At 38.3% G+C, this 72,089-nt stretch overlaps 1 protein-coding gene across 2 annotated transcripts; it reads left to right on the top strand.

The window, feature by feature from the left end:
- The first annotated feature begins 23,093 nt into the window (after positions 1-23,093).
- cacna1ha (calcium channel, voltage-dependent, T type, alpha 1H subunit a) lies at positions 23,094-69,393 on the top strand. 2 transcript variants are annotated; one of them, XM_077734905.1, is made up of 36 exons: positions 23,094-23,200; positions 23,871-24,004; positions 24,769-24,866; positions 28,220-28,379; positions 29,009-29,333; positions 30,570-30,662; positions 31,690-31,928; positions 33,052-33,584; positions 34,522-34,688; positions 35,182-35,376; positions 35,956-36,107; positions 36,472-36,657; positions 36,743-36,860; positions 38,768-38,923; positions 40,681-40,768; positions 40,874-41,151; positions 42,391-42,762; positions 45,567-45,670; positions 45,776-45,899; positions 46,478-46,546; positions 46,627-46,811; positions 47,484-47,610; positions 47,732-47,857; positions 48,005-48,094; positions 49,106-49,298; positions 52,362-52,513; positions 52,697-52,806; positions 53,585-53,718; positions 54,330-54,400; positions 58,986-59,064; positions 59,436-59,557; positions 60,542-60,700; positions 60,824-60,964; positions 62,191-62,359; positions 65,293-65,447; positions 65,955-69,393. In XM_077734905.1, exons 1-36 carry the CDS (start codon positions 23,108-23,110, stop codon positions 67,305-67,307), a joined length of 7,050 nt encoding a protein of 2,349 aa, XP_077591031.1. In that variant the 5' UTR covers positions 23,094-23,107; the 3' UTR covers positions 67,308-69,393. The 2 variants fall into 2 exon arrangements, with proteins under 2 accessions (XP_077591031.1, XP_077591030.1); XM_077734904.1 differs by having other exon boundaries at positions 49,106-49,319.
- Positions 69,394-72,089: the final 2,696 nt, after the last annotated feature.

Below are 72,089 nucleotides of genomic sequence, written 5' to 3'. Positions count from 1 at the left end.
TGCAGTAAGTGCAGGTTTTCATTCCAACTCATAAAGAGGACACATTTTCACCAATCTGGTCTCCTACAAGTGCAATCAGTCGATTGAAGTCAGGTGCTTCTAGTTTTCTGCCGAAATCTCATTGGTTAATGTGTCTGGTCTGGATCAGTTGGAATAAAAACCGGGAGAGATTTGGCCACCCCTGCATTAGATTAAGACTACTGATATTAGTCTGAAAGGAGTCTCCCCTCAGGTGATGTAAGATTATATTTCTTATTATGTTTTCATCTAGGGCAGGGATGTTCAAACTATTCCACAAATGGCCACAGTGGATGCAGGATTTTGTTCCAACTGATTCAGTACAGACAGTTTAACCAATGTGGTTTCATCTTAAACCAACAGCACCTGCCATTGACTGTACCAGTAATCAACTGGTTACACTTTTAAGACACCAGTATGGTAAAAATGTATCCTCTTCTCCATTTGGAATTAAAACCTGTACCCACTGCAGCCCTTGGGGACATATTTGGACACTGGGGATCTAGGGCATCAGTTTAAGTCCCAAACTCAAGTCTATGGGCCAAATCCAGCAATCACATTATTAATGTACAGTATGTGGTTCTAAAGCTAATCATGTTTCTTCATCTCCTCAAATCTGGTCCAGATTTGCAATTTTCTTTTTGATTTTTTTATTTATTGCAAGCAATGTTTTAAAAGCCACCCATTTTTGGAAAAAAACATTGTTTTCCCTCTGTGGACCATGACAAAATTGGTTAAACCTCTTAATCAAAGGAAAGGATTGGGGGTTTCTCTGCTATCATCTAAATGCTGAGCAAAGCACACTATCAGCAGTTGTAGTTCATCAGAGGATCAATGCCTCTGTGGTGAAAGGTTTAAATTGGAGGAGGTACTGTTCAGGGTCAAAGGGTCGAGTATTGAGTCTCATGAATCTGCCCTCAATTGCTCAAAAGCATTCCTAATTTGAAATATAGTTTACCCTCAGTACAGGTCAGTGATTGGAGTCGTGCATCAGTCACTTTATGTCCTTTACCCATCCTTTTTTCGGTCTTCCACTAGTGTCCATGTCACATAAAATGCATGGCTGCTGTGCCCTCAGCTGTAAACAGACACCTGCCACCTGTAAGAAATCCCCCGCATGTCAGCAGCTGAACTGTTCTTCAACCTGATACCATCAGACAAGCCCAATTGGCCATGTTCCCCATGGATTTAAACCCTCCTACTGCTACCTCCCAGAAAAAAAAGGCACAGCCAATAATACTGATGGAGTAACAGGCTGCTAGAGAGACTAAATTAATGCATAATTTATGTGAAAGACCTTTCCCTCTAATGTCTGCCTGGCAACTCTTTTAACGTTGTGTTATATATTTTTGCTAGCCTTTATTTAGCGCGTGTCTATGCTGGACAACATTTCAGTGCATCAAGTAGATGATTATTGCATGATGCATACTTTGCTTCACTCTTCAAAATAGCTAATTATTCTATGCCCCTAACCTAATTGTCTTTTTAAAGATATTCTTCTGTTAAAATTGCATCCTTGAATGTTTTTGTTTTATTCAAATTGCCTATATGTTTGTTATTGGAGTGACAATTTGCTATTGTGTTTAACTACTTAATGTGACACTGAAAGCTATTACGTTACCGTAGCCTGATTAGGTTTTGGAAATGTGTGAATACCACTACTATATATTAGATACAAAATTCTAGTGGCAATTTTAGCAACCTGTTAGATCTGTTATTAAAAACTGGCTTTTTTTTTCAAATAACGGCTACTCATTGAGTGAGCATATTGATTACCTATTGGGATACACAGTGTTGGAATGTATGACCATATTGTCATATCTCTACCCAAGATCCAACTTACCAGAAAGGGTTAGGAAATAAGACATTGTTGAAGCAAGGGTAATCACTTTCTTATTGTTGACTACAAATTCAGTTGACTAAATGAAAACATGCGGTGAAACTAAGATTAGTAGCATTTACAGCCAGATTAATTATATATTTTAGTGTAAGTGTTAATTGTCAGTTACAATGATATAGTGAGATGAAGTCCACTCGTTGGAATAATTGTGAGCAAATCTAATTGGATGAAGTGCATCTCCACATGTGACACAGGAAAACTTCATACTCACTAATTTAGATTTTAAAAAGCACTGACTGTTTCAAAAGGAAGCAAATGTTTTGAGGAGAAACTGGGAGCACAATTCTGTTCAGGACAGAGTCATAGAGTTTAAAATCATCATTTACATGTGTTTTAAGATCACATTTCCTTATTGTTTTTACTGTTAAATGGGTGAACCACTATTCTTATAGTTTTTCTTATTGCAAATTGTGTGTGCACTTTTTGCAAATGAGTGCATTTTTTCTGACATTTTAGTAATTTCACCACAACCCTGAATAACATAGCAAGCAACCTTCGCCTTTTTGCTGATTAAATTATGTCTGAAAGATGCTTGTCATGATAGAAATGCATACAAAGAGAAGCAGTCTGTTTGTTGTTGCCCCTTTTGCGAGGACAGCTTTTTTTGTTCTGCACAACAATGTTTTGGGAGCAGAACGTCAGAACTCCTCCCTCACGTGCCCAAACACTCTCTCCGCTACAGATTTCTTCTGCAGAGTCAGCTCTGATGTTCAAACCAGCATTTAAACAGCGGCATGTGTTGTTGTGCATGCAAAGATGAACACGTGTATCAGGATCTTCACCCATGTGTGTTTGTGTGTGTGTGTGTGTGTGTGTGTGTGTGTGTGCTTGTGTGTTTCTTGGGTTGAGAATAAGTAATGCAGCGATATGAATAAATAAAAGATCTGGGATACCCATCAGCATCCAGCACTATGTTGTCATGGCAATGCCAACAGCGCAGCAGAGTTTGTGTGTGTGTATGAGAAGCAAAGGAGAGCTTGAAAGCATATCTCTGCAATGGTTCATCTTATGTCTTTTCCCTTATTCAATATCGCAACACTTTAAATGTAACTAAACGCGTATACCCATATATAATTTAGGTCTCATGTCTTTCCCAAACCCTTCTTGAATATGTTTATTTACAATATACATATTATACATATGTAGAGTGACTAAGTATAGTAGTATACAGACACCCTTGATTATTTTCATGTTTTTTTTTTCACGTTGTAGTCATTTCCTGATGCATTTTCATTATTTCTAATTATGACCTTGGTCCGATCGGAAATCAGACATGATATCGTCATTTTGACAGGATGAATAATATTTTATATTTAAAATGTATTTATTTTATTTTGGAATATTAACTCAAGGGGTCCTTTTCACACTAATAGACATCTAATCTATTTTGACTGAGAGGGGTGAGAGTATTGTTTGATCGTTGGAGAACCCCTTTAGAATTGAATTGGACGTCAATTGCCATCAATGGCAGTGAAATATTACCAACCAATGTCAGCTCTCAAATGGACTTCATGTCTACAACTGTCAATGGAAGTGAATGAATTAAGACCTTTACTCTTCACCACTAATGTATACAGCTGGATACTTACCGTATTTTCTCACATACACGCCGTATTTGTCGCTCAAAAAATGATGACTGAATGGAGGTGGCTCGTATGCGAGAAAATATGGTAAATTGTTGTTTCCTAATCTCCCCAATTTATTAAATTAATGAATTTACGTTGCATTACTCAATTCAATTTCTGTCTTTGAGCAAACAAACCAACTGTAATGAATACAGTACATAACCACTTTAGCAGAGATAATGCGAGTTAGGAACTTTGGCTTAGTTGAGGCATTCTAAATGACACTGACTTTACCCTTTTACAACAACAGCGTGAAAACTTGACTTTGGAAAAGTGTAACTTTCCGTCTTGTGCTGCTAGATCTATCTTTTTGCTCAAACATCTTTGTTCTGCAATGTATTCCCTGAACACAAACAAATTGCAAATGGGAATACACAGCCACTTCAGTTAAAGTCAGGCTTTTTGTACAAAACCTGCACCACACACACTCCAGCTCGGTCAGCTGCCTCGTGACACTCTTTAATCTTGGTCTAGTGCCTATGTGTGCACACGTGTGCATGTGTAGGGGTTCGCGTCTGTATGTTTGAACTGTAATAATAAGGTCCATTAGACAATAGACGCAGGGCCACCGAGCACAGCGGTTCTTCATTAAAACCTAATTGACATTTACAGAAGTTAAATACAAGCACATAATGGAGAAAACAAGAAATGATTGTTACAGCCAAAACAAAACGCATGTCTTGTGTAGGAGTGGAAATTCACACTGCATCAGTGGTCTGTGTGCACTATTATGTTTACATGAACAAAATTTATTCAATCTGATTAGAGTTCAGATTAAATTTATGATCGGAGGCAGTGTTGTCATGGTCACTAATAATATATATGCGATTAGGAGGAAAATGATTTACACATGCAAAGATTGTGAAAATATATCGTAAATAATAGAAGGGCTTACAGTCCAGTGCAGATTTTTATAGGCCGATGAGCTAGATGTCTTCAGTTGGGTTGTCAAAAGTATCAAATGTTGCATTTGGATACATAATTTTATTGCAAGTCTTGATCTTTAGTTGCTTGTTTGTTTTCACATATCCCAATATTGAAGTGGTTCATTAGATTGACTTTGGAGTGGGCAGTGTGGAATCGAAGCCAATTCGGTTGCGGTGTGATTGTGAGTGTCAATGGTTGTCTCTCTCGATGTGTGCCCTACGACTAACTGTTGACCAATTCCGTGTCCAGTCCGCCTTTTGCCTGAAGTCAGATGGAATAGGTCCTAGCACTCCATAACCCTGATGTTAAAAAAGTGGTATTGAAGATGAATGAATGAATAACCGTTGGTCATCAGAACTTTATTAGCATGTGATAAAACTTGACATGTTGTGGTTGGCCAACTACTAGTTAATGCTAATTATTAATAGTCCATGAACCTGATGTGGAGAAGTGGTGTTGAAAAGAAAATGAATGAATAACTGTGGGTCATCAGAACTTTACTTGCATGTGGTAAATCTTATTTTTCACTACGCTTCAGGATAATTCAAGATATCTTTTTTTGCCATTTATTGTTCCAATTGGGCAAGTGGGTTGGCCATCTCCTAGTTAATCAAAACATAACTTCGTTCAGGGTTTCATTTATGTTGTTTAACAGATGGTGTCAAGTATAATGCGCATGGCTTATAGTATAGTATAGTATGTTAGGGTAGTGTAGTTTAGAATAGAGTAGAACCAAATTATTACACAATTTTTGGTGTTGTATGGTCATAACATCTGAATAAGTGGGAACCACAATTTTGTTACAATCTGGAGCAGTTCCGTTCTGTTGCCTAGTAACGCGGTATAGTTTCTAGTCAAGTCTCTTCACCAAGATGAACCAACTGTCCTTGACTTGTTTCTATTATCTCTGTCGCCCACACTTCTCTCTTTCCATTGGTCTCTCACCGCTTTAAGTTGTACTTCCTGGCTTCATTTTTCACATGACCACAAATCAGAATGTGCACCTAATACTGCGCATGCGCACTCCTGCTACTGTCAGCCTCTTTTGTAGAAAAAGCACAGGCTTTTGCTGCAAAGAGTAAGTGAAGTAAGGAAGCTAGATTTTTAAGAACTCTTGGGAAACACAGTTACCATATTTTCTCGCACATTAGCCGCCCCTACATATAAGACGTACGCTTCTAATTGCCATAAAATCATTGAATTTTACAATCTCTCTTGTATAAGATGTCCCTTGATTCACAAATTTCACCTCCATATTCATGGTTTTGATAAATAGTACAAATCTTATACTTTGAAGGCAAAATATTTAGAAAAATATTTGCACGTGGTATTTCTGAGATATTGTATGAATCGAAAGGATTGTCTGCTGCTTTGCACATTCCTAAAGGTTGTTGCCTGCATGTAGACAAATTCAAAAGAGAGTCACTAGAGCAGTACAACCAGGAAGTGTGTCCATAGCCATCTAGTTTATCATTCATAGGTAAGATTGCGGCGCCCTGAGCGCGTAATGGGAGGCACAAGTTAGTTTTTTACGTTTTATGGAACATATCCTTTTTTTTGTTTTGTTACTTTTAAGTATTGACTCCTAGGTCTGACCATTTTAGGGTGTAGTTCGCCCTTTTCTGGAAGCCAACTGTGATAGGCTCCAGCACACTCTGACCCTGGCATGGAAAAGCGGTGTTAAATATGAAATGAGGTATTAACTCTTTGACAGCCATTGACGGTGATTGACGTCCATTTTATTTTGGCGGGGAGGCCGGGTTTTCAATGAAAATGTATCTCTATCGCGCTCAATGAAACTGAAACATGATTATTCATAGCCAACCTTCCCATTTAAAATGGCTGTCAATGGCAGTGAATGAGTTAAGGGCAACAAGCACCAACAGTATTGAACAGCACAACTGATGTCATGTTATTTAGTTTACTGTTAACTACTACATTTTATTATACTACTAAAGGTATTAAAAAACCATTGGCCTTTAAAAAAAGGCAGTTTCCGTCTTCCGTTGTGTCTATAAATCCCTTACCCTAACACTTTACTCTGGGTTTGGAGCTCAGCCAATTTAGAAATGTTATTCCTTGTGATCTTTGTACTTCAGAGAGTCCTGTTGTATTACTGCAATATTATGTGTTCACGATTAGAAGCTGAGCTAAATAAGGTCTTGATTATTGTTAGTGCTCACATTACATGGATTTATTGCCTGTTTGGAGAGTTTATGTTAAGATAATGGCACCCTAAAAAGAATAGCAGTGTAATCACTTTTTTATTCACTGTTTTGTGATGAATGTGCATGGTAAAAAGTGGCATGAAAATGTGCTAAGGCATAAAAAATAAACCACTTCTGGAAGCCTACGGGAAATTAAGTTGTCAAATTCCAGGAGAACAGCATATTGGCCATGGTTTTTAAATTAAACAGTCGACTCTTTTGGGAAACATTTCTGTTGTCACTATGTTCATTATAAAACTAGGTGGCTTTTCATTTGCGTTAAATATCATTCATTCATTTATTTTCGATACTGCTTATCTGGGGCCTTTCCTAGCCAAGTACGGGCAACAGGCAGGGGAGACCTTGTATTGCTTGTTGGCAGGGCACAAGGAGACGGACAACTATTCAACTATTCATGCTCACACCCATACCCAGGGATAATTTAGTGTTCACCCAATGTACCATGAATTTTTGGGGATGTGGGAATGAAGCACCCCGGAAAACCCATGCACCCTCGGAACTTCGGAACTCACAGGGGATTGAACCCTCAATCTTTGGGATCCCCAAACCGGTCCTCGAGGGCCACTGTGGGTGCAGGTTTTTGTTCCAACTGATCCATTTTGACAAATGAGATTTCATCAGAAAACAAAAAGCACCTGACTGCAATCCACTGATTTCAATTGTTGGACACCAGATTGGTGTAAAAAGGTGTCGTCTTTCTGGGTTGGAATGAAAACCCGCATCCACTGCAGCTCTCTGTGGAATAGTTTGGAGACCACTGTCCTACAGTGTATATGTGTATATGACTATTATAGGTTCAAGCTGTGTCTGTGAATGTTCATGCAACCTTCTACCATTGGCATGAATGGAAGTGTCAGAATTGAGTTAATGAATACAGTAATCCCTCAAATATCGTGGTTAACGTAGACCAGATATGACCGCGATAAACGAAAAAAACGCTAGGTGAGCAATAGCCGTTATGTCAATTAGGACATTATTAATCTTTTTTTCAGATACTCTGTATTATAATTCAGTTATTTCTGGGTACACAACAACAGATTTTACCTGAACTATTTTTACAAAGCCTAATTGTCATCATACTCAGCTGCGTAGGACAAAATTGGTAGTGCTTCTCCACAAAGTGCGCTTTCCCGGCAAAAGGCCCAAATAAGTGAGAATTCCAGACTCGTTGGTATCAGATCACTTACCTCTCACTGTCTCCTCACTTACCTTCAGTCGACCAGCAGGAGGCAGATCACCGTCCATTGTCGTTTATGTTACCTCACCATAAAGTTATTACAAAGAAGGGATTGTGTGTCATGCTACCGCAAGTTCAGAGTCCTGATGGCTGTGGGAAAAAACTGTCCTCAAGCCTATTTGTCCGTACTTTGTGAGATCTGTAGCGTCTGCCATAGGGTAGCAGCTGGAACAGGTTGTGACCAGGGTGGTATGGGTCCCCGACAATGTTCCCAACTCTTCTGAGTTAACGAGGGCTGGTAATGTCTTCCGGTGAGGGCAGAGAGCAGCCGGCGATCTTCTGAGCAGTGTTAATCACTCTCTGCATGGCCTTTTTGTCTGCTGCCATGCTTCCAGTGTACCACAATGTAATGCAGTATGCCAGCATGCTCTCCACAGTGTTTCTATACAAGGTTACCAGAAGCTTAGTGTCCAAGTTGTTCCTCCTTTTGACTTATAAGTTACATTAAGATGGATATTTTTAGTCTATTATGTGGTAGTTCACTATGTGAAGATGTTTTTAAGTTAGAGCTGGCCAGCAGCCAAGTTTCACAATATTTTCTATTCTTGCTAAGTTTCCTGTGGAGCAGACACATTTCTTTTGCAGCAATGCATCACACAGTCCACTTTTACTTGCCCTGGAAGCTATAACCGCTTGTATTTGTGTCAAATTGTGTATGAGGTTATCCTAACTGAGCACATCTTGATGTTTGGGAGACCTTGCATATTATTTCCTAATTTGGTAACTGACATGGTGAGCCAGGCGGTGTGTGTGTGTGTGTGTGTGTGTGTGTGTTTGGGTCCCTGCTTGTGGGTGAAAAAGAATGCGTCTGGATGCTTTATAGTATAATTTATTTTTCTGAATGATCCATATATCGTTAAATGAATGTGTGTGCTACGTGTCCAGGAATGTTTCTTTATGTGAGGTCACTTATTGAAAAAACACAGTATTTTCACACCTATCAGACGCACTCATTTGCAGTTGTATTTTCATTTTTTGTTCATAGAAAAGGTGCGTCGTTTCAAAAGACTCGCTGCAATGGTCGTGCTAGCATCACACACAAAAGTTTTATTGACATAATGCATATTTACGAAAATATAAGTCAAAGCATTCAAATCTAAAAATCTGTCAACGTTATCATATTTTATATCCAACATAAGTAGTTTCAGCCAAGTTTGTAAGAGTGATTTCAGGTTTGATGAAAGCTCAAACTATAGTGCTGGCTGGCACTTTGGCCCGGCATTGACAATTGATTCCAAATCGTCACGTCTCTCTCTGTATGGGACTACTATGTTTGACATCCGACATTCATCACTCCCAAGCCGTTCGCAACGCTGTTTCTTCTCACTGTTATATCGTGTTCGATCCATGGCTTTATTCCATATTCCAAGCGTTCACTCCCACATTCTGTTATCCTTCATGTCTACACTTTAAAGGGCGCCCTATAGGTGTGAAAATATGGTTTATTGATTTGGATGAAGTTCTCCTTTTTGTGGCCAATACAAGGAGATGCCTCAGGTAGAATTACACTAAAGTCACAATTCAGGATCCCACTCAGAATGGTCAATAAGAGACGATCTCACGTAAACAAAAAATTGTATAAATATCTAAAAAGCCTTTCCTATATCTGCATTCTCACCCTCTTGCTACTGTGACAACAAAATGTCCCGTATACGGGATGAATAATGTTATCCAATCCAAAGAGTAGAATTATAGGGGGATTCATGTTGGTAGATTTAGAATATAAAACGTTTTGTTGATGATTCTTCATAAATCTGACATTCGATTAAGTAAAAAAAAATGTAAGAGTGAAAATTATGGTCCAAAAAATGTAGACACACAGCAGTTGGGTTGGGGTGGCTTTATATTTTTAAACAATTTGAAAGAAATAAACATCCTGCTTGTAAGTACATTATAGTGGGCTCTGCACATTGCACCACGACCAAAGATCCATCAGAGACTAAAACCCGTTTCCAGTTATGCGAACACAGACAGCCATGACTAGGGGAGTGTGAGTGCTGTTCATGTTTGATTTTTGATTGCAAAAGCAACACAAACAACACGATGAACATCGTCAATGACCCGGTGAATTTGATGACAACATTATCTTTTATAAAGGCAAATGGGGATCAATACACTGTACTGTAATATTAAGCAACACTTTTTTCGGATTTTTTTATGCACCCTGTTGCATTGGACGTAAACAGTCTGTTAAATTCCCATCTCTCTGACTTCAATTAACATTTAATATCTCTATCACCACAGAGGGTTATTTAGTAATTTCGATACACAACTCTGTTAAGGCACAAGCCATAGTCTTTTTCTCTGTAAAATAAATACATAAAGCAAAACACCAGTTTTAGTTAATGGAGCTTAAGCTTTGGGTTTGAACTTGCACAGTAAAATCTCACATTTTTTGGACTTAGTTTCTTCTCACCTTCAATTTTATATTCCAACATAACATATAATAAACAAAACAAACAGAGCTGTGAGGCCGGCATATATATTTGCAAGAATTTGTGATTTATTTTCTTTTTTTCCGTTGGATTCAGAGGTTAAAACACTGTTATATGACTAGAATCTTGGTATAGCATTGTTCAAATATTTTTTACCTCTAATACATCGACGTATCTGGACTCAGTATTGATGGATCCTCAGAATCACATGACCCGTATTTGTAATCATGAAAAAATACATGTATCTCCCCCTTTTCTGACAGATGACCTAGTAAATATGTCAAGCCTTGTAAATACCAGTCTACTAATTTTTGGTGATTTACATTTTGGGGGACTCGTAATAAAATACCAAAGGAAAACAGACTTTCCCACACAAGCTTTCTGCATTTTTGCTGACGTTTTTGATGTGTATAAAGAGCCTTTTTGGGGGATGAACTGGATTTTATTGTTCCATGGCCAGCAAAGGATGTCATAGCAGTGTGCCTTGAATGGTTTACGTCTCAATGTACTGTACAGTCTGATCTAATGGGAGCTGATTTATCCCCAAGGTCGAGAACGTTTTGACCTTTACTTTCACTGGTGGGCTCGCTCCAGGGGAAAAGGCAGTCAAGGTTTTAGATCGTGGTAAGAATAGAATATAACTATTCTTGTTTGGGGGAAACTCCAAGTGGAAATTTTATTGATAGTGTAAAAGCATAAAAATATATTGTGTGGGGTCAATTTTAAATAGACATAGTATGTGAAAATATTTGGAGAGTAAGGCTTCTGGAGTGGAAATGAAAAAGAACTGTACAAGTTAAGTGTACCTAATCTGTTGAAGGAGAGTGGCTGTTACAGTGAAAAGCTATTCAAAAGTTAGGTAATTCATTCATTCATCTTCTGTACCGCACATGCTCGTTGCGGATACTGAGTGGTTTGCATGTCGGCCTCACAGTTCTGGGGTCCTGGATTCAAACTCCGGTCGATGCATGGAGTCTGCATTTTCTCCACAGACTTACGTTCTTGTTCTCCGGGTACTGCATTACAAAAACATGCATGGTCGGTTAGTTGAACACGCTAAATTGCCTCAAGATATTGGACAATTACGAATAGTTGTCAGTCTTCTCGTGCCCTGCGATTGGCTTGTCACCAATTCAGCGTAACCCCTGCCTTGTGCCAGAAGTCATCTGTGATAGGCTAACGCACCCCATCGACTCTGAGGATAAGCTGTTCAGAAAAGGAATTTATATTTGTATGTCTTGGTAGCAGCCACCAATGTCATGCTTGCATGCAACGCGGTATATTAATGTATGAAAACTTACGTTTAAAAGTGACCCCCCCCCCTAAATGAACCTGACATAGACTAATTCTGATTCTGAAATGTATTGAAGACATTTATAACTCAACTCCTCTGTAGTTAACATTTTTGCCTATCAACAGGGTGAGTGGTTGGTGCATCGGCCTCATAGTTCTGGGGTCCTGGATTTGAATTGGTCAACCTGTGGAGTTTACATGCACGGGTTTTCTCTGGGTACTTCAGTTTCCTCCCACATTGGTTGTCCATCTACTGGTGCCCTGTGATCGGCTGGCCACCGATTCAGGGAGTCCTCCACCTCCGGCGTGATGTCAGCTGGTATAGGCTTCAGCACTCCCGCCACCCTTGTGAGGATCAGCAGTTCAGAAAATGAATAAATGAATGTCTATAAACAGATGTAAGTAGGTGGCCATCAACCATGAATTGGGCAGGTAGTCATGCACTAACTGGATGGCTTGAATAATAAGTTAATGCATATACATTTCTATCTCCTCTGTGCATCATTTTAATGAGCGACTGTGTCATCTCCTGCTTACTTAATGACAAGTTTGTAACATTTACGTTGCAAAGCACAAATCATTTTTATTTTGTTAAAAATTGAACATAAGTGAACATGCAGGTAGTCAAATTTGGGTGTAGGTAGGCTCAAGCTTGTGACAGCCCCTAAACAGAAGGAGAGAGATAAGGATGAAGAGGCAGAAGTAATACCAAGAGCAAGGCAATGAGATTGGAGACAGGCAGGGTTCCAAAGAGCAAAATGAAAGTTGTTGAAAAGGTTTTAACAAGACAAAAGCGTAGAGTTTTTTTTTCGCTTTCTCAATCTATTGTAATAAATGTGCAGAAGTTCCTTCGTATCCACTCCAAAAATAGTAATTGCTATCATTTTCAAGTGTTACATGGCACTTATTATAAACCAAATTCACACTCCTTAAAAATTGCTTGTATATTTAATTTTAAGTTTAATTTAATTTGACCTTATATTTAATTCGACATTCCTTTACACTTGTTATGATTTTTTTAATTCAAAAGATAGTACTGTCCCACACGACTTTGCAGCTTCAGTACATTATTTTAAAATTAAGCATCAAAAAAGTTCTAAATCATGCTGAAACTCGCAAGCGGAAGAAGTGTATCTGTCCTCTGCTTGCCCCTACGAAAATGGCAGAAGGCAGGGTACGATTCCTGGATGTATTATTTACAACGGTGAGATATTTTTCTCGTATTTTGGAATATTTCCTTTGAAAAGTATACATAAGCTTCAAATGGTCCTGTGAAGTTGGAGTTTGCATCAAAATCTCAGATACTGTGAACAGGATGTTCATATTCTCCTATGCTTCTGTGATGACATGGTGCCACTACAGATGACGAGCTGACTGCCAGCTTGGTGCGTCAGCTGGCAGCACGTAGAACTAGATCTGAGGCTATCTTGTACTAACAGCAACAGATAGTGATGACTATCAGTTTCCATGGAAACTTGATTTCACACAGGCTTGTGTCTGAAATCATGCGACTCCCGACAAGTAAATTTTACATGCCTCATAAGTAGAATATACAGACTGTGTTAACTGTTCTCATCTGTTTTATGATGTTTGTAAACAAACTTTTACTATTGCATACATTCCATTTATGATTTAATGTAAATGACAAAGCCGCCTGAAGGTGTAGAGGTTCAATTGCCTGACTTCGGTGTGGGCAGGCGCGTGCTTGATTCCCGTTGCTGGTGGTATGATTGTGAGTGCGAATGGTCTCTCTGTGTGCCCAGTCTGCCTTTTGCCCGAAGTCCGCTGGGATAGGCTCTGGCAACTCCCGCAACAATTACGTGGTGCGGAAGCCAAATGAATGAAAAAAATCAATGTAAAAGAGAAATATTTGACATTCGATCCATTGTAAATTGATGGGCTTCAAGAATTGTTTTAGCTGGTTGTGTTCAGGCTAATTTCTCATCGTATTTTCTGAACCGCTTTATACTCACTGCGGTTTTTGTGGGGTGCTGGAGCCTATCCCAGCTGACTGGCTAGAGGTGGGGTGACACCCTGACTTGGTGGCCAGCCAATCACAGGGAATAACCATTCATGCTCACATTCAATCAGTCTACCATGCATATCTTTGGAATGTGGGAGGAAACCGGAGTACCCACAGAAAACCCACACAGGCCCAGAGATAACATGCAAACTCCACACAGGTGGCTAATTTAGATTTTATTAAATTATTATTTAGTGCAGCAATGAGTTGGTGTTGGCCACCCAGGATAAGTGACCAATAAGAAAATCTTTGTCTTTTAAAAAAAAAGTCTTTTAAGGGTTTCACAACACCCAGGTATTTTGTTTATCTTTTAATCCATTTATTTCCTTTTAATTATTTAAGTCTCATTGACTATATCTGTTCAATCATGTGGCATTCAATCATCCTTCTGCTGTTAATTGAAATGAATTATCATTAGTAGACGTCCAATCCATTTGAAATGAGAAAGTAAAAGTAAATGAATATTCCAAGCGGTTCAGAAAATGAATGAATGAATTAAATATGGTCATTAGAATCCAATGCTGAAATCTAAGAAGTAAGGATGTGAATCAACCAAATGAATCATGAATGCTGATATGTTTGACATAGACACAATGCCTTGAAAACAACAACAACAAAGAAACCAAAAAAACACATATTTTCAAATTTTTATCATTGTTACACCCATTGTTTTACCCATGCTATATTGATCATATTTGATTGCTAACACACCCAAGACTAATAAGAAAAAGTGTGATATTCGTTGAATTATTCATTTCAAGAACAGCTCTTTTTATATGATAATTGGATTGGATAACTTTATTCATCCCGTCTTAATGAAATTTCATTGTCCCAATGGGGTGAGGGTGAGAAGGCAGATACAGAAAAGACATTTTAGACATAAATAGATAGGTAATAAGCAAGTTAGTAATTAAATAAGCGTGTGAAGTGTGTGAAGTGTGTGTGTATATATATATATATATATATATATATATATATATATATATATATATATATATATATATATATATATATATATATATATATATATATATATATATATATATATATATATATATATATATATATATATATATATATATATATATATATATATATATATATATATATATATATATATATATATATATATATATATATATATATATATATATATATATATAACATCAAAATTTATTTGACAGGACCCTGAATGGTGCTTAAATAGTGTTTATTTTAATGTGGTAATTCTATGCACAGTAGTTCATAATAATTACAACCATGGTTGTAATTTCCTCCTGTGATACAAATTACAATCAACACCTGCTGGTTCGAAAGGAAACTAAAGATTGCAGTCGAATGAATACCAAAAAGAAAAAAAACTGAAAGTATCCTCCATATTTCTTTACAGAATGAAGACTTACAAGTGTGTAGTTTCTATAGTAACGCAACATAAAATTGTGAAAAAATCCTGTTATTATCTTTTATGCAATGTTTGACCCAGATGGGGTTACTTTTATTTATTTTTGGCAGTCTGCGCATTTTCTTGACATTTTCCACACTTTTTTGAGGTCGACAAGGAATCTGTAAAAAGGAAGTTGTGCTTTTAAATGAAAGCAAGACCAAGTGTCAGATTTGTCCCGTCAATTTGTTTTTGGCATGGCTGTATATGGAGATTATGTTTTAGAGGACCATTTGAGAAAGGTTGTGAGTGTTTGGTGTACTACGTATTACAATACCAGCCCGAAAATAATCATTTTTGCAATGTTTTTCTTGCTTTGCTCCTTTTTCTTTAAGCAGTTTTTTTTACATTCTTCCACTCCATCAACTCAGTTACTCGCAGCGCAGTAGAGGTCTGTGTGCAACTGCACAAATTCCATTCCACTTACAGTAATGTGTTTGCATTTTGTTTTATGATATAGTCTAAAACACCATGTTACATTACCTGTAATGACAGGAGACTTAAAAAAAAAAAGAAAAACAGAACCGACAAATGACTTGTAGTTGTTTTTATTGTACTTGCAAATCCATAGCTAATGTTTTTTTTTTTTTTCTAGCATCACACTCAATAAAATCTAAACTTGTAACATTGAGGGAGAAGATACTTGTTTCAATAATTTACACTTTCCTGCCCCAGAGGTCATAAATGGCCCAATGGGAATTCATACTAACTGAAGTATCAGGATTATAAACTCTTAAAATATTTCATTCATTTTATACTCATTATACTCACAGAGCTATACTACATAAATAAAAACCACAATTAAAATGTTATTTCCTTTATGTATGCTCTCAGTAAATTTAAGATCATATATGCCCTTTCCCTTTGCTCTTAAAAATAAATTGGAAGTCTTAAAATTAGTTTATCCATCTCATAGACAACAAATTGTGTGGAAACTGATAAAAAAACAATGATTAGCCTTCAGTCCTCCCACTCTAAATGGACTGGACGTTTTTGCAACATAAATGATAGCATATGACTCATTTCAGGTTTTCTTCATCTATGGCTTCATTTTTAGTAGATTGGATTATTGGAATGGTGTTTTTCCAAGTCTTAAAAAAAATCAGCAAGATTCAAATATAATGCAGAAGAATGCTTCTTCCAGAGAGTTCTGAAAAATATGACATTTAAAGTGGACCATGTTACATTGGACATAAATTACTGTCGGAAACAACACGCCATGACATGTTAGGTGACTAAAACCTAAAAAAAAAAAACTACTGTTGTCCGTGATGTATATTTATATATATATGTTTATATATATTAGTATTTGTTTTTTCACAGTTTGGTAGAATATATGCAATTACTAGCTCAAAGTTGTTATAAATGTATGAAAAATATTCAAGTGTGATTTTAAAAAAGACTTGTTTTCAAAGTTTTATTTAGAAATAGTATGGCCTTAACCATGCGTTATATCTAAAAATAAGGTCAGGACAATGTGCTCAATCAAGATTATGTTACTCATTTTTCTAGAACATAGATTCACATTCAAATGATTTGAGGGTTTTTAAATTTTTTAACCAATTTCAAGCACAAATGTGATGTAACTTAAAAATAAATAATATTTTTCACTCCTAGTAAATGAGATCGAAGTGGTTCACTCACCTGTGATGGCAGCAAGGTTCAGTTCAAACTCATTCATTGTGTTGGAAGCTTTTATCCTCGCTGCACCCTGTGGGTCACTGAAAACCTGCATTCCAGGCTGAAATATTCCTTTTGTAAATTCAACTTGAGTATGCTGCAACCCTGAGCAACATGCAGTACTAATGAATCTCAATAATTATCTTTATTTGTGTTTGTTGCACCTCTTTGACGATCAGGCAGTCAAATGCGTCTTACAGATGGAACACATTGTAGTGGTAAAGATAATACTCAGTGGTCAGGACGAGACTGTACTACTGTCTGGAGATAAGTGTGGCTCCTAAACAGGAATAAAAATTCACTGCAAACCTGCACTGAAACAATTAGGTCATTTTCAAAATTAAACACATAAAATACTCAAAAACAATAATTAAAAAATATTAATGGAATGCTATAGAATTGTGGCAAATGGCTAGAGCAGCTCTCTCTCTCCCATCCTCCTCTTCTTTCTCTCTCAGTGTGGACAGTTTGGACTGCAGTTGGTTACTTAGCAACCAAAATCACATCAAAACTGTGTCAGATGCAGAGAGAACATAACACAATCAAAGTAGCTCTCCTAATCGCCATAATCAGCTACTGTGTTTATGTCTGACAGTCTCCTTTGGTAGCATGACAATACATCACATCATTTAAATGCATACCCACACAATAATTTCATGTGCACGCATTAATTATGGAGTTTAAATACATCCACTATTAGTTTTATACAAAGTGATAAGCTTGTTTGCAAACTAAAATCTAAAATTCGCCATATTCTTTTATTGAAGATCTAATGTTATCATATGCTTTACCTTTTAGTAGCCTACTATCTAGGTACAGTCAACCCAGCAGCTCAAGGTCATGTTAGAAAACATGTTCCAGCTATGTTCTTTGTGCATGCGTGCATGTGTGTACATTGGACAAGGCCAGGCCCCACAAGGTGTACCTGCTCTATTTCTGGCTTCCTCCATCCCTCTCATTCTTTTTGTCCTCCCTTTATCCTCTTTGACACCTGTGACACATACACACACCTACACAGGATCACACCTGCACCTATCCTAAATGTATGTGATCCAAGTTGTTCCTTACAACAAAGAATACTGTATATTAGTACAGTACTAGCAGCAGTATCTAGTACTAGTTGTGGTATCTCATACTAGTAACATTATTGGTATGGATATTACATTAAAAGCACTAAAAATGTATGTACTTTTCAAAATGTACTGTAGTTTCTTGTTTTTTGTTCTTTCATGCAAAATGAACTCCTAGGGCCATCACTGGTAGTTAATGAGTTAAAGCAGTGTCTAAACAAGCTATGATAGCAATGTCTTTGCAGAAAAGTATTTACAGTGATTTCATTTAATCATTCATCTTCCATACTGCACATTCTTGAAAGGGTTGCAGGGGGTTGCTGGAGCCTAACCCGGCTGACTTCAGACGAAGGGCAAACTAAACCCTAGACTGGTCGCCAGTCAGCCGTAGGGCACACCGAGAGATAAACAACCATCCACATTCACAATCATACCTCCATCAGTGGAAGTCGACCAAACTCAGGCGAGTGCACTTCTACAGCACGAGTCAGCACAGTGATTCGTATTCTAATATTTTTTCCCCCTGTAAAAAAAACGTATCAGAACAGTATTGGAATTGGCCGATGCAATGTAACCAAGTATAAATATTGTGAGCTGGGACCAAGTAGTTGTCTCACTAGAAGACTACTGTACACCATGGGCTGTCATTAAATGTAAAAAAAAATTGAAAGAAAGCATGAACAGAACAAGGAGTGTGAGCGAGCGAGCGAGCAAGTGAGAGAGAGAGAGAGAGAGAGAGAGAGAGAGAGAGAGAGAGAGAGAGAGAGGGAGGGAGGGAGGGAGGGATGGAGAGAGGGAGAAGGGGAGTGAGGGAGAGAGGAAGGGAGGAAGAGCGGGTGAGAGGCAGAGAAGAAGGGGGATGGAAGAGAGAGAGAACAAGGGAGACAGAGAAAGAGAGAAAGAGAGAGAGGGAGAGAGAGAGAGAGAGAGGGAGGGAATCCTGGTGTAATTGCGTCACGCCTTTCCGTGGCCTTCTCTCTTGGGTGTCGAAACCGAGGTGGGGAGTTGTGGGGATAGAGAGATGAAAAGAGCGAGGGAGGTGACAAGGGAAAGGGGAGCGAGTTCAGGGACAGGCTGATTTATGAGGTTCTGTTTCTTGCCATCTTTGGGGACTTCTCAGAGATGAGCTGATATGGAATGCACACATTCTTACACACGCACACACACACAGACACACATTACAGTCACGACCATTACAGTCGCTAAAACCTTGAAAAAAGAACGGAGCAGGAAGTGTCTGCTGTCTGTCAATACCGAGAAGGTTGGTTTATTTGAACGGTGATCAAATCACTCTCACATACGGCTTAGAATATGGACTAGAAGCACCACAGTTGTTTATGATAGTGTGAAACAACACCAGAAACTAAACAGTTGAGTGAGTGATCTACCCTGTACGGCTGTGTTTTAGAAAAGATAGGAAAGAAAAAGGATTTCTCCAAATACATGCTAGGAGCACGCAGAAAGGAAAAAAGGATAACAGGGTGTGTGAACAATATCATTAGTGGTAAAAGGATGATATGCAGCATCTCATGGTCCAATACCAGCTGCTGTGTGTCAGCTGACTCATCAATGTATTCCACTGAGAATGATCTCATCAACAAATTAGTGACTGACTGCTCAGGTATTGTGGTTAACTGACCATAGCAGAACACGTTTTGCACCACTGTCTACATTTCCCCAAAAATTGTCGTCAGATGAAACAAGCGACTCATTAACACATAGTGATTACCACTGAGAAACATTTGGGTTTTTGCTCTGACAGCTTTACAAAATAAATTAAATACATATTAAATATTAAATAAACAAACACACACTGCCATGCATTTAAGATTGGCGGCCCATAAAACAGCTTGAAAAAAGAAAAAATATATATACTCTCTCTCTCTCTCTCTCTCTCTCTCTCTCTCTCTCTATATATATATATATATATATATATATATATATATATATATATATATATATATATATATATATATATATATATATATATATATATATATATATATATATATATATATATATATATATATATATATATATATATATATATATATATATATATATATATATATATATATATATATATATATATATATATATATATATATATATATATATATATATATATATATATATATACATATATATATATAAATATGTTTTATGTGCTGCCAATCTTAAATGCATGGCATTCCACAAACTGTCTTTGCTTTCTAATGAAAATAATAAAAAATAAAAACCTAAGAAGTATCTTCTGTCTTTAGGTTTAGGGTATAGTACATACATGGTATTTGTTTCAGTTTTGTGCATATAACATAGGCACACAATCTCAGCGAACCCCTCCAGTAAGGATATTGACTGAGCACCACATCTAATAATATTGAGTTTACTCTCCTTTAATGAAAGGTGGATTGACTGGATCATGAAAAAAACATGAGACATGGAGGAGGCAGATGGATAGATTGCACAGGAGGTTTGAGTAGCAAAAATGAGAGCAGCAGTAAAAGATAGGGATCGGAAGTGATATATGGTAGAGAAACATAAATGTGTCAGACATGAAGAGGTTGCAAGTGAAAGTCAAGCAATGGTGAGATACTATGCCAACTAGTCATTATTAAGTCCTATTTTGAAATTCTTCTTCACTGATAATGGTGTTTTTGACTCATTTGTTCAAATTTAAAGGCATATTTTCTTTAATAGGGAGTACAAATGTGTTACTCTGAATCACACCACCACCTATGGGAATTGAGCCCACACCTGCCCACACCGTAGTCAAGCGAGACAGCTGGTGCACCGTATTTGTACTTTGTCACAGTTAGAATAGATTATAGACAGTGTTCCTCTGATTACAACCATCTAACACGCTCCAAACTAAACACAGAGGGCTATAAAATTCACCAATTGACTTTGTCATCTCTAAAGAAGCACTTTTCTCTATTTGTACTTTTGTTGTTGCATTATGTGCAGTTTTTTCACTCTTTCACAGTTAGAATATATTATAGACAGTGTTCCTCAGATTACAACCATCCAATAAGCTCCAAACTAGACACAGATGGTTATAACATTTACAAATTGACTTTGTCATCTCTAAACAAGGACTTTTTTCCATTTGTACTTTTGTTGTGGCATTGTGGGTTTAACAATCATGGATGTGGCTTTACTTTCATTACCAAAATGTCAAACAAGAGTGGTTCTTTGTTGTAGTTTCTCAAATGCTCTTCACTGTCCATTACAAACTCAACTCTACTCTGTGCTATCTTTTGTATCCCAGCACTGACCTGACAGCTCAGCTGGAGTGGGTTTATCTTATTCCTGCATGCATGCGTGCGTGCAGGCACTCTATGAGATCTTTCAGTGTGGTCTTCATGTGCCTGTGCATCCATGTATGCTTTCAAGGTTATATTTGACAATCATGGTTGGGTGTGCATGCAAGTGTAGTTATACTTTGTATGTTTGGCACAACCCTTGAGACCCTGTCTTTTATTATAAGGTCGGATTTCATGTTTCATGCCACTATTATCCCTTTAAAGATCCATTATAACAAATTATTGTCTGTACATTTTGTAATAATGTTTTAGTGTCAATATAAATACACATAGACATCTGCTGTTTTGGAGGATGTGCATGGAATTTAATTATTCAGCTGTTGTGTTAATTTACCTACAGCATTCTTAGCAGCATGATCTTTACAAATGCAAATGTTTCAATCCAGAACGTGTTACTTTATCGTAGTGATGATGATGTGTTACACTTAATGTATGTTGAGTAACCCCTAAATTTCACATAGTTTGTGTCAGCGTAGCGGCATCCCGATCTGACTGATGTAATATGTAATTTGCTCTTTTCATGACTTTTAAGGCTCCTCTTCGTTCTGGTCAGTCCAAAATGCAGACTTAGTCTAGAGTCTGATTTGTTTGATTATTCAATGTTTCTTAGCTGATGATTCTAATCTGATTGTTTACAATATTATATTGACATTAGTTCCACCTGCTGCTGGATTAATGACTTTCTGGTCAACCGACCCAAGAATGGGTTTGAGTTTTGACAGCACTGGGAGTCCAATTCACTTTGATTGGGTACATTTGTTCAGTTGCCTTTCCCAGTCAAAATGAATTAACATGGGCATTATTCTAGTGCAGTCGCTCTCAACCTGGGTTGGAAATTGGCCTCAATGTTCCACAATACTTTTATTTTTTCTTTTTTTACGAATAGAAAAGTCATGAGGTGTTGACTACAACTTTGACATTGGATCTATCCATAGTAAAGCTACACATTACTGTTCTTTCAGTGTTTTGATCAATTTCTTATTCCAATTAGTATTGCATCAGTATAATTTTTTTGGGCTCTCAATATGGATAAAATAAAAAAAATGTCGATACTGCGTACGTATAAATGTTTTTTTTCTGAAACATAATTGTATTTTCCTTTTAAGAGAAAATTACTTAATTCTTCATAATTGAAGGTAAAGTAATTGCTATCATAGCTTGGTCAGACACTGTTTTACCACCGTATGTTCTGCACTATAAGGTGCACTGAATTATAAGGTTCACGTACAATAAAGGGCCTATCTTAAAATTTGTTTCATAAATAAGGCGCAGCAGATTGTATGACACAGCAGTAGTACGGGATGTCTTAAGATGTGCTAAAAGGAATTTCTTACAATGATCAACCAATGCTGATCAATATATATATATAAAGCGCACTGCTGGATGTTGAAAAAAATTAGTCATTTAGTCGCGCCTTTTACTGCGGAAAATTCCGTAAATATGACAATTGCTCGTTTTTTTGTATGTAGCTGGTGGCCATCTTAGGTAAAGTGACTCGCAGTATGAAACTAAAGTAGGCAGGTGGCTCTGGATTTTTTTTTGTATATTATTATTTTTGCAGCCGGTCAAGTGGTTATTGCATCAGGCTCACAGTTTTGGTGTCAAGGGTACAATCCCAGGCCATTCTTCACTGTGTGGAGTTTTTCATGTTCTCTGTGGGTGCTCTGGTTTCCTCCTACATCCTAAAAACATGTAGGGTAGGCTGGTTGAACACTCTAGGTATGAGTGTGAGCATAAATTGTTGTCCATGTCTTCGTCTTCTTTTTGTCTTAGCTGGAAGGTATTTCAAATTTCATTGAGCATTTGATCTAAATCTTAGCTGACATTTTTTTAATGGTTGGTACTGTCAAAGTTTTCACATTTGAACCTTAACTCCTTCATGTACATGGTTCGAACACGTGTCCATGTTGGTGATCCTCCTCAACTGTGTCACTCTGGGGATGTTCCGGCCTTGTGAGGATGTCACATGTCTGTCAGAGTGGTGCCGCATTCTCCAGGTTTGTAAATTATTGATGATGTGGCTCTTTGCAATCCTTTTGCTGTGAAATTAAATGAGATTATCAATAATTTATTACTTGTAGATGTCCAATCCATTTGCAGTGGGAGCAGTGGCATTTCAACCAAAGTAAGAATTCCCACTTCAAATGGATTGCACGTCTTGCACTGTCAAGACTTCCTTTGAGTTATCCTGAAAAAAAAAGAAAAAAAAACATCAGGAGAAAACATTTAGGCCTCGTCAAAATCTATTCCCATAAGACTACAAGCAAAAAGACTTAAAATGCCACTGTAAAATGAAGAATTGTGATAGAGATTAGTCTCTTAAAATTGATTAAGACGAATTGCAGCCCTATGGTTTATCATACCGATAAATCATGTATGGTCTGATTGTAATGTTCAAAGGCAAGAGGCCAAGAAAAGTGATTCTAAATATATAATAAATATTACATTTTGGTTAGAAATTTAATATTCTGCCATAAAAAGATGGCTCAGAACAACAAGACCTCTATCCACCCTTTCCTACTTCTTCTCTTATGCGATTTGTTTAATATGCTTTGTAGTTAAAAAAGAAAATATCCTACATATCATGACAATACTAACTGTCTAACTTCATATATTATCAATATGTAAAACAAACTCCTACTCCTGTTTTGTCTGTTTTCCCATCAGGTTTTGGATGATTGTATATTTGCTTTCTTTGCGGTGGAAATGATCATCAAGATGGTGGCTCTAGGGATTTTTGGCAGCAACTGTTACCTTGGCGACAAATGGAACCAGCTGGACTTTGTCATCGTCATGGCTGGGTGGGTGTCCCAAAATGTTATTCACTCCTAACCCCAAATTTAAAACTGTTAGTTATCACTTATGACTGAATGACAGTGGTGTGTCCCTGTTTATTTTTTTAAACACACAAGCGTAACTCATACAAAACACATGCAGTGTTTTACCCTTCTGGCATATTTTCTTCTGGGGGTTTGTATAAAAGCAACTGTTTGTTTGTATGCCTCTGACTAATGCTAACGGTAGGCCTCAACATTATCCAACCAAGCAGTCATGCTTGTGAACAATTTAAAAAATTCCATCAAGACACTAGCAAAATAGAGTTAACACTCAAAATCTACTGTGTTTGTAAATACTAAATGCGACCCGGTGACGCGAGTGGTTAGCGCGTCGGCCTCAGCTCTAGGGTTCAAATCCAGGTCATGTCCATCTGTGTGGAGTTTGCATGTTCTCCCCCGGCCTGTGTGGGTTTCCTCTGAGTACTCCTGTTTCCTCCCACATTCTAAAGACATGCATGGTAGGGTAATTGGACTAAGGCAAGGGTGTCAGACTCGGGTTGGTTCGCGGGCCGCTTTAACGTCAACTTGATTTCACATGGGCCGGACCATTTTAGATGGAAAATGAACAAAACAAATTAAAAATACAACTATGACATGTCAAAAGCTATCTCAACAAATACTACATCCTTTAAGCCCTTATTAAAATATAAGCCTATTTTTATTTTAGTAATGTCAGCTTGTGTTCAAAGTGAATAACATAGATAACATTCCTCTATCTGTATTTTTAGTGTATTGGAGTACTCGCTGGATGGACAGAATGCCAGTTTCTCAGCCATTCGTACTGTACGTGTCCTGAGGCCTCTACGAGCCATCAACAGAGTGCCAAGTAAGTTCCATGTTTGAACATTTGCTGAAGCAGGTCACAATACCTTTTATGTACAGATTTACTTGATTCAATATTGTACAAAAAAGCTCAGTGACATTTTACCATATTATACCACCTGATTTGTTAGTTGTCGTTTGGGGTGATAGACATTTATCCTCCAATTGCCTAGCAGGCTGGCAGCGACTGAAGCGATTGTTCGATTGCTGCCAACTACAGGCAAATTTATTGAACATTTACTGGTGTCAATGGCAGTGAACAAGTCAACAAATACACACCAAGAATGGAATACAGAAGTACATAAAATAGATAATAATACAAAGAGAAACATAAAGTGAATTTGAAAAATACAACTACAAATGAGAGAACCCTAAATAAAAAAATCATGAAATATAATTATATATATGAATCGTTAAATACAATAAAATAGATAGAAGACAATTTTAAGATCAATTAAAATGTAAAAAAAATTGAAATAGTTATAAATATATGAAGAATGAAAAAGGGCGGTCTTTGGTTCAAATCCAGGTCGGTCCTGTTGTGTGGATGAGCATGTTCTTCCTGAGTCTGGGTGGGTTTTCTCCAGGTTTCCCCCTCACATTCCAAAAACATGCATGGTAGACGGGCCCTCCAATTGAATGGCCACCAGTTTAGGTTTTTAATCAATCCTATTATATGTATATATTACATGAACACCTTACATTTTGCGAGTCCAAACACCCCAAATTACAAAGTATGGCTGATTTTTAGGTTTCTTTGCAGGTATTAATCTTAACCACATGGGCACATACTAGAGGTTTGTTTTTCATCCACAGGGAGTGGATGTTTTAGCCAATAGTTGCTTGTTCTACCTGAAAGCGTATCATTTAGCCAATAGTTGCTCTTTGGAGAATATTTGTGGTGGGTATGAACAATGTGAAGCAAAATTTGTACGGTGAAACCTTGCTTAGTGTGTTTCCCTGGAGGAAGTGGGCTTTGTTTCTAGCCTGGGGATCAGAAAGGGGTGACAAGTAGGCAAGCTAATTCTTTGCTTTGAGCATATTCAAGGTCAGGGCAGATACAGACTGGCACACTCCTGCCCTGAGGACCAAAATGCTTGTTTCCTGAAAGGCACACACAACCAGAACAAAACGAAAAAAAAAACGTGCAGATGTTCACAATCCTCCGTACAGCCTACTTTCTCTGTGTCTCACATTGAATCACATTTTTCACTCTTGTCCTCTTTCAATTGTCATTAAGACATTAATTATTTCAAACCCTTTCCCGCCACCACTACTTATAAACACACTTAGTCTTTGTTTGCCTCTAACCATTTCACTTCCACTCTGTTTCTGTTCTTTTTGCCTTTCTGTTTAAAGAGATGAGAACTTGCCATCATTAGACAGATGTTAATGTGTTTTCCCTCTGTGGCTTAGTTACAGTGAGCAGTGCATGCTGTGTTTGTCATGTTTGCAAGTCTTCCACTGATTCGCTCGTTAAATCTCTCTTCTTTATTTGTAACATCCTCATCCACGAACTTCTCTCCTGTGTTTACTTGTTAGCTCCCCTCTCAAACATCCAATTGGCAGCTAGAAAATAGCCTTTTCATTTTTGTGATGAATGCATTGGACAAATTTACAACTTAATTAGCTACAGAGTCAATTTGAATTAGTGGTGTAGTATTAAATACTGGCCAAAGAAAAATCAAAGATAATCAAACAATGGCAAACAGTTTTTTTTAACCTTCATACATTTCTTTAAAATCACAAACATATACAACACTGGCCTCAAACCTGCAGCCTAAGAGAAAATGGCAGCCCATTACTTATTATGTTGACAATTTATTTATTCCTTATGTATTGTATATTTATTTACTTATGCAATATTACACTTTATTTATTATGTATTGTGCACTTCATATGGAAGCTTTAAATTCCATTAGACTTGGAAAAAACAATAAAAGCATTCAATTAAACTCAATTATTTTGTACCCATTAGACCTCCAATTGTGGCATGATTGTTGCCTGCATGTATTTCACAACGGGGATAATTAAAAACATTCATTCTTAAATTTTCTGAACCGCTTTATCTTCACTAAGAGGCAAGGGACAACACCCTGAATCGGCGCCCAGCCATTGCAGAGCACAAGGATACGGACAACCATTCACGCTCACACTTCTACCTCGGAGCAATTTAGAATGTCCAATCGGCCTACCATGCATGTTTTTGGAATGCAGGAGGAAACCAGAGTACCCAAAGAGAACCCACACAGGCCTGAGGAAACCTTGAAAACTCCACACAGGTGGACAGGTGACATTGATTTGAACCCAGGACCCCAGAGCCATGAGGCCGATTAAAAACATACAAATAAAAATATAACAACATAATAAGGCCACCTGAGGATGTAGAGGTTCACTCGCCTGGCTTCGATACAGGCAAGTGTGGGATCAATTCCCGCTCGGAGGTGGTTTGATTCAGAGACAACGGATCATCAGCATTTGATTGCTTCCAGGACCTCCAGATTAAAATGGATTGAATGTGCAATGTAAGAAATATGGGTTGGGCAAACTATTGTGCAAAGGTCCTGTGGTGTGTGTGGGTTTTCGTTCTAATCTCTGAATAAGAAACCTTTGCACAAATCTGATATCTTGGAAGGGCAATCAGTAGATTTCAGTCAGGTGCTTCTTGTTTCAGTAGAAATCCCAATGTTTAAACTGTCTGTGCTGGATTGGTTGGAACAAAAACTTGCACACACTGTGGCCCTTGAGCACTGGCTTGCCCATCCCTTGCCTTAATTACAATCATCACTATCATCAAATTTCAATGATTACATATTACATGGGCGTTTGGTAACTAATTATAACAATTTCTGAATAGATCTTCATCTATTGAATTTTGAAAAATGTTAATTAATCGAATAGACAAGTCCCTTTAGCTAAATTGTAAAATAGAATGATTGCTGGTCAAATGATTGTAGAAGACTGAATTTATTGATCAAAGAAGTTATTCAGAAATACTGCCAAAAAAGAGGGTTTCTTATGGTGTACACTGTAGGCCCTGCCTTTTTATTTTGATGATGATAACCACACTAGACATGCTGAGATTGAAGCTTGCGCTTAAGTAATACCAGCCACCGGGAACATGAATTTAGATACCCGAGGAAACAATTATGTCACACACTGTCACATTCTCTTTTGTCATTCTTTGCCATTACTTTGGCCAAAGAGATACAGTTGAGTTCAGAATACATGACTATTTCCTGCTATAAAGGTGTACACTTGGCCACAAATATTATGAAAATCTGTTTGTGTTCACTCATGTTTAAATACACAAGATCATTAGATCATTGGACTGACATTTCATTTCCAATTATCTAGGTATGAGAATCTTGGTGACACTACTGTTGGACACCCTTCCTATGTTAGGGAATGTCCTCCTCCTCTGCTTCTTCGTCTTTTTCATCTTTGGCATTGTTGGGGTCCAGCTGTGGGCAGGACTTCTGCGCAACCGCTGCTTCATGGGAGGGAATATCAGAACGTAAGTCATCCAGTCTTGTGATAAAATGTAAAACATTCCTCCTTCAAGAGTAGTTGTAACACTCACTGATCACCTTCAGAATTTTCAAAGTGATCGTGTTTTCTTGTGGAAAAAAGTCCATATATGTATAAGTCCATATATGTATAAGTCCATATATGTATAAGTCCATATATGTATAAGTCCATATATGTATAAGTCCATATATGTATAAGTCCATATATGTATAAGTCCATATATGTATAAGTCCATATATTTATAAGTCCGTATATTTATAAGTCCGTATATGTATAAGTCCGTATATGTATAAGTCCATATATGTATAGGTCCATATATGTATAAGTCCATATATGTATAAGTCCATATATGTATAAGTCCATATATGCATAAGTCCATATATGTATAAGTCCATCTTATGTATAAGTCCATATTTGTATAAATCCATTTATGTGTAAGCAGCAGGGTAAAAGCAGTTTTATAGTCTAGAAAATGACGATAGTTTCCAGACTGCCTAGATTAATTTGTTACCTCCTAAAATTTACATACATCAATATTGATATTTTGTTACCATATTTGTCAATTACATTTGTGAATATTATTTTCACTATTTATTTCTTTGTCTGTTCGTCTAGAAAATATAATTTGTCAATCAGCCCCTACTACATGTCAGAAGATGGCGAAGACAGCCCGTTTATCTGCTCGGCACCTCGTGAAAACGGGATGCTTCGTTGCAAAGATGTTCCAGTCTACACGGAGGCCAAGACTGAGTGCCATTTACCAGCACCTCATCAAAGTTCAGATGTTATTGGACTTGTCCCAACACTGGGAGGGGCCAGTGTAAATGGATGTGTTAATTGGAACCAGTACTACAATGTGTGCCAAGCTGGGGATCACAACCCTCACAAGGGAGCTGTCAACTTTGACAACATCGGTTATGCTTGGATTGCTATTTTCCAGGTAAGAAAGGATGAAAGTAAGTCATTTATTGTTGGATGATAATACAGTAAATGTTTTAAAGTAGTTGTGATGTGAAATTGGGTCATAGATGAGATCAGTGTGAACACTTATCTGAGATTTTTTTTATAAAATTGTTATTCAATCAGAATCATCCACCCACCCAGTATTTTGTTAATTTTTCTCTTTATGCTGCTCACCTGACAAAACAGATTTTGATGCATTCTTCTTAATATATTCCTTTTAGTTATGGAATAAATACAATGAAATACTTATAAACAGGCAGCCCGGTGTGTAAGTGGGTAGCACATTGGCCTCACCATTCTGGGGTAGAGGGTCCGATCCCAGGTCTGTTCTCCTCGGGCTCACAGGGGTTTTCAGCGGGTGCTCCGGTTTCCCCCCACATCCCAAAACCATGTATGGTCGGCTGCTTGAACATTCTAAATTGTTCATAGGGATGGGTTTGAGCGTGACTCGTTGAGATTCTCCTTGTGCCCTGCGATTGGCTGACCACCGATTCAGGGTGTCCCCTGCCTGGCGCCCATTGATTAGCTGGAATAGACTCAAGCACCCACCGCCACTCTAAGCATTTCAGAATATGAATGAATGAATGAATGAATGAATGAGTGAGTGAGTGAGTGAGTGAGTGAGTGAGTGAGTGAGTGAGTGAGTGAGTGAGTGAGTGAGTGAGTGAGTGAGTGAGTGAGTGAGTGAGTGAGTGAGTGAGTGAGTGAGTGAGCGAGCGAGCGAGCGAGTGAGCAAGTGAGCGAGTGAGCGAGTGAGCGAGTGAGCGAGTGAGTGAGTGAGCGAGTGAGTGGATTGGGAATTAATTAATGAATTAATTATAAACAGTTAATCAATTTTGATTACAGTATATGGCTTAATGGTTGGTGTTTGGTATGAAGCCTTATATATTTTTCCTCACAATAGTGTTAACATGGCCAAGGTAGGTTTGGCTGTAATGTGAGAAACAAGCTGAGTTGTAAATAGTGAGGCATGAGCGTGTTATCGGCTTGGCTGAGCTCAGCGACTGATTTCAGGTGTCAGCATCCCAAGTGCTCATTAGAACTCTGACTCTGGCAAGAAGCTGTGTCAATTTTTTGATACATCTGAACTTGTGCAGATATTAACTGAAGGCAAAAAAAAGTGCAGATTCAAAGCTTTAAGCTACTAAGTCCAAGTAATTTTTGTGTACTCAGGCTAATTCATATTCCTTCCTCAATTCTCTGTCTCAACCAGGTCATCACACTGGAAGGATGGGTTGATATCATGTACTATGTCATGGATGCTCATTCATTCTACAATTTTATATATTTTATACTGCTCATCATTGTAAGTAAAAACTTTCTTTATTAATTTATGTTAAAAAAAAGATACTGCTAATTACCTAGTCAAATTGTGTTTGCTTTCTTTACCTTTTTGCCATTCTAATTTATCTTAACTAAACCCACAAAAGAAAACCAAACCAAGGTGAAGTCTTTTTACAAAGTGACTTCACAGATTAGCAGACCGAATGTTACCAATATCATTGCGTCAATTAAACAGACACAAATATTTTTGCTCAGCACAAGCAGAAGTTCACATGCATTGCTTTAATACCATTCGTTTCACTTGGCTCTGTACAGTCTGCACTACTGGGATTTGAAATCTTGCCCACTTTGCATATATTTGACATGTTTCTCCTAGACGAAGTGCTTGTGTTCACTTCTTCTTTCTGAAACCCAGAATAACCTTTCTAAGCTGTGCTATGCGCACAGCTCCCTTCTGCTTCACCATGTTTTTTTTCCCCCCATTTTTAATTTCCTTTATCATGCTCTTGTGTAGCTTTTCAAAGATCCACACTTAAACGATATTTTTTCAGTGCTCTATGAGCTTGTCGTCTTCATGCCGTTTGATGTAGAAGTACTTGTTATGCAATAGAAGCAAAAGAAATTTGGGCCAAGAAAATCGTCTCCTTTATCTGGTTGCAGAAAAAAAACAAACGATACATTTTAGGGAAAAGGAAAAACATCATAGGAAATTGTTACATCTCAGAGCTTGCATATCACATTTCTTCCTCCTTGATAATTAGCACTCATGACATGTCATACAAGCCAATGAATTAATTACTTACTTCCTCTTCAAAACCTTCTTCATTTTGTGTTCTGCAGCATCACTATCAAGCTTGAATGATAATATATTCATCAATAAGTAAACACTAAAAATCTTAATTAATTGTACGCCCTAATACTATTTACATTCGTAACACTTTTGACCAGTCAACAGATAATAAATCCTATAATTTCATTATTTTAAGGAAGTGACAGATGTCTTAATAAATCTTGTTAAGTTGAGACCTTCTTTTTACCTTTCCAACCAGGTGGGATCTTTCTTCATGATCAACTTGTGCCTCGTGGTCATAGCCACCCAGTTCTCAGAGACAAAGCAACGGGAGAATGCACTTATGAGGGAGCAGCGTGCTCGCTATATGTCCAATGATTCCACGCTTGCCAGTTATAGTGAACCTGGCTCATGCTATGAGGAGATGCTGCGTTACATCAGTCATCTTTACCGGAAGTTAACACGTAGAGTGCAAAGGATATATTCAGGATGGCACAGGTCAGATATGGGCTGTGTGTTATGGGAAACATATAATTTCTTAAAAGACTAAACTTTTAGTAAATGTACCATTGAAGCTGTAATTCTTAAATGAATGTTTGTTATCAAAACTAGGGTTGGTAAACTCTGATTTGCTTTACATGGCTCACTATAACAATTATCTCATGACTTGGGTCGGGAAACCAACTTATGATATTCTACAGGGCGGCCTGTTGAAGTGAGTGGTTAGCGCGTCGGCCTTTCATCTCTGGGGTACTGGGTTCAAATCCAGGTCACGTCCACCTGTGTGGAGTTTGCATGTTCTTCCCGGGCCAGCGTGGGTTTCCTCCGGGTGCTCTGGTTTCCTCCCACTTTCCTAAAACATGCTTGGTCGGCTGATTGGACACTAAATTGCCCCTAGGTATGGGTGTGGGCGTGAATGGTTATTTGTCTCTTGTGCCCAGCGATCGGCTGGCCACCGATTCAGGGTGTACCCCACCTCTGCCCCGGAGTCAGCTCGACTAGGCTAGAGCACCCCCTCCGACCCTATTTAGGGTAAAGCAGTTCAGAAAATGAGGTCAGAGATGAGAGATGTTCTATAATGGAAATAGCAAACAGAAAAATAAGATATTTTTCTCCTTTCACTTTGAATTTAATACATTTAGTACACGTAGAGTCGGTTTGAAGTGTTTATTCCAACCCATCTCAGAATTAATTGTTTGTCTAGTGCCACCAATTGTAGATGATGAGCTAACATAGACACGATTAAGGTATAGAAAATGTTCTAGTGGGTCATTTTGATAGCAACACAGTGGTTGTTCTGTCAAACCAACACAAAACAATATAGCAAATCTGGGCTGGAGCCTATTTAATAACTATTGGGATACAAAGTCCCACAAAATATTACCATATCGATATATCACTACACCCAACCTACTTAATTGGGATAGGCTCCCGCAGCCGTGACCTTCGTAAAGTTAAGCCGCTTGGAAAATGAATAAATTGATTAAAACACTAGAATTTCAATTTGGAGGGGAGTAAAAAAATCTGTTCGTTCTAGCATTGCTTAAAGATATACTAAGTAATGTGTTCATGATATTGAGAACGATCTATGTTCTTTCATTTTTTTTCTTCTTTTTACCAGTAAACGTCGTAAAAAGGTGAATCCTAACGGCAGTGGTGGAGGAAGTAACAGTGGAGGTAATGGACATGGCCATGGCTCTAGCAGGGGTTCTGGTCCAGGTAGCGCTTTGTGGTTGAGGCCAATACACAACTTGTTGCAGCACCATCAGCACCAGCACTGTCGGTTCCCCAATGGGGGGCAGCACGTGAGCAGTGTTGCAAGTGCCGAGCTCTTGGCTGGAGATGGAGGTGTTGGAGAAGCAGTGGAACTGGAGATGAAGTCACTTCCTGTTAGTAAAGGAACTACAAATGGAAATAGCAGTGGAGGAAATCAATCAGGTGTCACCCAAGGCATGGGGGCCTTGCTCAGGAGAGTAAATGGAGGGATGAATTACCCTACCATTCTGCCACCATTTGTCTGCAGCTACAGCAGCAAAACACCGCCACCTCATTCCCAGCAAGGTGGTCACAGTCCAGATCAGCAGCCGCCTAACCATTCCACATCTGAGCACACAGAAAAACTGAACAAGCTCTACCAGCTGGTGGGACAGCACAGTAAGAAGATACTCAAACACAGAAACACAAAAACATTCATGTAGAGATGATCTAAAGCAGAAAAACACAATTTGTTCTAAATGCAGTTCTGGATTGTTATTGAATTGCTCCTTTTTCTAACATTTAGAAGGTTTCTTTGTCCTATAATCTTGGGCTGAAAACTCTTTTCCAGCCTCGCAAAGTAATCTTATAGGAACAGTTTTATTGGGTTTCTTATTTAATACGACTCATTTTCTGGCAGGGTGTCAGTGACTGCAATTTGTCAGCAATTGTTGTTTAGTCGCTCAGTGTGTGGTGGCTTTTTGCTGTGATCTCTTTAAATAGCGTGATTAGCTTATTGCAGGGCCTCCTGTACTGATGCAGCTATTGTAAGACAAACTTCTACTTTGGCTAACCCCCCAAACAAACAAACGACCATAAATAAAGAATAAAAATCCACCCTGGATGTCTAAGTACTTGATCTGGATTGGACTTTCTAAATTAGATTATGGAAAGAAGGTACAAAGTTCAAGCATCACATAATTTACTCCCCGATGAAAACAAAATATATATATAAAAATGGTAAAACAACTAATCATATGGCATCCTTATCTGCTTCCAATGACTGACTGAGGTCAAAGCTGTAGACAGCAATTTCCTTTTTAATGGTGTTACGTGATCATTGTCACGCTTAAACTGTGAATCCATGGGTGAATAAAAGTGCATTTATTCATATTTACATCATTACCTCAGTCCTTACACTTGGAACTTTGGCTTCTGTTCATATTTTATTGAAATGGTATATACATTGCCCTGGTAAAGCGAGATCAGTCAGTGAAAAAAAAAAATCTCGTCTAATTTTTATAAATCTAATGGAACCGTCAAAAAAAGAAAAAGTGAAACTTCATATTACCTTCCTTGTGCAATGTGTGACCCTTTCCCACCATTTCCTTGGCAGGTCAACAGAATGTGTTGTACCAGCTGGCAGGCATGGTACCCAGTCCTCTGCTCCTGGAACTACTGAGCTGCCCTCTCTGTGCCCACAGCTTGGAGACGATTGAACTTGAGTTGGGTGATTTTGAAGGTTACAAGGGAGAAGTTGATGGACAGCACGACTTCTTTCAGGTCACTTTGGTTTACTTAGTCTTTAACTCACTACCTACCATAGACAATGCTACAGGTCTACTTCATTCAAACTTGGAAGACTATCTTTGAATGCTCTTGTTTCACTGCCATTCTTGATCCATCTTGTGTGGGTTAGGCGAATGAATAAATGTTCACTATTTCACCCCTCCTAGTCAAAATAGATAAGACATTTAGGGATGAGTTAGAATGTGACCCAAAAACAGTGAATGAAAATATGTTTAATTAGACAAAAATATTTGCTTGCCTAATTTTGTCACTTAAAGCCAGTGGCTTACTATCAAACTGCCATTACCAATGATAGTAGACCAATTGATTTAAACTGGTAGGACTGGTTTGGACACTTATATTTCAGTGCTATTGACAGCGCTAGACATCCAATCCATTTTGACTGGGATTTGGGGTGAATGATTTTATAGCAAAGTACCATTTGATTGTACCAATGATAGATGTCCAATTCATGTTCAATTTTTAGGGAGGAGATCTGAAAAGTGGGAGAGGTCGAGGCAGACGACACGGGGTGATGCAATACAAAAACGGAGCACTTCGGGCATGGATGAATTTCAGGGAGAAATTGAAGAGAATAGTGGAGAGCAAATACTTTAACAGGGGCATTATGACGGCTATTCTTGTCAACACTCTCAGCATGGGGATAGAGTACCACGAGCAGGTAAGGGACACTGAAATTTAATACACTTGTTACCGGAAGGTCCAAATAGCCAGGATGGGATCAGTTTGTAACTTTTCTAACTGGGGCAACTTTACTTTTGTTTGTTAAACTTTCAAAAATGGCATGTGTAATTATGCTATCAAACTTATAAGGGGTTCTGCATTGAAGTGAGTAGATGTATAGATAGTGTTCCCTGATTCGAGACCCTCACTTGAATCTCCTGGATCACTAACTCTATGGTGGGTTAAGTGGACCAGATCAACTGAGGCAACTCTACTCTTCTTTGTTAAACTTTCAAAAATGGCATGCGTAATTATGCTATCAAACTCACTAACTCTACGGTGGGTGAAGTGGACCAGATCATTGTAGATAGAATGCTGCTTTCCTTCTCCATTTGATGGATTGGGCCTGACTGTCACTCGGGAACTTGATGGATAGTAGCTTGATTTAGGGTGCACACTCTGAAGGGGTTTCCATGCTTTGGGTAATATAGTGGAAAGATTGATGAACTTCTCATATAGGGCTCTTGATTTTGTATCCCCCTTTTCCTAACCTACTTTTATTTTTTCATCCTTGTAGCCAGAAGAATTGACTGATGTGCTGGAGATCAGCAACATCGTCTTCACTAGCATGTTTGTTTTAGAGATGGGCTTCATGCTGCTAGCTTTTGGTCTATTTGGATACATAAAAAATCCATACAACATATTTGACAGCATCATTGTTATCATCAGGTAACGAGGTTCTTATTCTTACAAATACACTTGACACTTTCACCACAGGCCGCCTCTGAAAGCATTGCTTTGCAGCTTGTCAGGCATTAGCTGTGAGGTGTTGCTCTTTTCATCTTTATAATGTGTTGACCGACTCATAATGAACCCATGAGTCAGTACAGAACTGTTTCATCTAGAATGAAATAAACTACAATAAAATTGTATCACAGTTGTGCCTCTACTTACGAAATTAATTGGTTCCAAAATTGTTTTCGTAACTTGAAAATTTTGTAAGTAGAGCAGTACTTTGTGTGTAAACTATCTAATTTGTTCCACCGTACAGTATATTGTCACACCCATAGTTTTATTTTACTGTCTTCCTCAGTGTGTGGGAAATAATTGGTCAAGCTGATGGTGGGTTGTCAGTCCTGCGTACATTCCGTCTGCTTCGTGTTCTAAAGTTGGTCCGCTTCCTTCCTGCACTGAGGAGACAACTTGTAGTCCTGATGAAAACAATGGACAATGTGGCTACATTCTGTATGCTTCTGATGCTCTTCATCTTCACCTTTAGGTGAGTATTGATAAAGAGAATAACAATATTAAACACCAGGGATATCAATGCTGATGGTAACATGTTTTTGCCCCAATCTGTCTAGCATACTGGGTATGCATCTGTTTGGATGCAAATTTAGTCTTGAGACGGATGATGGAGACACTATTCCTGACCGAAAGAATTTTGACACTTTACTGTGGGCCATTGTCACCGTATTTCAGGTCAGTTGATTGCACTTAAGTACAAATATTTACATTATATGAATAAATTTAGCAGTAGTGACAGATTCTGACCTTTATATTGCAATGTACTTTGCATAAATCACAGCAAAATACCCCAACACCAATCTTTTAGTAACACCCGCATCATCTATCAATGTTGAAAATTGTATCAAACATTTTGCCCTGCCAATGTTGATCATCTATTTTTTTCCCTTCAACCTTTGCCTCTCAACATGTCAAAGGCATCCAAAATCATAAACACATCCAAAGTGATGCTGATCTTTACTAAACCATGAACCATTAACATATTTCATACCCAAATTTCTATACAGTTTATACGTACTACTAGTACGAGCCATCATTTTGAACTTAATGCACCACCTCTTTTAGCCCCTCAGTCTAGATAGAGTATTTTAATGGCTTGACATCCAAACATTCTACTTGCATGTTCTATCTCTGAAACCTTTTAAGGCACTGCTTTTTTAAAGCATACTTTGAAAATAAATAACATAAATCAATTTGAACCTCAATAAAGTCAACATGTGCTGCCCTGCCATCCAAAGTCAAAATGCGAAACGTGTTTATGTGCTTGCATATATAAGATGGATTCTCCTGAGCCAAGCTTCCTTGGCAAGTTCTTTGCTCATTAGTCTAAGGCTGTCAAGTAAATTGTTCTTATACGTGGCAACCACTTCTCTAGCACACTCAGATTCATTTTTCTATCCTCTGAGGAGATACTGTTAAGTCTCTCGGTCAGCAGTAGAACACCAATGGTGTCCCACTTTGCGGCACGGGGAAGAGAGATGCTGAAGAAGCATTTATGCATGGTTGACTGTCATGTACCAAAGTACTCTATACTTACTGTAGTTTTGTGGACAATACACTCACACACAATACAATAACATCCAAAGTTACACACCAACACGCACATGGATGCAACCAAGCTCGCAACACAGCGAAATACCTCCCTGCAACAGGGTTTGAGTGGGTTGAAGGCTTTCATGCTGCATCGTGAACAGTGTCCTACTTTTAAATGCTTTTATCTCTGGCAATGGTTTAAAAAGTGAGTACACACAAACACACACACAAACTGCACACTCACATGCTCACAGAACTTGCTTGTCATCTTACAGTAATCCCTTGTGGAAGAAGTTGAAGTACTGCTGCATGATGGCAGTCAAAGAAACAATCCCAAAATGTAAATCCCATAAATCCTCAAAAAGTGTAAACATTATCTTTTTTTTTGGTGCATTTGTCTTTTTTCCAAGATTTGTAAGATACATCAATACCTCCTTCTGCTCTGAATTTCAATAAGTTTATCACTCTTAGATATCCAATCCATTCAAAGCAAGATTGTGGCAGCCACCGTACTTCAAATGGTTCAAAAAGATAATTCTGTCAATCATTTTCTGAATCGCTTATCCTCACAAGAGTCGCAGAGGGTGCTGAAGCCTATCCCAGCTAACTACCGGACACCCTGAATTGGTTGCCAGGGAATGACTGGGAAATTAGACTTCCACTTTGCTCCTTTGCGTCGTTCTACCATCAATTAGCCATCCAGGGAGCTCTATTTCGGGATAAATGCAACGAGGTCAGCCCAGACTTAAATGGTATCTCAACTTCCACGATGCTCCGCCTCGACATCCCGCCATCCTTACCAGCCAAAGTGCTCTATTTTCGGACAAGGTCTATAGTGTCCACCGTAATATCGCCTGGGCAAAGTGAAGAAGGATCACAGTATACATATATAGTTGTATTCAACTCTCACATTATACATTATCGTAAGGCCGATAGCTCTCCGCACGATGTCACAATCAGTATTGGGAGCCAGAAAATGATTTCAGTGCAACGTGACTATTTCCCAAGTTCCAATATGCGTGCCCAAATTTGTGTTATTGAATTTTCAGATTCTAACCCAGGAGGACTGGAACGTAGTGTTGTACAATGGTATGGCCTCCACATCCCCATGGGCAGCTCTCTACTTTGTCGCTCTGATGACATTTGGAAACTACGTGCTTTTCAACCTGCTGGTGGCTATATTGGTAGAGGGATTCCAAGCTGAGGTAAATTGCCTTATTTTAACATTTGATTGTTCTAGTCTTCTCTTTTCTCTCACTTATCTGAGGTCAGGGCACGTAGCAGCTTCCGGGAAGATCCCCCCCAGGCATTTCCTGGCCAGCTAAGAAACATTATCTCCCTAGCTTTTCCTTTGTTGGCCTTACAACCTCCCCTCAGTGCCCGAAACACCTCCACAGGGAGGTGACCAGGAGGCATCCTAATCAGATGCTCGAAGCTTCTCACATTATTTCTAACGGAAAGCCTCTGCACCCTGTGGGGGAAACTCAATTTGACCGCTTGTCTCTGGGATCTTGTTTTTTATTCAGTATCCAAAGCATAAATGAGGTAGTAACTAGATTGACTGGTAAATAGAGCTTCGCCTTCACGCATAGCTCCTTCTTCACTACGATGAATCAATGCAGACACCACATCACTGCAAACGTTGCACCGTTTCGCCTGTTGATCTCCCGCCGATCCATTCTCCCCTCACTCAACAGGATCCCGAGATACTTAAACTCCACTTGAGGAAAGACCTCATGCCTGATAGCATACCACCTTTTTCCTACTGAGGATCACAGTCTCAGATTTGAAGGTGCTGATTCTCACCCCGGCCTCTTCACACTCCGTTGTGAATCACTCCAATGAGAGTTGTATCAGTCGTTATATATATTTGTATTCTTTATTTTCAAATTAACTCTCAATTCCGGCAAATGAGATGCAAATACTAAAGCTTTTTCAGAAGAATGTCACAATAAATAAAATTGAAACTCAATTTTGACTTAGTGGCTGCCTCGTGGTGTAGAGGTTCACCCGTCTGACTTCAGTGCACCGGCACGGGTTCGATTCCCACTCTGTGTGTCCTATGGCTGACTGGCGACCAGTCTAGGGTTTAGTCATCCTTTCTGCCAAAGTCAGCTGGGTTAGGCTGTAGCAACCCCACCAACAGTTTTCCAAGGATGCGCGGTATGGAAGAGGAATGAATGAACTTTTGATTGAAACTGTCACATACGTATATATTAATATGTTTAACATTGTAGTTGTTAAATGCATTTGTGGATTGAACTATACCATAGTGGGAGATGGTTATGGTATTTAGTTGTCTTCACTTTGTTAAATAAGAGGGTTTATATTGCAATCATACACCATTCTTCCCTGCAATCATACAACATTCTTCCCGACCGAAGAAACAGTTACCTAGCCAAAGTGGGTTTATTGTGTTTGTATTGCCTAGGACAATTTATGTTAACTTCTGATTAGCGCTGAATCACAGCGGTGTGCGGTGTTCTGGTCTTGTCTTGCTGTGAATAAACTCCCAACTGTGCCATTCCAGGGGCACAGGTGCAGGTGCACAATTACAGAAATGTCCACATCAAGTGAGGGATCACTGTTTACAAAAAGGTGAAAAAGGATGAAGATTACTTTCAACTGCTATTACAAACTATATTAAAATTGATGATCAGCCTATCTTCTTGCAACCTGCTTACAGTGCGAGCCAAAGCTCACAGTGCACATCCAGTCATGGAGATGGCCAACAGTCATATATTTCTTGGTCCTTTTTATCAGTATCTGCACAGTGTTGACACAATGTTTTTGGACACTGCAGTTGGATGGTTTAAAGAATTTTTATGTTTGCTTTGCTATTTTGTTAACACAAAAACTAAGAATTTGGTCACCAAAATCTACTCTTCAACTAGTATTCATTGTATGGAATCAAAAATGTAATTAATTGTGTTAGTTTTGAAACTAAGTGTGTATGTCTTAGGGTGATGCAAATCGGTCAGAGTCAGATGAGGACAAAACGTCAGTGAACTTTGAGGAGGATGAAAATGTAGAACAGTTCAGAAACACTGGTAAGTGAACTTTTTATTATATATTCATGTTCATCCTCACTAATGCCTCATGACATGTTAGCCGCACTGTTGCATTTATAAAAAAGTCACCTAAACTCTCCACAGAATTAAAGATGTATACTCTGATGATGACAACCAATGGCCATGTTGACCTGCGTGGTTCAATGGCTCCTCCAATAATCATGCGAACGGCAGCAACACCAATGCCCACTCCCAAAAGTTCTCTGGGCCCAGAATCCTACCTGGAGGAGCAGGTCATGGCAAGAGAGGGTATTCTGCAATATGGGGAAGCTGGACCTTCTGATCCACACACCGTCCACCAAGGGTCTCGTCGGGGAAGCTCCACTTCAATGGATGCCTTAACATGTGATCAAAAATCTGTGGTGAGATAACTTCCAAATGAAATCTTATGGATGTTCAATTGTCACACACATTTTTATATAGAATCCAAATACAAGCAATTGAGAAAAATCTATATAACAAGTCTTACCCTAACCCCTAACCAGGAAGAGGGCTGCACCAGTCAGTGTACTTATAGATGTTTACAGTACAGTCATACCTCTATAATGATAATAATCATAATGATAATAATCATATTGATAATAATCATAATGATAATAATGATAATAATGATAATAATGATAATAATGATAATAATGATAATAATGATAATAATGATAATAATGATAATGATAATAATGATAATGATAATAATGATAATAATGATGATAATAATAATAATGATAATAATAATGATAATAATAATGATAATAATAATGATAATAATAATGATAATAATAATGATAATAAAATAAAAATAAAAAAGGATGATTGATGCCACTTTGTGGTGTAGAGGTTTACTCGCCTGACTTTAGTGCGGTCAGGCGCGGGCTCAATTCCCGTATGATTGTGAGTATGGTCTCTCTGTGTGCCCTACGAGTGACTGGTGACCAGTCTGGGGTGTAGTGTGCCTTTCGCCCAAAGACTGCTGGGTTAGGCTTCAGAAATCCCTGCAAGCCTCTCCAAAATGGACGGTATGGAAGATGAATGAATGATTGATGATAGGCAGCCCGGCGGCTTGAGTGGTTAGCACGTCAGCCTCACAGCTCTCGGGTACTGGGTTCAAATTCAGGTCATTCCATGTGTGTGGAGTTTGCATGTTCTCATCAGGCCTTTGTGGGTTTCCTCTGTTTACTCCAGTTTCCTCCCACATTCCAAAAACATTGATAGGCTGATTGGACACTCTAAATTGCCCCTAGGTATGAGGGTGAGCGTGAATGGTTGTCCGTCTCCTCGCGCCCTGCGATCGGTTGACCACCGACTATGGCCCGAAGTCAACTGAGATAGGCTCCAGCACCCCCCACAACCCTTGTGAAGTTGAAGCCCTTCATAAAATGAATGAATGCTTTAATGAATAAAAAGATATAAAATAACTAATAATAATATTTACGGTGGAAAGATGAATACCATAGAACTACTATAATGTATGTTATCTTTTGCAGACTATTTAATTGTTTTATCCTGTAAAATGAATTTGAAAAAAAAGAAAAAAAGATAAATCAATGTTTGGTAATGTTTTTGCTTTTTTGTTTTTTGAGTTCACAAAACTTCTGTTTCTGCAGAGCCACTGTAGTCCTGCAAGGCGGTCCCCACTTCTTCCACGTGGATCAAGCTCGTGGGGAAGTCGACGCTCTAGCTGGAATAGCCTAAGTAGAGCACCAAGCCTCAAAAGAAGAGACACTAGTGGCGAAAGAGAGAGTCTGTTGTCCGGAGAAAGAGGGGAGGACGAAGATGATGTGGATGCCAACGCTGATGTCGGCGGGTATGACAACAAAATCCATCCAGAGCCTTTTGAGCTGCTTCAGGCCCCCACTCTCTGCCCTGACACTGGGGCTCAGTATGGCGACTGCAATGGGGGTAGCATGACCTACAATTGCAACATGAACACTGACTCCAAAGATGACTCTTTGCCTGAAGATGACATTGATGATGACGTAAGTTACACTGAGCCTTTATTATGAGAGAATCTTCAGGTAGATGTTTTAGAGATATCCAAACACTCCCGATTGAACTGTGTATATCCATTCATTCGATTTCCGAACCGCTTCATCCTTAATGGAGTCCTGGGGGTGCTGTAGCCTAAACTAGCTGACTATGGGGCCAAGGTGGCTAGCCGATGAACTGTGGACAGTCGGTCCAAACCTTTTATTGAAAATATACGTATGTCCCTGCTGTTCTATAGATGCTTGAACATTGATGAAAAGCACTACACTTCAACACACTTTAAACCTTGTTTATTGATAATCTAAAGTCCTTGCTTTAAGGATTTTTATTGTCAGACAAATATATATAGGAAACAACAAACCGAATATAGAATTTCTAGCAGACCTGCAGTACTTCAATAAATATAGTGCTACCTTTTTTTGTTCATCATACGTACCTAGCATGCTCGCGTGGGATCTAATCCCAGCTGACTTTGAGCTAAATGCACATTTTCCCTTAGACTGGTCACCAGTCAGGGATGGGGCGCAGAGAGACAGACAACCATTTGCACTCAGAATCATACCGCCATTGAGCGGGAATCAATTCAACGCTTGTCCACACCAAAGTAAGGCAAGTTAACCCCTACAGTGTAGAAAATTGGAGGAAACTGCAGTTATGCAACCACTTCTGGAACAAATTAATTTTCTAATGATGGTGTAGGGCCTACACCATCATTAGAAAATTAATTTGTTCCAGAAGTGGTTGCATAACTGCAGTTTCCTCCAATTTTCTAAAAACATGCTTGGTAGGCTGTTTGGATACAAAGTATGAGTGTGAGCTTGGATTATTGTTCATCTCCTTGTGCCCTGCAAATGGCTGGTCACCAATTCAGGATGTCTCCTGCCTCATGCCTGATTTCAGTTGGGATAGGCTCCAGCGCCCCTTGCGACCCGATTGAGAACAAAGCATTTCGGAAAATGAATGAATGAATTTGCTGCTTCCTATCCATTTCAAATTGATTGGACGTCCACTGGGGATAAACTCAATGAAAGAGCATTAATTTTCTCCCCGATCAATAATTGGATGCAATGCTTCTATGTGTATACCTGTTGTGGACTTATTAGTCCGTGAAAGAATATGGATCCATTGTGGATGTTGATGCCCTATGTATCTTATTGCTTGCAAAGTGAATTTAGTTAGCTGTAAAATGTACCCAATCCTCCATCTCCCTAGGGACATACTGACCCTTCTGTCGCTGAGCACATTCAGCCAGGAGCATGTGTGAGTACGCACTTGCAACATTGTGCAACAGTGCACATATAATTTCCCAGCTTAAATGTTTCTATGGTTATGTGAGCAGCAGGTTCCTTTTGCTCACTCATTTGGGGCACACATAACTGACAGGTGCACCCGTTGGTGCAGTCAGTAGTGTGGTGCGGCCAGTGTGAGATCGATTTCCACTCAGTGGCTAGGTGATTGTGAGTGCAAATGGTTTGTTATTTCTACGTGTGGACTGTTAACCGGTCGAGCGGGTAGTCCACCTTTGGCCCAAAGTCATCTGGGAGAAACCCCTTCACTATGTCCCAGGATAAGCATTTTATCTTGGATGTTACTACTGTTTCCCAACCTTGAATGAACCCAGCCATATATTTTTCTTTGGGAAACGTTCAAAGGCTCACTAAATGAAAATAGTTAGTATCTCAATTTACACAGCAATGTGAAATGTACACAAAAGGCCATTGTATCAGTAGTAGCAAGTGGATACATATATTTCTTCTGATGTCTTGTGAAAGAGGTTTGGATTTTCGTATCTCACTAGCATTGTTAGTTATGATTAAATTATTATTATATGATACAATGTTGAGTTTAATTGAGTTGAATTTATTTCATTCAGAATAGTCCAATTTCATGCAACACATGATCACACATTGTTATGAAATACCAAGATCAGATAGAAGCCGAATGTATCATATTGTTTGTCATATCTATATTTATATACATGTAAATATTGTTTTGTTTACTTTTAAAAGACATGTTAACATGAACATAAGTTAAGCAGTACAAGCAATGGTACGCAGACTAACATTGTAGAATGTTAGTGTTCTACTGATGCAAAACTAATGGGGATCACTGCCAAACTTCGAACTTCAAATTAATTGGGTATCTATTAACCTTAATGAAGGGGGCCTGGAGTAAAAGTGCTTACCATATCGGTCTCACTATTCTGGGGTCAGGGGTTCAATCCCAGGTTGATCCTCACTTCGTGGAGTTTTCCCCAGATACTTCGATTTCCTCCCACATCTCCAAAATATGCAAGGTTAAACGCTTTAAATTTCTCCTAGGGTTGAGTGTGAGCGCAAATAGTTCTCCTTGTCCCCTCCGATTGGCTGACCACCTAATCAGGATGTCCCCCGCCTGGTGCCCATAGTTTGCTGGGATAGGCTGCAGCACCCCCAACGACCATTGGGATAAGGATAAGTGGTTTGGAAACTAAATAAATTAATAATTTTAATAGCAGCCAGTGAGTCAAAGCTTGTCAGAACAAGCCATGGTACTAGTTAGTTACTCTATATTCAATTGAGTATGGTGCAATAATATAATAGTATAATTGAAAGAAAAAAATCATACTTCTGTAAATTTCATTTATCACTAGTAGATGTCTAATCCATTTGAACAGGTGGATGACAAAAAGATAAGCAGCATCTGATCCAGCCACAGTATTGGCATCAGCCATAATCGCACAGTTTTGGAATAGGGAGCCAAACGTGTTACACAAATTAATAGTAAGTTGCAATGTGATGTTTGCCTCATACAGAGTTCTCTTTGTTTGGTGATCAAGAAAGAGCTTTGCAATATGAAACCTCGCTGGTGCAAAGAACATGAAGAATGGACGCTGTATTTGTTTTCACCAGAAAACCGGTTAGTCTTGTTTTTAAAAAAAAAAAAAAATATTTCAAGCTGTCTCTCTTATTTATTTGTTACGAATGAAGTTAAATTTATGGGTCACTTTTTTTGTGTATTTAGATTCCGTGTGTGGTGCCAAAGTGTGAGTTCTCACAAAATGTTTGACCACATAGTTCTGGTTTTCATCTTCCTCAACTGCATCACCATTGCTCTAGAAAGACCTAACATACAGCCTCAGAGCACAGTAAGACTTATTGATTGAATGTTTGATGTCATATAGAAAGTATTTTTGCCCGTCCATCACTATGCTCTATATAGCTCTTCCAAATTAAAGCCCCAACATGCTATCAATGCAAAATAGTATGAGTCCAACAATGAATGTCTTTTAATTTTATTACATTTTATTTTGCTGTTGCAAGACTTGCTATCCCACTTAACTTTTTTTTCTCAAAATATGATTCAGAGAAAATATTTTCCGTATTTTTCAGACTTTAAATCCCATCTGAGTTTAAGTTGCACTAGCCAAAGAAGGCACAATGAATGTGTTTTTTAAATGATCAGAAACCACGAACATATGTTATAGTAATTGAAATAGGGAGCAACAGACAAAATAGGCACATGTAATATATTAACAGTTTTATTTTTTTTAATTTTTAAACATAGCCTAAGGTAATACAACATAACGGTTGTGTTATAGAATGATAAAAATAGTCCCAGGCCCATTTATAGTCCAGAAAATAGGGTAGCTATGGTATTGTTTGATGCATTCTTATATAATTTTATGCTGTTCCTAGTAAGCTTAACTGCTTTGTTCAACTCTAGGAGAGGATATTTCTTGGTGTGTCCAACCATGTTTTCACTGTGATCTTCCTAGCAGAGATGACAATAAAGGTGAGTACTGCTTTTTCTGTTTCATCTCAGTTATAGTTAAGATGATTGAGGCCAACTAGTGTTATTTACTTCCATCTCAGGTGGTGGCACTTGGGTTCTGCTTTGGAAAGCAGAGCTACCTTCAGTCCAGTTGGAATGTTCTGGATGGTATATTGGTGCTTGTGTCTATGATCGACATTCTAGTCTCTCTCGCTTATTCTGGTGGCAACCGGATCCTTGGCATCCTCCGAGTTCTACGCTTGCTACGTACATTGCGCCCACTCAGGTACATTGCGCCCACTCAGGTACATAATGCGTTGCTGTACTTGTAATATCCTATGTTTCATTGAAGGGAATTCCAGTATGGTCGCATAATACAATGGATTACACAATTCAAAATATCTCTTTCATGCATGAATTATTAATAATTTATTATTTTGTAACCGTTTAAGGGCATCATCACAGATTTGTTTTTCTGAAGTACACGTATACTTAAAAAAAGTTAATAAAAATGTCAAAGTCCTCCCGGTCTTCCGTTTTCCACTAAAAATATGATGTAAGACAGAGGACTGTCACTCAACTGAGCGCCGAGAAAAAAAAATGTCGGGTGGCCGCCGTCAGTTTTATCCAAAAATAACGCTTTCTGAGTGGCTGGGTGAGGGTGAACTTTTATCAGAAATGTGATCCCGTAAGACCTTACGCCATAGCGCTTATTTGAAAATAGAACCTGCTCGGCGAACTGGACGGCAGAGAGAATCGAGGAAGGATTTTTTTGAGAAATGCATGCCCCAGGTGACGTTACAGTGGACACTGTGGTCATAAACCGAAAATAGACCAAAAATTATTGTTTTGGGGTATGGGTTTTACAAATTCAAGTCTTATGAAAATCGGTTCATACAATGAATGTTAACCTAGTCCTTGCACACTCCTTGAAAACATTTTTTTTTTTCAATTTCAGGGTTATCAGCCGAGCTCCAGGATTAAAATTAGTTGTGGAGACGCTCATTACTTCTCTTCGGCCCATTGGGAACATTGTACTGATCTGCTGTGCTTTCTTCATCGTGTTTGGCATCTTGGGTGTGCAGGTAGTACAAAAGAACCAATACATGTCTGCATAAATGTGTAGAAAATCCTTCTCTTCTTTAAACCAGTTATCAAATGGATAAAGGCCAATGTTTAAAAAAAATACTTTTTGGTTCTTCTTAGTTATTCAAAGGGAAATTCTACCACTGTGAAGGTCTTAACACCAAAAACATTACCAACAAGTCAGAGTGTCTGCAAGCCAACTACGGTTGGATACGAAGGAAGTACAACTTTGACAACTTGATTCAGGTATGGAGAAGCACATTAGTAATAAAGGAAGGCCATTAATATCTGTCTAAAGCAATGTAGTTTCAGTGAGACAAATTGTGTTGTCAAATAAATATTAAAGAAGAACAGGTTTGACAAGTAGTAATCTTCTCTTTCTTTCTTATACAGGCTCTGATGTCTTTATTTGTTCTCTCATGTAAGGACGGATGGGTTAATATTATGTATGATGGCCTGGATGCGGTGGGAGTGGACCAACAGGTAATGTTCTTTCATTTTGGATGAATTACAAGAACTGACAACTATTGCAACCCATAAATTTTTAAAAAGTTTTTATCAAACATGATTGATTTTCTGCTGCATACGTAAGGTCAGGTTGTATACAGCATAAACTTGAAAAACGGCTTCAATGGGACAAAATTGCTAAATAAATAATTATCTCTTCTGATATTAATTAGAAATATTCATTCATTCATTTTCTGAACCGCTTTATCCTCATTAAGGTCGCAGGGGGTGCTGGAGCTAGAGGCTTAGCCAAGCATGCATTTTTTTCCATTCAAGAACTCATCAAGAACAAATATTATGCAAACAATTTTTACAGAACATACATATATTAAATTAAAATAAAACAGGTGCTAATGGTATCTTTTTAGTATTTTTTTAAAGTGGGAGCTCTTCTCCTTATTCTTCTGATTAATGCCATTTTGCAAGTTATTGTACAAGACTGTTTTGGGCAAAATGTGTACAAAATAAATCTTGTATTTTGATTGAATTGTTTGAATATTATTTGTTCCTGCCTGAATACTAGAATTAAAAAAATGTCTGCAGAGCGTAAACGCGTAAGATATAAAACTCACTCACAAATTTCCGCTTATATAATGCTTTGTACTACCGGGTTGTCCGGTTGTAGCTTTTTGCATTCGTGTTGTGGACAATTAGTTTGTGTTGGGCTATTTGCATTTTTTTCCAGGCCTATTTGCATTTGTACTTTGACCAATTTGCATTGATGCTATTCTTTTGCAAAGTGTTTTGATTAAGCGGAGGAATTTGATATCAAAGTGGAACTTTGTGTTAAATGTCCCTAAATATTCTTAATTTATATGTACATTTTCCATAGTACTCATCCTCACAATCACGGGCCAAAATATTATTTTGCTTATTTTTTTTTTGCTATGACAAATGATTGCTGATACTTGGAATAAAATGTCATAGATTTAATATGCACATGTTGGGTAAATGAATCATTTCTCTCTCTGTTTCTCTCTTATTCAGCCTGTGAGGAATCACAACCCATGGATGTTGCTCTACTTCATCTCCTTTCTGCTCATCGTCAGCTTTTTCGTCCTCAATATGTTCGTCGGCGTAGTGGTGGAGAATTTCCACAAGTGTCGGCAGGACCAAGAAGAGGAGGAGGCCCGCTTACGAGAGGAGAAAAGGCTCAAAATCATAGAAAAAAAGCGCAGGAGTAAGGAGAATGGAGGGGCTGGTCGGTAGTCTATTTTTCTGAGCACTGCCTGCTTTCAGAGCCTGAAAAAAAAAGCAAAATGAAGGGACATCAATTGATTCAAATAGGGAGAGTTTCACAGACTGGCGAGCTCACCCAAACAGTGATTACTGACAAGGCGTGGGCTACACCACTCTGTTGCATGTAATTGCATGATTGCTGCCCAACCTTCCTTGAACATTGCATGCAAAATCACAACAAATCTAATATGGCATTCCAGTCATCCATGATGATAACATGCGCATGTGAAACATTTTTAAACCAAAAAAAGAGCAGCTCTTTCATATTGACAACATTGAGAAGAATTATTATTATTTTTTTGTACAAATGATTTTGTTGCCAATAGCAATTTAGACACCTGGCTCTGTGGTATCGGCCACATCCGACAATGTTTTTTTAAATATACAATATTTTCCGTACCGTAGGGCCTAACTAAAAGACTTTTTTCAAAAGTCGGCACTCCGCCTTATAATCAGATGCGCCTTATTTATGGATCAATATTGGTTAATAATGTTTGAAATTCCATTTAACACAGCTTCACCTGTTGATGCATAACACAACTCTCGACCATATTACTATTATACTACTACTACAGCGCCATCTAAAGGATGTATACACAATGTCCTTGCACTACTACTTCCACTACTACCAACTACCAGCACTACTACTGCATTTTACAATCCAGTGTACCTTAAGTTTGAAACACATTTTGAGATAGGCCATTCATTGATGGTGCACCTTATATTCCAGTGCACCTTTAGTGTAGTAAATATGGCATGCATTTTTTTCCTTAAATACTATATCTCAGCATACTTGACTGTAAAGTAATAACTGTAGTGGCTGGATCAGATGCTGCTTATTTTACTGTTTTCCATCCAGTTGTTCAAATTGATTGAACATCTGCTAGTTATAACAGAACTTTACATAAGTATGATGGGACGCCTCACAATTGATTCTCTAATTATCTTGTGAAGGGAAACAAGTGATCTATTCTTTTATGATGTAGCTGGCGGCCATATTGGTTAGCGTGACCCGTTATTTCTCAGTGCTCCCTGATAACATAATGTTATTGCCATATTAGTACTACAGCTAATGCTACCAATGTCAGCGCAACACTTAATGCATTGGTACTTTTCCAAAATGCCTTTTCTTTCTTCCAAAGCCAACAAAAAAAAAACTAATAAAAACAAAAAGACACACATTTGATGCATCCCCTGCATGTGCAAACAATTTGGGAACATATTTGGCTAAATTTAATATATCATTAAATTACTATTGTTTTTTTTTAACCAAAATTGAATGTCCCTTTGTTATACTTTGTGCAAGCCAGAAGTGTGTCATCTTAAGGGTAGTAGGTTTCCTGGTAACATGCTTTGACGGGCAGACTCAGAAACATAGTGGGTATTGTCTCTGCTACACTGTTTGTTAAAGAGTCTATATCTGTGTGCAATTAATGAATATTCAACATGCTGACAGAAAACACACCACTTACTGTGCTCAGCAGGTTTAAAATACAACTATTGCAATAAGCAATATAAAACGCTTCTAAATCAGAAGGCAGTATGTGGTGTAATCATTTTTTTCTCACTGCGTATAAGCAATTTATTTAAAAGCTTGTGATTGTCCTAATCAATATTTCATGATGTTTATTAACCATTTTAGTTTCAACAGTATTATAAAGTCGTGTAAATATAGAATATTACTTAGGAAGAAATTGAACAAACCCTAAGTGAATTAATCCATGTATTTTTTTTCTACACAAAACGCATGAAAGCACGTTGAAGACAGACACACTCATTCATAAGAACATCCCATATCATTCATGGACATTTGATTGTGCACTCAAAATGGAATCTATATTGCTTATATTTTGGGTAACTTTGACAATCTTGTACACGTTCACCCACAGTCCAAAGTTTTAAGACTGAGTCAGATAAGAAAGTGTTTCAAAACTTTGAAACAGGGGTGTCTAATATGGAAAGTTGGCATTTAAAGAGACTTTGTTTGTAATCAAAATAACTGATGTCAATCATAATTCTTTACCTCATTCACTGCTACTGAGAGTTATTGACATTAAATCCATTTCAATTGGAATAACTGCAATAGACAAAAATTCCAATTTTCACTGGGGGATCCTTCAATTGCTCCCTACCTCATAGCAAAATAGACATCAATAAGCATCAATGGCAATCATTGAGTAAATATACAAGTACTACTGTTGTTGTAAAGCGCTGCATATCACAATCAATGACAAAAAGTTTTAATTGGCAATATTTGAAAGCTATTAATGTTAATTATTAGCTATTTGTCCTTTGGGTTTTGCTAATGGGTATTTTCATAATTATGGTTACCTTATTAACAACATGAGACAAGTAAACATTTTTTAAACTGCATTTAATTGGATGAAAACCACAACAATAGTATTAAATTGCTAAATTCATATCGCTTTGTGTCTAAACCCCACAAGTATTAAATCTCAAATATTTCTAATTGTACAGTAAGTCAGACTGTTTTTAAAAGTCACAAAATAAAACTGTTTTAAAATACATTGTAAAACAAACAAACATACATAAAATGTACAATATAAACAGCAGTGCTTGCCATAATCTTACAGTAAAAAAAGAAACAAACATAAAAGAATAAAAAGAAAAAGAACATATAGAAAACTCTACTTTATAAAAATACTGTTTTAGTGGCTTTCAATTTTGAGATAGAATTTCATAGATGTATTGGTTGGGGAGAAATGTAATTGCTAACATTTTAGAAGAAAAATCATGCAGACGGGAAAAAAGTACCCGTCACAGCATAATTGTAGCTTCAAGGACTGAAATGGGACTATATTGCAGAAAAGTAATACTGCAGTACCTCAACAATCCCATCATTTTCCCCATGTCCATGTCTGTGTGCAGTATAAAATATTTGATATTTATTATTTAAACCACCAAGACTCATATTTGATAGTTCTTTCTCACTCCCAGTTTACTTACATGTCTATCTTTGTTGTTGTTATTGTCTTTAATCCAGAGGCTAAACAGAGACCCTATTATGCTGATTACTCCAGCCCGCGTTTGACTATCCATTCACTGTGCACCAGTCACTACCTGGACCTCTTCATCACCTTTATCATATGCATCAATGTGTTCACCATGAGTATTGAGCACTACAATCAACCACAGGTAAGCTCTTTACATGTGCACACAAAGATTGTAGGGATTACTTAAATAGCTTCAAGTACCCAATTTGAATTAACAGTTTTTTTCTCCCATTGCCTTCAGAAGTGAACATTTGCATTGTAGTACATGTTGCAACTATACATGGAAGGAATGAGTTTCATTATATGTTTTCCTTTGTGTGTCCAGTATTTGGAGGAAGTTCTGAAGTACTGTAACTACGTATTTACCTTCATCTTTGTCATCGAGGCCCTGCTTAAACTTGTGGCATTTGGGATACAACGTTTTTTCAAAGACAGGTAACAACATCAAGATGCATAGGAATGTATTTGAATAAGTGTTGATATGTCACAGCAAGGCTTGAGTGGTTAGCACATCGGCCTCACATCCCTCGGGTCCTAGGTTCAAGTCCATGTCGGTCCCCTGCGTGGGTTTTCTCCAGGAACTCTGGTTCCCTCCCAAATGTAAATAAAAAAACATGCGTGGTAAGGTGATTGGACACGTTAAATTGCCCTGAGGTATTAGTGTGGGCGTGAATGGTTTTCCGTCTCCTCATGCCCTGCTATCGGCTGGCCACCGATTCAGGGTGTCAACCTTCTCTGGCCCTAATGAGGATTAAGCAGTTCAGAAAATGACTGAATGAATGATGATATTTAAGCATAGGAATGTGTATGATCAAGTTAGGCTTTTCATTAAAATTTGATACTCATCTCTGAACTGCTTGATCCTCATTAGGGTCACGGGGGTGCTGGAGCCAATCCCAGCTGTCTCCGGGCCAGAGGTGGGGGACACCCCGATTCAGTGGCCAGCCAATCACAGGCCACAATGCACACTCATACCTATACCTAAGGGACATTTAGAGTGTCCAATGACCCTACCATGCATGTTTTTGGAATGTGGGAGGAAACCGGAGTACCTGGTGGAAACCCACACAGGCTAGGGAGAACATGCAAACTCCACAAAAGTGGACCAACCTGGACCTCAGAGCTGTGAAGCCGACGCACTACCCACTCGCCCTACCGGGCCGCTCATTAAAACTTGTTTCTGATTTTTTGGTTTGCTTTTTTTTTTGCTCAGGTGGAACCAGTTAGATATCACAATTGTGGCATTGTCCATCATGGGCATAATCCTTGAGGAGCTGAAAATGAGTGCAGCTCTTCCAATAAATCCAACTATCATCCGGATTATGAGAGTGCTAAGGATAGCACGAGGTAGATACATCCGCATGCACACATAATTGTGTTTAGTTAATGCAACATTTTCAAACATGCATTGTTACAGACAATAAATACACCATGTATATCTTTTCGTCCCAGCTAATGGCTACTGTTCCATTTTCAATTAGTTGGTCTATAAATATGATGGATTTGCCACAAATAATGTAATTAATTCACCAGTTGTAGTCACTGACTTACAATGAGAGTCAGAACAATTTAATGTCATCTTGTTAAATCGATTAAGACTATTATAGTTAGTTTTAAAAGAAAGATTAAAAAATAATATCAGATTTCTGTATATACTGTGCATCATCTTTCATGAGATTAATTTTATTTTGCTCCATAACAATTTACTTATTTTGAAATAGCCACCTTGACTTAATTAACATTAGGAAAACCTGTATTACAACAATAGTAAAGAATAATTATGACATTGTTAATGGAGCAACAACAACTAACAAAAAAAACCTAAAACATAAAGTGCAACTTTGCTTTATAGTTAACTTATAGTTTTACTGCCGAAAGAGAAAAAAATCATTATTAGACACCAGCGAACTCTATAATGAAGTACGTTGTTAATGATATCTCTACAATCTTCTCTCCAGTGCTTAAACTTCTGAAAATGGCCACAGGCATGAGGTCTCTGTTGGACACTGTCATGCAAGCGCTGCCACAGGTAGGCAATTTATTTTTTATTCTATATCTGACCGTTCAGCAGGATTTCAAGCCTGGTCCCAACAACGGCTAAATAATGCACATGTGGTTAAAGACTCGATTGCTCAGCTCTTTCCTAAATTCAATGTACAGATCAGGTGACAAAGGGCAGACATTTTAAAGGTTTCAACTTCAAATGGAAGGGCATATTCTAATACTATGATAAGGAAATATCCATTTCTTTAAAAATTTCAAAGAAAATGAACTGCCCTTCGGTAGCTGAAGCTAAAAAAAAACATGTATGAAACAAACTGTCACGTGTACTATTTGCAATGTGAAAATCCAGACCAGCATGAGTCCATGTCAAGCGAAGAGACGTTTTCAACATTTTTTCAGTAATTTTGTGGACACATGCAAGCATGCGCTTCAGAAAAAATACTGGTTGTTAAACTTTGGTTACGTTTATACTATGTCCTAATCAATAAATCCTATTTGAGGGCGTTTTAGAACACGTTTTCTAACTTTAAGGCTCTATATTTTTCTTCAGCATTGGAAAAAAAATCTTAGTGCTTACTCTCCTCCATCTTGCAAGGAATACTTTCAAGCACTGACTGTCTACAGTAGAATCCCTCAAGTCACAACCGTGTAATACTATATAACTATAACATATTTCTGTCGCTTCTGCTATTTCACGCTGTTCCTGAGCAATGCAAATTGAGCTAATTATCCCATGATGATGATTTTAAGTCAATTAATTGATCAGATTGTAGTTCACACTCTATAAAATGCTAGCTTTTGAAGCCATATATGGGAAGAAGAAGCCAAGATCAGATTTGAAAAGTTTTGATTGAATATGACTTGACCAGTTCAGAGGACCGTGAAAGATTCCGACTCAAGTCAATTAAAGGAAAAAAAGATCGGATTTGGGTCACTTTAAGCTGCAGTCTAAATGTAGTTTTATTCGGACCACCAAGTAAACTTTTTCAGATATCTTGAACCCTTTCAAGGGCAGTTGTCACCACAGTGTACAAATATTCAAAAGTTGACTCTTAAGACCTTTAAACTCTTTTGGGTTTATTCTGTTTTATTATTATAATAGTTATATTAATTCATTTCTTTATTAAATCAATCTCTTTCTTTTCTTTGTATTAATTCATTACTTTGTTAAATCATTCTCTTTCTGTTTTTCAAAAGTCTTGAGGTCACACCAAGTCATCTTTAACCTAGACAGCCTGTTCCAGGATGGTTATACAAACAATCCACCCAATCTCGGTCCTTGAGATTTGGTGGGCCCTTGGTGACGAGGACAGGGCTATTCGGACAATAACAAGAATATTGTTATCGTTATGACACCGTACACTTCGGGTTTTTCTGTATGTAACGATTATATGATTATGATTATATTATATGATTCTTAGGTCAAGGAGGTTGTATAATTACTCTAATCTAAATGTTGTTAGGTCTAGTCCCTGTTTTTGTTATTAGTAAAATACCTTGATTGTTATTGTAGTCCCAGATGTTGTTTTTACTCATACGTGATGGAATGATCAACAACTCTGTAACTTGTGACCATAAGAATAGGACGAAAATGTCTATTCGAGGAGACGTTCGGAAGTTGTAAGGTGACACTTGCTGACTCTCCCCTTCGGAGGCTTTTACCCATTGTTGTATCCATTTCTATTTAATTAAATGTCAATAATTGAATAAGATGTCTTCCTGCAGTTATTGATAATTACGGACGAAGGTAATTATTAATGAACCTGACACTTTCAGAGAGAAAGTGATTTAAAAAAATATTTTGTGGACGCTCACATTTCAGTGTCATTGACGTCAAAAGACATCCAATCTATTTCTGACTGGGGGGATGTTCAATAAATTGGCTAAATGGGTTTGATAGGTTCATCAATAATTACCCTTTTCTATAATTATCAATCACTGCAGGCAGACATCTTATTCAATTATTGACATTTAATTAAATAATTTGCATCTCTGGTCAAGAAACCTTATTAGGGGGGATACATCAAGACTTCAAGACTTCCTCCTGATCTCCAAAGTATCTCCTCGAACAGTAATTTGTCGTACGGCTTTAAAGCTATAAATCAAAACCCTTACGAGGTTATTGATTAATCCAACATGCGTAAGCAAAAACAACATCTGTAACTATAATAACAATTAAGGTATTTAACAATGATAGAAGAGGAAACTAAAAACAAACTCTGTTTGAATCAAAACAATCACAACTTCATTCGGCATAACCATTACATAAAGAAGCGCAAAGTGCGTCACGATGTAGGAACACTATGCGAGTGTTCCTGGAACTGACTGATATCCATCTGCTGGTAGCAAGAGTCCTTGACGACTCTTCGCTGCAAACCCAGATCAACCTCGGAGCCCGGGACTGGGTAAAATAAATGAATCATATTTTTTTTATGAAAAGGTTTCCTCTACCTGATTTTTGTAATTTGGGCTCAACTTAAAGTGCACATAGTATGAAGAAGAACAAGCAAATCTCAAGAGTGGAATAGAATTTCTAGTTAGACCAGTGAGAACTGCACTGTGAAATGGCCACTTGGAGACTGCCTTCCATCCAATCTATTTTTGTCTATTCGTGAACACCACCCTTCAACTATTGCTATACTGCAGACTTCTGGTTGGTTTTTAATATTTTAATAACAAACTAATGTTTTTCATCGTAGAACATATTAGCTCAGACTGAAATAGAATTATTAAAAAGGTAAAGATTGAATCAAAGTGAATCTGGATCTTTACATTTATACTTAAGTTGGGTATTCCCTATGTGGATATTTACGGAAATGATAAGAAGCTGATCAATTACTAATTTGAGATCGTTTCTGAAGTCTTGGTTAAGTACATGCTACAAAGTGTTTTCTGAAAACTTTGCGATAGTTCATCATAACGGAGCTTTAAATATTGTATTTTCTGTATGTAAGGCACAACTAAAAGAGTTTTTTCAAAAACCAGCAGTGTGCCTTATAATACGATTTGCCTTATATGTGGAACAACATTGGTTAATCATGGTGTGGAAAAATCTACTGGATGTATAACACAACCCCCAACCACATTTACTACTATTACTATTAATACAACTACTACTACTGTACCTTTTGGTTGCAGTTTGTCTTATAAATGAATAATTCAGAAAATAATAGGCCATTCATTGAAGGTGAACCTTAAACTCACATGCACCTTATGATGCTGCAAACATAGTAAATAGAAGAGAAGTTTATGCTAAATTTTATTAGGGCAACTTGGAAAATGTTCATCTCGTGAAAAATGTTTACACTTTGCTGGAAATATAGTAGATTAAAATGATGATAGTTTTCAGTTAGCCCAGCAATATCTAATTCATAGTAATTTACTGGGGAGGATATGAACATTTTCAGAATACAGTAATACTTTGATAAACAAGATTAATGCATTCTGGGATCAAGCCTGTATGTCAATTTACTTGTATCTCAAATCAATTTCTCCCGTAGAAATGAACTAAATACAAATTAATCTGTTCCCAACCTCTGAAAAACACCAAAAAGAGGAAATTAGAATGGAAAAACATATTTTTATTTTTTTCTAATTCACCATCCACTCACAACGTAACAAATACCTATCTAGACGTTATGATCTTCAAAACTAAATTTCAGCACAGACAGGACGAGAGAGAGAGAGAGAGAGAGAGAGAGAGAGAGAGAGAGAGAGAGAGAGAGAGAGAGAGAGAGAGAGAGAGAGAGAGAGAGAGAGTAAGGACAGGAGAGAGAATTGACGGCAATGAGCTTGTAACATAACATAAAATTTAAATTTAACTTAAATTGACTTAGATTACTATACACACATAAAACTAACTTTTACTCCTATGTTACACTCAAGTTTAACCTTTTAGTGCGATAACCAAGGAAAGATGTTAATGTATTCACCGCGGCTTTCCAGTCAGAACTCCCCGGCTTTTCCATGCCTCAGAACCAAGAGTTCGTTTTAAAAAAAATTATCGAACCAGCCACGACTTGCTTTGAAGGGTTTTGCTGGTATCTTTTTCAGATGCTTGCTTTGCTTTCAAGTCCATGGAGATTTCTGACTCGGTCACGCCATCTCTTGTTAACTGTTTATCTTTTAACCATATGAAACAAAGGCTCTCCATCTTGTTATGAATGTCACTGCGCAGCTTTGAAATGATGGTTAGCCCTTCATTGCACTTGCTTGCTTTGGAACCATTGTTTTTCCCTTAATTTTGCACTGATTAATGCAAAAAATGCAACCTGTATGGCTGGTGCTGGTAGATATCTTTACGTGAGGGAGATGCAGTGAGAAAGACAGAGCAATGCTGTTCTCATAAGCATCCTCTCGCATACTCGGGCACCCGGACGGCTGCATCGGGAACCATCGGGTATGCTCGTATCTCAAATTTGTCTCTTATCTCAAGGCAAAAATGCGCCTCGTATGTCAAGGTATTACGGTATAAGCATAGGAGAATGGAAAGTACTTTTGTTTTACAAATGAGTGACTTAAAAACTTCGTTCTCTTCAAAAGTCAGTTCCATTGTATCACTTGCACATTTGCTCTATTGAAGAGAGAACTAGCATGTATTTTACCTGCAGGTGGGAAATCTTGGTCTCCTCTTCATGCTGCTTTTCTTCATTTATGCCGCTCTGGGAGTGGAGCTCTTTGGCAAGCTTGGTATGTCAAAATGCATCACCATACTCCCATCTGCTTCTCTACCGCAATAATATTAGGGAGTTGTTCTGTGGCAGAACAAAATCTAATTTGCATGATCACATTTTCATCAGGCCATTTCCACCAAACATTTTTTTTCTTCAACAATACACATTTGGTTGTGTAATTGTTGGGGTAAAGGAATTTAATTTTCTGTTTCTGTCACAAAATAAAATGAGGCATTTTCCCCTCTTAATACAATAGGGAATTGATTCTTACGAATGCCTCACTTTAGAATTGACCTTAATACATACGTCTACTTCATTCTTACAATATTAACAACTGTGTTTGTGTTTGCACTTCTTGAATAAATGAAACTATGCTCTTGTGTTTAGAGTGTACTGACAACAATCCCTGTGAAGGTCTGAGTCGTCATGCTACCTTTGAAAATTTTGGGATGGCCTTCCTCACTCTGTTTCGAGTATCCACTGGAGACAATTGGAACGGCATTATGAAAGTATTAGCACTCATAGATTTGCACAAGAATTGCACACTCATGATTAAAAATGACCTCCAAAAGTAATCACGGTATAATACAAAACTCAGCAGTCTAAGTACATTCAAAATATTGACTTTTACATCACCAAAATAATAATAATGTTATCTGGGACATAGTGAATCATATTAGGCAGGCAGTGTTATTAAAGACAATAACAATTTGGTGAATAGACTGATATTTCAATATTGTGTACACTATAGCATAAAGATTAGGAAAGGGTCTTGAGGAGCCAGTTGTGTTCCAACTGAGGCGAGGTTAGACCATACTTAAGGCAGATCAGAAGTTTTATCTTATCACAGAGATTTGGATTTGTTAACATCACTTTTTTTCGTCTAGTTATTATGGGCTCTGCATTTTTCCCCATGCTTCAATGTCTATTTTCTGGGTTTTTTTCCTCTTATACCATCCCTTGTTAATACAGAAGAGAATTCTGGGCAGTGAAGAAGAAAAAAAAGTTTTTAACTTCAGTTTTAAACTTTAACTCATGACAGAGCCTGACTTTTATGTGAGAACCCTGACTTATTTCTCAGAATTATGACATTAAAGTTAGATTTATGAGGAGATTGTCAGAGTTTTTGAAGGTGAGAATACTACCCATTTTTTTTCAAAAGTGAGATTACTGGCCATTGTTTTTAAAAGTGAGAATTATTGCGTATTTTTAAAAATTGTTACTTCTAAGTCTGGCTTTAAAGTCAGGAAAAGTAAGAATACTTCATTTATAATGATAAGTATTATCAGAATAAAGTCAGAATTCGGAACTTAAACATTTCTGTGACAGTGGACATCACTTATATAATTTGTGCATGAAAGGGTCTTAAAGAAGATGGGGATAGTCAGAATTCTCATTATAAAAGTGATAATCCCTCACATTGTTTTTTTAACGGCTAAATTTTTTTTCCATATATTCTTGTCTTTACTTTTTTTTTGGAATGATAAACTCAGGACACACTGCGAGAATGTCATCCAGAAGAACGCCACTGTTTCTCCTACCTACCCTGGGTCTCTCCTATATACTTTGTAACATTTGTGCTCATGGCCCAGTTTGTTCTGGTTAATGTGGTGGTTGCTGTGTTGATGAAGCATCTAGAAGAAAGCAATAAGGTAGTTTCTCTCCCTACTTTTTCTGAATCATTTTGCATTATGAAAGTCATTGTTAGGGTCACACATTATTTTTGATAAACTTCAAATGTCTCAGTTTTTTTCAAGATGTGTCTATGTTCCTAGGAGGCAAAAGAGGATGCAGAAATTGATGCAGAAATTGCTATGGAAATGGCGATGGAACAACAACGCAAATTGAGTACAACTTCCAAGAACAGTTCGGGGGCGGGTACCTTTGTTGGGCCATGTCCACAGTCGCCTGGCCAGGTAGAAATCACATCATTTATACTCCGTCATGTGACTTACATTCTGTTTTCTGACTTTTGAATGAAATTGCAGTCTCTTTTGTTACTGATTGACATTCAAGCAAACCATTGCATGGGTTCACCTAAGCCCAACATTTTGTGATGGAATATACTCAATAACAGCACAAGCTACTGTTTATGTCTAAGCTTCACTAATGTCTAGTCAATACCTTAGCCCAGTTCGGAACAGGTGTATTTTACCTTTGCAATGTAAAAAGGGAGTGGGCCGGCGGCTGAGGAACAAGTGTGTCGGTGTCACAGTGTGTAGACCTGGGTTCAAATCCAAGTTCAGGCTTTTCTGTGCAGTTTGCATGTTTTCCCTAGTCCGGTGTGGGCTTTCTCCTGGTACTCTCGTTTCCTCCAACATTCCAAAGACATGCATGGTAGGCTGACTGGACACTCTAAATTGCCTATAAGTATGAGTGTGAGCATGCATGGTTGTTTATCTTCTTGTTCCCTGCGATTGGCTGGCCACCAATTCTGATAGTCCCCTGCCTCTGGCCCATGTCAGCTGGGATAGGCTCCAGCACCCCCATGACCCTAGTCCCAGTCGTTCATCTACTTATGAATGGCTCTAGGTACGGAATTTTCTGGTTATAAAAACCTTTGATATGCAAATCAGCATCCCGATTCACAAAAATAAGATCCAAGTTACAAAATCCCCCCAAATGTACATTTATTTCTGTATCTGTTATTTTATTTTGCAATTGTCCCCAGTAACATTGTGGCCTGCTTTACTCCCACTTGGGGCCTCCCACAACATTAACAACTCACTTTTGACCGCTGTTTGTCGTCACAGAGTTCTTTCTTTAAAATTATTGGTGTAAATGTAATAAATAAGCGAGCCCTGTTAATCACTGTAAAACAGAAGATGAGTTAGTGGCGTATGGCTGTAGCAATATTGACAGCTGCAACCCACATACTTGCATCGCTACGCTATTGAAGCAGAAGTAAGCATTAAATTGACCATTCCTTGGCATGGCCTGTCTGTACTTAACAACGAGATGGATAGACTGTTAGTCCTTTAAAGTTGTATTTAATGCTAAGTTGTCTTGAAATAATAAAAGGAGGTTGTCTAGATGTGTATGTATGTGCATATGTTTGTGTGCTAGAACATTGTAATCTGTAGTTGAGCACACAATCTGCTGGATACTGAATTTAATGATGTGCCTCTGTCTCCCTCTAAAGGAGGAAGAAGTGCAGTTTGGTGAAGATGCACAGCAGTTGACTGAAAAGATGTCAGTTTCCAGGATGCACTCCCTGCCCAACGACAGTTACATGTTCCGACCTGTGCAACCTGCCAGTGCTCCTTACCCTGTGGAAGAGATGGATATAAGCGCTCAGGAGCACCACTCAGGTAAGAAGCTATGATAAGTAGCAAATACTGCTACCCTTTGCTACCCAAGCTTTCAGTGATGGTTTATTCACCTTCTGTTGATACAATTGTAGGTAACAATGCATTTACAAACAGACATAAAATCCAACGAACAAGAAGTATTCAGTTGCCTCAATTTAGCCTTTGTCGATTAAAATGACCCGAATAGTCTGTTTTACACAGTGTTGGAAGCAGAAAAAAATATTGTGAGAATAAATAAAAATTAATCGGTCAAGAAAATAGGAGAATACTTTTTTAAATAGGCGATGCTGCTATTGGGACATCATGCTTTGTTTGTTTGGCATGCATAAAAGGCCTTGTTTTCTTAACCACTTTATTGATAATTTGAATCATTCTTTTTTTTTGATTGCCATCCTCATTGGTTTAATTTTACTCTTGTAATTATAGCTTGTTAAAAGCTGTCTCGTGGTAGAGGTTCAATCGCCTGAATTCGGCAAGGGTTTAGAGTCTTTAGACTGTCCAATCAGCCTACCATGCATATCTTTGGAATGTGGCAGGAAACCATAGTACCCGGAAAAAAGCCATGCAGGGATAAGGAGAACACGCAAATTCCACACAGATGTGACCGACGCGCTAACCACTCAGCTGCTGGGCCCCCAGTTTACCAAACAAAGCATGAAATAGAAAAAGTTGTGAAAAAGTACCAACAGCAAAAAAGAAGACACATCACATCCCACACACATAACTCCAGTGAAACATAAACAATACTCCGACAAGTATCTTAAATACACTGAAAGAGGTTGACAAGGCAAATAGAGACACTCATGGGTCACACGAGGGAAAGCGAGCAGGAAGAACACAGCAGTTTAAACTAATGGGTGATCACATGGACAGGACACAAGCAAAAATGCCCAAACCACCAAATATGAGTCCACGATGTGGCCACCCTGGCCGACATGGCCTCCGCTGTCTACGTCTCGGCTGCTGCCATGGTCTCTGCCCACATGGCCCCCACCGTCACGGTCGCCACTGCCACAGTCGCCGACTAACAATGGTGCATGAGAGCATGGCCCCGGATTTGGCGAGTGAGGAGCCGGAATTGGCGCTGGCTAGTGAGGAGCCAGAATTGGCACTGGCGAGCGAGGAGCCGGAATTCGCACTTGTGGGGGAGGAGACGGAAGCGGGGATGGAAAGCTCAGGCGTTGACATTCACCTGAATCTTTCTGTTTTACATGAATGGGAAGAAAGGCAGAGAGCAACACAAATAGTGAGTCAAACCAGAATCAAGATAAAAAAATAGACAAGCAGTGAACAACCAACCATTCACTTATACCTAGGGGGGAATTATAGCATTTAAAGCGGCCTACCAAGCATGCTTTTGCAATGTTGGAAGAATCATGTTTTCGGACAATACCAACGGGAGCCTGATGTGAACATGCAAACTCCCCACAGTGAGGACCCATCTGGAATTGAACCCTGGACCCCAGAATTATGTGCCTGACGCGCTACCCAATCCTCTATAGGACTGCCCTAAAAGATAATATAAGAAAATAATTAATTAAGCCATACATCTGATGAAGGAATACAAAGGCATTTTCCAATGTGCTGTCATTGTGAGTGGCATCTGATTAAACATGTACTGATGAATTATGTTATGTATACTTCGAAAAATTCAAGAAACAACCCTGTGACGAACATGGGCCCAAGGCACAGGGAACAGGAATTCCCTGTTGCTCTGCCATGATCCCCAAAAAAGATGAAACAGTGCCTGTAAATGGGCTTTTGGTTGGACGGTTGCGGTAAAACTCTACCGTGGTCCACTACCTCATTTGGGAGCATGGGAGAAAGTTTTTTTGGGAAAACAAATGGGAAAATAACTGTACCATTTGGGAGCATGGGAGAAAGTTTTTTTGGGAAAGTAAATGGGAAAGCAACTGTACCATGACAATTATAAAAATATGCCATATATACTGTACGTTTTTGGGGTAGGTTTGATTTCCTGGCTTGGATTTTTTTGTGTCTTTGCGTAACCAGATTATTTTGTATGTAGAAGCATTCACGAGCATAGGTAGCACATTAACATTAGCACTTTATGTAACTCCTGGAATTCCCTTAATAGGGATAGATCTCCAATTCATTTAAATCAGTGTTCTGCATCTTCCTCCTATCCTTCAAAATGTCCTACACTTTTTCATTGCCTCCAAATACTTTTGACGTTTGTTTTCTTCTCATAGCTTTGAAACTGTGTTTTCTTGTAGCTTCAAAGAAGAGTTTTGACCTATTTAACACATTACTCAGATCTCATCTCATTTTCTGAACCAATTTATCCTCATTTGGGTCGCGAGGGTGCTGTAGCCAATCCCAGCTGTCTCCGGGCCATAAGCGAGAGACAGCTGCACACTCACACCCATACCTAGGGTCAATTAGACCATCCATGTTTCTGCAATGTGGGAGGAAACCAGAGTACCCGGAGGAAACCCACGCAGGCCCAGGGTGCACATGCAAACTCCACACAGGTGGACGTGACCTGGATTTGAACCCAGGAGCCCAGAACTGTGAGGCCGACGTGCTAACCACTCGCGCCACCAGGCCACCCTAAATTACTCACATAATATACTGATATGTACTTCATATTACCACGTGTAAGTATTAAGGATTTTTTAGTAAGTTCTTCATTTATGCATCTAAATAAAACAAGCTGTAAGTGCACCGCACTACTTTGGCTGTCAAATTTGCCTCCGGCTGGACGTTTTGCATGGATAAGACATTTTGGCAGAAACCATGAAGACTGTCTGTGATATTAATGTTTCAGTGCTATTCGCAGCGTTAGACATCCACTAATTCCTTTTTGACTCATAGTAATAATGCATTACATGTCTTCGGCCTTCAGCCTGGGAGGGTTAAAAAAATAAAATTTGTACATGAAACGGTTAAAACTCAATCTCCACTTTCAGGCTCGCTGACATCAGTCCGCTCACAACCTTGCGAGAGTCGGGTTCTGCTGGAGGTACCTGTTTCCCCCGTTCACCTCCGACTGCTTCCTTCTATCCACCTGCCCTGCATTGCTCCACCAATGGCCCACCCCTCTCCCCGGGCCCTGCGTCGACAGGTGAGACAATTGTTAATATTATTAAATGCCTGGTAACCATCTACCGTATTTTCATGACTATAAGGCGCACTTGAAATTCTTAGATTTTCTCCAAAATAGACAAGGCGCCTTATAATCCAGTGCGCCTATTATATGGAAAAAAATAAAATGTGCCATTCATTGAGGGTGCGCCTTATAATGCGACACACCTTATAATGTGGTGCGCCTTATATATGGAAAATACGGTATTTAGCTTCTACAGTCAAGTTTGAAATAGATTAAGGCTGGAAAACAACAAAATGTGTTCTGACACTGATAAATACAAAAAAATATATTCATCATCACATATCTGTGGGAAGTATCGTCACTGCTTAATTTATTCAGTCATTATCTATACAGCTTATGCTGACATGGAGAGGTGCTGATGTACAAACTCAACTCATTGCTAGTATCGTTATTGCCAATAACACTGTTATCTCTTAGCCACTATTATTTTGAGGAAACTGAATATCTATATTTCTTTTGTAGGTGGCACTTAAAGTTGATTCTCTGGAAGTCCAAAGTTGTGAGCAGCAAGAACGGTCAAACGTCGTCCATCAACCTCTACTGTCCCATTCCTCATATTCCCCTCTTCCACTCTCCTCGTCCCCTATGCCTCCTCCTCGTTCCTCCTCTCCCTCAGCTCTTTCCCTTCCACCCTGCTCTCCTACCCCATTCTCATTCCATTCCCTGTCCCCTTCACCTCTTCCTCCTTTACTCTCCTCCCTAGCCTCACTCCCACCTCCACATTCCTCTCCATCACTTCTCCTCCCACCGCCTCCTTCCCCACGCTTCCCATTGCGCACGGCGAGCCTTCACCGGCCAAGACCACCCTCTGCTTCCTCCCTCTTTGACCCGGCTGACGAGGAAGTGTCTCACATCACCAGTTTGGCCCGCCGCAGGCACATTGCCGAACTGGGAGGCGAGGAAAGCAGAGCGAAAGCGGGTCGAAGCCACTCTCTCTCTCCGTACACCGACTCGACCTCCTGGCCTCCCCCATCTATGTTGCACAGGCCTTCCTCTAGGAGTATGCTTGGAGCAGATTTGAAGGACATGGACTTTAGAAAGGGCTTTAGCGTTGATACCCAGGAATTCCCACACAAGCCACCGTTATTGTCTGCCGCTCTCGTTGACGACCATCGCCGCCACTCTATTGAAGTATGTCTCCCACAAGATGGAATCACTGCGGATGACCGACACTTTAAAGCGGAGATTCAAAAAGAAAAAAGCTATTTCCCCACGCGGGTCCAATCAGTTGGAGGCGGACACCGAAAGAAGAAGACTAGCCCTCCTTGTATATCCATCCACCCCCCATCAGAAAGAGAACACCTGCCCTCACCCCCAAAACTTGCAGACTGCAGCATGATGCTGAGACGGAGAACGCCATCTTATGACTTGACTGCACACATGCCGACAAACAAACAAGACGTCCTCGCGGACTCGCAAGGCCCTTCACCTACGCACCGAGTACTCACACCCGTCCACGTGCCACCACAAACACACTCGCTGACCCCCTCGCCGACCTCCACTCTTGCACACACGTACACTCCACCCCTCCCATCGACCCCGACTCATCCGCCTGTGCCGATCAGCCCAAATATTTTCATCCAGCCTCACGCACCTCTTGTCCCCAGGCCTTTCTCACAGACGAGCCCAATCTCGGCCACTGCAAGGCATGCCGTTCTCACGAAGGAATGCCTCCCCTTGCCACAGTTCACTTTCGACCAAACACAGTCCAGATACCTGTCAGATGAAGAGGCTACACCCTGTGCTTCTCCATTTGACAACAAACTGGGACCTGGTGCAGGATTTAACGCAAATAAGCGGAGGACCGCCCAATGAACATCAAAAGGAAGAAGTCAAATCCCTGGTCCAAAATCTCCCATTCTGGAGAACATGCTGAGCTCAGGAGTTTAGAGAAAAGTTTTTTGGGGAGACTGATTCTTTTGTTTTCAAGAATATTGAAAATTGTTGTCCTCAGACAAACAGACAATTACGCTGTTGCATCCCAAAAGATTGAAAACTGATTTATTAAGCTCTAACGCAGCAGCACCTATCAATTAAGGACTAAAGCCACCTAACTGTAGCCAAAGTTTTTGTTTGTATGTTTTTTTTTTTTTTTTTTGATACACTGTCTACACCCACGCGAGCCATTCAGAAAGCAGCGTCTGGCTGATGACCTCTGACCTTTACCAAAATGGTTTAAGTGCAAGCGTGGCACGGGATTGTGGGATATGCAACTTCAGGTTTTCTACAGAAGTTCTGCTTGCCCCTCCTTTGCTCCTTGATCACATTGATCCGAGTAGGTGCGTTTGTATCCGTGTGTGTGTTTACACGTATGACTGTTTGTACGTTTTCCTACGCCTGTCCTTGTTGTGTCAACACATTTTTCTTAAACTTTCTTGATGGAGGGGAAGCAGGACAGAGCAGTAGTGTGTGTTGATCTGTATTTTGTGCAGTGTAAATAAAGGAAATTCTTTATTTGGTGAGATAAAAAAAAATAGCGCTATCCATATATACACATATTTTTATAGAAATTTAAAGTGTTTTTTGCACACAAAGTTAACGTTGGAACTACTTTTTTTTCCCTCAGTTATCTTCTTGAATGTATGTTTCCTTTCAAAACTTGGAAAGGAAGGTGAACGAAGGAGATAAATTCTCCTCAATAGAATGATGAAGAGGATTGGATATTTATTTTTATATTTTTAAGAATAAGTGGAAAATACGTGTGTGGTTTGTTTCTGTAGTTTTGTCTTAAACTATAATGTATTTTGTGTCTTGATCTCACCCCCCACGAAAAGGGCTCAGTGATGCAAGTTAAATTGATTTTAAAAAAAAAATCTCCCATCTTCACGATTTTAGCGTTTTCTATTTAAATTGTAAATTAAAAACAAAACAGGTTTAGCACAGTAATAAATTCTGGAAAGGTTCTCTCATTTATTCACAGTTAGGGTACATTGTTATGGAATTAACTCTAGTAATCTCTTCCATTGTTATCATTGGGAAAAAAAAACTTTTAAAGTTGTTTTTAAGTAACAATTTATGAATGACACATTTTTTGTTCTCTTGTCACTTGAAGACAAAATTCTATTCAAACGTTGATAATGATTAGCCATTTGAAAATATGTTATATATATATATACCCATTCCTGAATATTTTTTTCCACAAAGAGATGTTTTTGTACTTTCTGAGTTCTTTTCTTAGCTGAAATATAGTAACAAAACAGTCAAGCGCTTTATTTGGATACACCCCCTTGCTCCGATTAAATAACAGAACCCACATAGATCTGTAATATTATTTTAGAAAGTAACAAAAATACTTGACAGAAAATGACAGTTAGTCCTTTGGTGTCCGTGTTATTCAAAACAAAGGCAGGACAACCAACCTATGTTGGCATTTGCTTCCCCAAATATAGCCATTACATCACTGAGCCTTTTACTAGATCAGCTGTGATCTCATGACGTGTTTCTGTATATCTGAAGATAACCAAACTAACTTATTTACTAGATATGTGTAGCCAGAGTGCAATAATTATACTATAAATCAAGAGAAAATATAGTGTTTCATCAACCACTGACAGTTCTTCCATTCAAACCATCAGAACTATATCTAGCATAATTTTTACACAGATTGGCAGTTTTTTAACAATTTTTGCCTCCTGCATGCAGAGTGGCTGGCGACGGCCAAATGTACTGTATATTTCTTGGAATGCTCAGGCTTAACTACGATTTTTTTTTATTGTAAGCAGAGAGAGTTGCAGAAATGTATTTTTCAGTTTGGTTTTCATTGAGGCATCCGATCAGCACAACACATTATTAAGAGAGTATATACGATAGTGTTGCACCGATACCATTCTTCAGCTCCCGATACCAATTCTAATACCTTAATGCCTGGTGTTGGCTGATACTATAAATTTTTTTTAAAATTTATAAAATATATAGCATGCTTATATTCTTTTAATGCTAAATTAACACATACACACTTAACTGTTTAGTGATGACTTGTGTGGGTTGGTCAAACTCTAGTACTTAACTCATTGGCGTCCATTGACAGCCCTAGATGTCCAATCAACTTTAAGGGGAAGGACTTCAAATAAAGATAGATGAATCTCCGACCTCTCCCACTTCAAATAGATTGGACGTCGATTACTGATGAACTTGTATAATTTACAGCAGAAAGATTATTGGATGCCACTTAAATTGATGTCCATCATTATTCTGAGAAGGGAAAAATATATATATATATATTTTACGCTGGTGTAGATCACTGGTGGCCATCTTGGTTGGGTTGACCAGTGGTCAGAAAAGTACATCTAATACATCATTGGCATGTTATACTTAGTACAAACCAAAATAGATAACGCCATTTTATTTCTGTATAAGTACCTTTACTGATACCACTATTGGAATTGGTGCAACACTATATGCAGTATACTGTACACTACACACTTTCAATTAGTGTTAATCACATATTGTTTGTTTACTTGACTTTTTTTTTGACAGAACCAAAAACGGCTTTGAAATATACTTCACTTTTGATGGGAAAATACAATGATAAAATAAATCCTTTCCAATGCAGCATGTTTGTAGATAATGTTAGAGCAGGACTCACACAACTGCAATGATTCTCACATAGACAGAAAATATTTACGTCATAGTTGAGGTTAGTCCATTGTTCTACTAAAATTTGTGGGGAAAAAAAACACTGCACATACATGATGGATGTAATGGCAGTAACTTCCATACTTAGCAGAAAAAAAAGTATGGATGACAAAATACAAAAAATACTGTATTTTCTCGCATATGCACCGTATTTGTCGCAAAAAAATGATGACTGAATCAAGAGTACGGCTTATATGTGCACAAATTAGACACAAAATTACAAGGTGGAAAAGACAAAATAAAACTAAACAATGCGGTCGATACGATCATTTATGTCAAAATAGAGAAAGGATAAACAGATGAAATGCTAAAGAAAATTAATTTGGATGTCTAGGAAGAAAATGCAAAAAAAATAATAAACCATATCTGGGATAAAACGTGAAAAAAACTCACTTACTTGTGCCCGCCATTGCTCACTTGCTGCACTTGCACCACCAACTTAACATAGTTAAACATGCTCTGACTGGCCAAGCGTTCAGTAGTCTTGATACATGTATTTGTAGTGTTAAACATGTCAGCACTGCTCGCGTGAATCCTTTTTTAATTAGTCTACGTGCAGGCAGTGATTTTAAAGGTTTAGCTGCATGATTGTACATTTGAGATTATTAAATAAAACAAAAGGCCGCTTAGATTTTTTTCTTTTTGTTTCTTGTTCGAAAGTGACAACTATTGCAGTAATATTAACCATTGAAAGAATCAAAATATTTCGACATTAGGAGCAATATGGCCGCGACAATATCTTAAACTTCTGGTAAGAAAATTGTAATTTCTGTCATTAAAAACCATCCGATTTTCGTCAACATGAACTTATTATTTTTTTCAAATTAAATAATTTGATATTTCGCATTTACAAGGACAGGCATATTAACTTCCTTTTGATATTGACCCAAATAATGTGCAATCAAGCAGACAATCCCTTCGATTCATACAGTATCTCAGAAAAAAACGTGTTTTTCGCTACAAAGTAAGACATTTGTATTCCTTATTAAATTTAGGGTTAGGGTGGAAATATAAAGGTGAACATTGTTAAACAGGGGGGGGGGGGGGGGGCCTCTGATACCAGAGAAACTGTAAAATGTAACGATTTTAAGGCAATTCTAAGTCTATGTTTTATAAGCGAAGGCGGTTAATTTGCGAGAAAATACAGTACAGTCCAAAGCCATTCGGAACATGGCAACGCACAACATGTATATATTGTATAATATTTCACTGTGTCTGTCGTCAAATGAGCAAGAAGTGCATTTATTATTTTGTTTGGGAGAACTTAGGTATGAGTATGGAAACACGGGCTTTGTAATAGCAATCCTTTGATAAAATTATGTATACAAATACAGTGTATTCTGAATATTTGGATTTACAATGAATAACAAGACCTGCATCATGCATCTGGCTGGATATTGATAGTTGGACTCTTGAGTTGGTCATTTAAAAAGTTAATTTATTGGCTGCCACTGACAGAAATGGACGTCTAATCCATTCTGAATGGTATGGTTGTTGCCAGCTGTACAGTCAAAATAGATTGTATATCTATCAACCTCAATGGCAGTTAATAATTTAAGAACAATTTCAATTATTGTCCCAAAATGTTCAATTACAATTGGGTTCTATTTTCAGAAAGTGCGATTATTGAGTCTTCTTGCACCTTCCACAGTTCACCTGCGGTTATTGTATCCTGTTCTAAATTTATTATTACACAGCTTCATCAAACAAAAAGGATAGGAAATAATATGTCATATTTATCTTGCAGGTCAAGGAATTGTATGAAATCTTGTTTTAGTTGATCTTTGAGTAACCAAACATTAGTTAATGTATACACATATATAAGGAACAAATAATTCATAGACTATTAGGTTATCAAATGAAAACAATATTGTTTAAATGATGAAGTTGGATTTTGTTGTGCAAACATTGTCTGCCAATTTAGTTTTTTTCTTTGTGTTTTTGTCTTCTTGCGAAGTTGTA

Source organism: Stigmatopora nigra, chromosome 15 (assembly GCF_051989575.1).
Source record: "Stigmatopora nigra isolate UIUO_SnigA chromosome 15, RoL_Snig_1.1, whole genome shotgun sequence".
NCBI lineage: Eukaryota > Metazoa > Chordata > Actinopteri > Syngnathiformes > Syngnathidae > Stigmatopora > Stigmatopora nigra.
Note: the sequence above shows the minus strand (reverse complement) of the source record. Positions and strands in the feature narration are given on the sequence as shown.

Excerpts from the sequence above, each read along its gene's own strand:
- cacna1ha (XM_077734904.1), top strand. The coding sequence starts at position 23,108 with ATGTTGGTGATCCTCCTCAACTGTGTCACTCTGGGGATGTTCCGGCCT. Across the intron at positions 30,663-31,689 it reads ATTTTATACTGCTCATCATT|GTGGGATCTTTCTTCATGAT; the intron begins GTAAGTAAAAAC and ends CTTTCCAACCAG. Across the intron at positions 59,558-60,541 it reads ATTGGAACGGCATTATGAAA|GACACACTGCGAGAATGTCA; the intron begins GTATTAGCACTC and ends TGATAAACTCAG.